Raw genomic sequence first — 72,089 nt, 5'->3', positions numbered from 1 at the left:
AGACTACAAGGTGGAACGATTAGCCCGAATCTACACCGACAAGATCATCTGTAATCATGGTACGCCTCGTGACATCATCTCTGACCGTGATGCTCGGTTTACGTCGCGATTGTGGGAAACGTTTCAAGCAGCTCTCGGTACGTCGCTTAACCTAAGTACCGCATTCCATCCTCAAACCGACGGACAGACTGAAAGAACGATCCGTACTCTTGAAGACATGCTCCGTGCGTGTGTCATAGACTTTGGTGGTAATTGGAACAAATACCTGCCGTTAGTCGAATTCTCGTACAATAACAGTTATCATACCAGCATCCAGATGGCACCATTCGAGGCCCTATATGGAAGAAGATGTCGATCACTTATTGTATGGCACGAGATCGGTCACTCGCAATTAACCGGTCCTGAGCTATTACAAGAAACGACTGACAAATTCCTCCAGATTCGAGACAACTTGTCGAAAGCCCGGGATAGACAGAAAAGTTACGCCGATAAAAGACGCAAGCCCCTGGAATTTGACGTTGGCGACTACGTACTCCTAAAGGTATCACCTTGGAAGGGTGTTGTCAGCTTCGGCAAGAAAGGGAAACTAGAGCCTCGATATGTTGGACCTTTTAAGATTCTGAAAAGGATCGGAAAAGTTGCCTACAGACTCAAACTACCGGAGGAACTCAGTAACGTCCACCCGACTTTCCATGTGTCAAACCTCCGAAAATGCCTGACAGAGCATGATTTGATTTTACCTCTCGACGACCTTCAGATAAACGAAACGCTACACTCGTGGAGAAGCCTGTCGAAATCATGGATCGCCAAACCAAGCAACTCAGGCGCTCGCGCATTCCTATTGTGAAAGTCCGATGGGAAGGCAAACGAGGCGCAGAGTTCACTTGGGAACTCGAAAGCGACATGAAGGCGAAGTACCCGCAGTTGTTCAAGTGAAAATCTAGAGAGAGAAGGTTCTCAACGTGATTCACGGTAATGTACAGCTTTCAGCCTAATTTCGGAACGAAATTCCCTAAACAAGGGGAGGCTGTAACACCCCGTGTTACCGAATGTCAAAGTCAAAGTCAATTTTATGTTTGCTATTACGTTAGTTGTATTATGTGGAGTAAGTGTTGTTAATCAAAGTAATCGAACGATCAAATCAATGCGAAATGCTAAACGACTGTGAATGATAGGAAGTAACAACGCGATAAAGTCAATTAATCAATAATCGAGCTAGTCCAATCATCATCGAACTCGAAACTCGAATTACGCAAACCTTGGTTGTTATTATACGTGTGTGTGTGCCTTATGTGTTACCTGCGCACGTTTACTTTATGTTATGTGAGGTGATCAATCGAATCAATTGAAACTCGAATCGAAACTCGAAACTCAATCAAAATCGAATTATGATAATTGGTGGCGAAAAGACAGCGCGAGACATAGGTGATTGTATGTTAGATATAGTGGTTGGGATTAAAAGTAATTTGAATAGGAAACTCTATCGTATTCTCATCAATTGCAATCGAAATCGAAATATCGAAAATCGTCGCACCGAACGCTCGAATCAGGCAGCTGAACGATCAGGCTCCCAGCCGATCGGACTGCTGTCCGATCGGACAGGTTGTCCGATCGGGGTGCCTGACCGATCGGCCAGCCCTTTCCTCTTTTGGAAGCCTATAAGTACCCCTTGTCACTTTCAAACTTTCTACTTTTGGAAACCTCTAACCGACCAGCTCGTGCTCCCCTCCTTTTCTCAGATTCCTTCCGATTCCGGTAAGATTTCATCCTTAATCTTGTACTTTCTTGATCTATACACACTCCTACACCTTTCTATCTTTCAAATCTTACTTTTTAACCGTGAAATCATCAAGATGCAAGTGTTCAAGGATGATGTCATCATGGTGTTCTTGAAGAACTTCATGTTTTGGCTTCAATCCACCAAGAATAACTTGGATCTAGCTGATTTCCACATAAACAAACAAAGATTTATCATAGATCTAAACATTTACACGGTGAAAAGGATTGAAAGGATGTTTTCCAACTTTCTTTCAACTCTTTTACACTCAATGCCTTCAAACCGGTAGAAACGGAGTTTGAACCGACTCACTTACCATCCTAGTAGTTGTGTGGTTCAAGATTCAGGTTCTATCCACGAGATTCACCGACTTCGGGTTAAACGTTAAACTCCGTCTCGAACAGCTCACCGGCCGGATTTGGGTGATTCCTGTCTGAGCAGGAGAAACAAGTAAGAACGAGGGTTCTATGGTTCAACTCATTGTCAAAGTACCTCGATATAACGTCAAGCAATCAAAGCAGCCAAGTGTTAGACGAACCGGCCGACCAGGTCAGGAAGCTGACCGATCGGGCTGGCTGTCCGAACGGACAGCCCAGCCAATCGGATAAGCCAGCCGATCGACCAGGCCAACCGATCGGCTAGCACATGGCCCCACACTTTAACAAATTCATGAAGTCTAGTATTGAACGAAGTGCTGTTCGATCGGACTACGGTCTGATTAGAATTACTCTTCGGATCATGAGATACTATGCTTCAACACTTAATTGATTTGCAACTTGTTCAACTCGTTGGAGTGCCACCCGATCGGTCGAGCCGTCCGACCAGGTGACGCTCTAAGGACTGTTGTTGAAGTACCTACCCGATCGGTTAAGCCGACCGATCAAACGGTCCGTTCGATCGGTCGACCTGAAACGTAAGGATACTTCAATGTTTTCAAATACTACAACGAAAACCTCAAAAGGTCAAGCCATCATACACAAACACATCCTCCTCAAAGGAAGAAACAATCCACTCGAACAGTCTATCTGATCGGCCTACCGACCGACCGGACAGACTGTCCGAACGGACTGGTTAACCGAACGATCAAGCCGTCTGATCGGACCTACCATCCGTCGACCAGGCTGTCCGACCCTCCGACACTTGTTTACGTTTTACGCGTTGCTTATTGTTATGCTATCGAACTATTCAGGCTAACCCTACTCTCAAGTGCTCCCTTCAATCCATCAATCACTGTGAGTATACTCGAACCTTTTTTGCTTTAGCACTTTTGGGTGTTACATACATTACTTATTCTAAATCACAATCGAACACACTACTCAATTATTTCAAGCGCTAACCGTTACCGCATGTATTACGTGACTAAATGAATGCTTGTTGTTATGTTTACACGTGGAATGCTGTCTACCTGCCTTAACGACGATAGTACTATAGTTTGGACTCAGCACCCGTTCACACGGGGGTTGTTAAGGACAATTACTTGCATGGATTACGGTGGTAATCATGTATTACAAACTGCCTCGGGCAGTCAACCCGCAGTCATTGGTATCGATAGATCCATGTCGATAATTAGCGTGCTTCGTTTTCCTCTGTGTACGTGCTGGTTATGCGTAAACTATTTCGAACTCTATTATGCTATTATCAAACTTGTATGCTCACCTTTACATTTTATGTATTGACTTTATTTTAACGTATGTGACAGGTGTAACACCCCGTGTTTTCGAATGTCAAAGTCAAAATCAAAGTCCAAGTCAAGTTTGACTTCTTTGACTATAAATAGTCTATTTTATGTTTTGTGTTATGTGGAGTAAGTGTTGTCAATCAAAGGAAATCGAAGTAATCGAATGTTTAATCGACTCGAAAAGATTTACGACTGTGAATAGTAGGAAGTAACAATGCGATAAAGTTAACCAATCAATGATCAAGCTAATCGAATCATCAATCGAACTCGAGACACGAATTATGCAGCTTTGGTGTTATTATACGTGCGTGTGTGTGCCTTATGTGTTACCTGTGTGTGTTTACTTTATGTTATATGTGGTGACCAATCGAATCAATCAGATCGAAACTCGAAACTCGAAACTCAATCGAACTCAATCGAATATGGAATGTAGATGCTTGTATGTAGACATAGTGGTTGGGATTAAAAGTAATTTGAGTAGGAAACTCTATCGTACTCGTATCGTCTTCAATCGAAATCGAAATATCAGAAATCGTCGCACCGGACACTCGAAAGAGGCTGTGGATCGATCAGGCTCTTAGCCGATCGAACAGCCCAGCCGATCGGACAGACTGTCCGATCGAGCAGGCTATCCGATCGGGATGCCTGGCCGATCGGCCAGCCCTTTCCTCTTTAGGAAGCCTATAAATAGGCCTGTCATTATCCTTCTTTCCACTTTTGGAAACTCTCTGACCAACCAGCTCGTGCTCCCCTTCTTTTCTCAGATTTCTTCTGATTTCGGTAAGTTTTCATCCTAAATCTTGTACTTTCTTGATCAATACACACTCCTACATCTTTCTATCTTTCAAATCTTGATTTCTAACCGTGAAATCATCAAGATATAAGCATTCTAGGATGATGTCATCATGGTGTTCTTCAAGAACTTCATGTTTTGGCCTCAATCCACCAAGAATCACTTGGATCTAGCCGATTTCCACATAAAAACACTAAGATCTATCACAGATCTGAACATTTACATGATGTGAAGGATTGAAAGAATGATTTTCAACTTTCTTTTAACTCTTTTACACTCAATACTTTCAAACCGGTAGAAACGGAGCTTGAGCCAACTCACTAATCATTCTCATGGTTGTGTGGTTCAAGATTCGGATTCTATCTACGAGGTTCACCGATTTCGGGTTAAACGTTAAACTACCGTTCTGAACCGTTCACCGGCCGGACTTGGGTGATTCCTTTCCGAGCAGTGGAAACAAGTAAGAACGAAAGTTCAATGGTTCATCTCGTTGTCAACATACCTCGATATAACGTCAAACAATCAGAACAGCCAAGTGTTAGACGAACAGGCCGACCAGGTCAGGATGCTGACCGATCGGACAGGCTGTTCGAACGAACAACCCAACCGATCGGACATGTCAGCCGATCGACCATGCCAGCCGATCGGCTAGCACATAGCCCCACACTTTGACAATTTCAAGAAGTATAGTATTGAAAAAGGTGATGTTCGATCGAACGAGCTGTTTGATAACATTACTCATCGGATCATGAGATACTATGCTTCAACCCTTAATCGATTTTCAACTCGTTCGACGTATTGGAGGGCCACCCGATCGAACATGCTGTCCGATCAGGTGACATCCAGCTGAGGACTCACTATCGAAGTGTCTAACCGATCGGTTAAGCCGGCCGATCGTACAGGCCGTTCGATCGATCGACCTGAAAGGTAAGAACACTTCAGTGTTCTCAAATAGTACAACGAAAACTTTAAAAGGACAAGCCATCATACACAAACACATCCTACACAAAGGAAGAAACAATCCACTCAAAGAGTCCAACCGATCGAGCCTACCGGCCGATCGAATAGGCTGTCCGAACGAACAACTCGTTCGATCGAACCTACCGTTCGATCGACCAGGTGGTTCGACCCATCATCACTGTTTCCATTTTACGCATTGCTCATCGTTATGCTATCAAACTATTCAGGCTGACCCTACTCTCAAGCGCACCATTCAATCCATCAATCAATCGCTGTGAGTATACTCGGACCCCATTTTGCTTTCTCACTTTTGGGTGTTACATACGTTACTTATCTAAAACATAATTGAACACACTACTCAATTACTTTAAACGCTAACCGATTATGCATGTATTACGTGACTAAATGAATGCTTGTTGATTGTGTTTAGACGTGGAATGCTGTCTACCTACCTTAACGACGTAGTACTATAGTTTGGACTCAGCACCCGTTCACACGGAGGTTGTTAAGGCCAATTACTTGCATGGATCACGGTGGTAATCATGTATTGCGAACTGTCTCGGACAGTCAACCCACAGTCATTGGTATCGATAGATCCATGTCGATAATTAACATGCTTCGTTTTCCTCTGTGTACGTGCTGGTTATGCGTAAACAATTTCGAACTCTATATGCAATATCAAACTTGTATGCTCACCTTTACATTTCATGTATTGACTTTATTTTAACGTATGTGACAGGCAATTAGGATGCTTATCTGCTAGGAGGGCGAGCTAGGAATAAGCGTCTAGAGCATAGTTGTCTGTAGATCGAGTCTCTAGAAGCAATTAAACAATATTTATTTTATTTAAATCTGAGTTGTCGGAACATAATTACTTGACTAGTTGTTATCTGTAATAATTTATTGTAATATTTGGGATACGGTATGGGACATATCATTTAACTGAATAGTATTAATAGTTGTTGTGGAAACTTCTGGACAATCTGTTTCGCTCAGTGCCATGCCCCGATGATTCCGCCATCGGTTGGGGTGTGACAGCAGGCAATTAGGATGCTTATCTGCTAGGAAGGCGAGCTTAGAATAAGCGTCTAGAGCATAGTTGTCTGTAGATCTTGCAGATCGAGTCTCTAGAGGCATTTGAACAATTTTTAAATTTAAATCTGAGTTATCGGAACAGAATATTTGACTTGATGTTATCTGTAATAATTTGTTTGCTATTTAAGGTACGGTATGGGACGTATTATATAAATTGAATAGTAATAATAATCGTTATGGACACTTCTGGACAATCTGTTTCGCTCAGTGCCATGCCCCGATGATTCCGCCATCGGTTGGGGTGTGACAGCTGTCACATCAACGAACAGTTGATGTGACAAGTGGGGTATTTATAGGTGAGAGGGAGAAAGGCGGTGGGGAGTTACGTGGATCGGACGGCCGTTCGATCGGATGGCCATCCGATCGGATGGTCATCTGGACGGATGGCCATTCGATCGACGGGTCATTCGATTGGGCGGCTTGTGCGAGTTGGTTTTCCGACTTTCGTTTCATTCGATGTGTTTTTGTTGCGTTGAGTATTATGGACACATTAAGCGTTTTAGCGATATAAGTAGTGTCGTGTTAAGTGCGATAGATTGAGTTGCGCGTGCCTGCGAGTGCGCGTTTTGATAGTTTCAACACCTTTTATTATTATTATTATATATATATATATATATATATATATATCCATCACCGGTAATAGCATGAGTAATTGTGTTTGGGTCTGTGTTAGCGTTGCGATGCTTTAGGATGATCGATGGGAACCGCTTAATTTCTCACGCGATGTCGTCGTTAGCGTCATTTTGTTGCATCACGACGATCGATGGGAGCGACTTAACTATTCACGCGATGTCATCGTTAGCGTTAGTCTATGCCTTGTGATGTGCGATATAGCGTGTGAAAGTAGCGAATATATGCGAAATAGCGTTGTAAGCGATATAGTTACATTATGACCCGAATCTCTGGTGCTAGGCGTAACGAGTGTAGCAATAGTAACAAGCACGAAGGTGCGGGTTGTTACATAAAACGTGCCTGAAATCGCTGGTGCTTGAATCGTGCCTGAAATCAATAGTGGAGGGGTCGATGGTGGGTGGAGGAGATGGGGTGGCGGACGAAGCAGAGGTGGCAGCTGGAGCAGAGGTGGAGGACGGTGGCGGAGGAGATGGGTGTCGGAGGTGGAAGTGGTGGCGGAGTGGAGGTGGAGCAGGTGGTGTCGGAGGTGGAGGTGGTGGCAGAGCAGGGGTGGGCGGCGGAGCAGGTGGTGTCGGAGGTGGAGGTGGTGGCAGAGGAGGTGGTGTCGGCTGGAGAAGTGGAGGTGCTAGGGTTTTGAGACCAGATGGGTGTTTTGAAGAGGGAGAAGAGTCTTGAAGAGGTTGGAAGACATAAGGACAGGTCTACGTGGGGAAGAGGTGGGGAAGAGGTTTTTTTAATGAAACCTCTTCTAAATAACAAACAAGCTGCACTCAAACGTCTGTGCGTGGTCTGCGTGGGGAAGACATAAGTGGTTCTGAAGTACTTCTCACCAAAAACAAACACCCCCTAACAAAACAACTTATTAACTTTTATAAGTCAATAAGTTATAAGTTGCTCTAAAATAAGCTAACCCAAACACCCCTTAGCATAACGCATCTTATCGAATTATGCCAATCCATCTGCATTCGAGCTCTTGATTAGATCAGCCAAAGTTCCACCAGAGCCGTACAACAACAAATTGTACACCATGTACTTCCACAAACAGAGATAACACCATAACGATCAGGTGGGCCATCGAACGAGCAAATGGAGATGGTCATCAAACTCGCAAGTGTTTGCTTTCTTCTTTCAGATCTTATTCTTGGTCAAATCCCACCAACAATACCCTATTTCACAGCCGCCACCATCTTTTGATGCACCCAGTTCTAATTGAAGTCTCATAAACCTCACAGAGTCAATCAATAAGGTACAGGGGGTTTTGGAAGTCACTATTGATGGGAATTCGTGTGATTTTTGGCTTCTGCCATTGATAAAGATGAAAGGAATTAATTAGGAGAAGATGATGATGGATAGGCCATGTTGTAAGGAAAACAATTTGAATTCAATCACAATCTCAATACATGGCCTATTGGTTTAACAATCACATTTCAAAGCAAAGGGTAGAGGTTCAAAACCTGTCACTAGCGTTTTTTTAATTAAATCATAGGGGCAATTTGGTCATTTCACCCAAAGCTAACAGAATAAATGGATGGAGTTAAGTTGGTGGACTTTAATAGTTACAAAAGTGAAACCATAGGGACTGTTTTCGCAGTTTTTAAACTAATGGACTGAAATAGTGATTTTTGACAAACCACAGGGAAGAAAAACGTAATTAACTCAACTAAAAAATATCAATCTAATTTTAGTATTTTGAAATCATTAGATTTACATAAAACTATGTGTTTTTGAAATTTTATTGAAGAAATAATGTATTATTCCATTAGATGATCAAAATTTAGAAACATAATGTTGCTCAATATATATTTTCCTATCATATATAACTCAAAGATTGATATAAATGCATTTCAGCCGGCAACGTTTATGTTGTTGATGTTGGAGTTGGACCAGACCGGCCAGGAACCAAAATTTTGTAGGAACCGTTCACGTAATTAAATAAAATAAAACAAATTTTATTAATAAGATTATAATACAGAAATTGGAAAGCTAAAATTCTAGTACGAATACAACTGAAATAAATCAAAATACAAGAAAGGGGTAGAAGCAGAGTGGCTGAGTCACGTGTTCTACACGCTTCCCTTAAAACAAATTCCGAGTCTCCCAAGAGTACTCGTTTTGTTTCCCAGGTTACAACAGCCGGAGCAGTAGTACTGCCGGAGTTCGCCTACAACCCGAAGGTTACCTTGAAAGCTGCAAGAAAAATTCTAGAGAGAAAGTTGAAAATGCTGTTGTATATCTGGTATTCGTTGGTATCTCCTTCAACAAGGTATGGAGCTGTATTTATACAGCTCCCGGTTTGAAACAGACAAAAAAGAAATTAAATGAGAGGTTTAAATTGCATTAAACGTCTTCAATGCAATTTAATACGTCATTTAATTCTCAGTCAAAGCCTATTAACTCGTCAGTTACAAAGCTGGACTGAAACTGCACTGTCATTCAATGCTGGAAGCTTCGCGCGCGCGCACGTCACCCTGGTGCGCGCGCGCCCAGGTCTGCACACCCATGCGCGGTGCGTCCTCTTGGCTCACTGGACATGCGCGCATGCGCCACGTCACCATGCGCGGTGCGTCCTCTTGGCTCAAGTCCATGCGCGCGTGCGCCACGTCACCTGTGAGCCTATACGTGCGCGCCACACAGTCGCGCCGTATTGGCTCACTCTGGTGCGCCACGCACGACACAGCAGGACCCATGCACCATGCGCGCAACCGCGCGCCCCGTGTACTCGCGCGCGCATGCGCATGACTGCCACGTCATGCGCCGCATCACCTACCACTTGGTCCTTGCAACCCTTGTGCTCCACCACGCGCGCGCGGTCAAAAATACGAAGGCGACTCTCAAGCGGCTCGCGGCGATGCGAGTGTGCGAAGTGCAAAGTGCGCCATCAAAGCGCCATATTGCACCTCATCGCCCACGCCACGCGCGCGCGCCCGCGAGCGTGTGCGAGTGCAAGTGCGAGTTAGGGTGCTCCGCACCCTTCACGAGGACACTAGTGTGTGCTTCCATGAAACAATAAGGATGGAGAGTTCCACCTTAAATACCCATTTAAGTTCCATCTCTCCTCCTATGTGGGACAAGGTGCTACTTTCCCTTTAGTTTCAACATTGAATGTTCCAAACACCCAACTTTGAGCATCGATATCTCATTCATCTTAGCTCGGTTTTGGACGTGGTTTAGTTCGTTGCGAAGCTCGTGCAACATAGAACACAAACCCACAAATAAATATATAAAACCCGCTCATTTTATTACATTTATTTCTAGTCCAAAATAGGAAAAAAATCATTTTCCTATATTTGTGAAAATGCTAGTTTCACCTATTTTTCCAACAATCCCCCACATGAAAAATGTTATTTTCATCAAATTTCCAACAATCCCCCACATGTATGGAAATGGATCTTTTCCTTACACTTTTCAACGATAAACTTCGACAGTTGAGTATTGCAAGATAGGTAGGTTGAAGCCTTTGAACCTTCTTTTGTGAAACGCACTTAGCTTACTAGCGGTGTGTAGACGCGATGTCCTTGAACATACCCCCATTTGTGTAAACGACAATACACTTCACACAATACTCTCCCTGGTTTGGCTAACTCCTCATTGTCGTGTCCTATTATGGTCCTGGAACACTAGCCTGGTTCTGCGAGAGCTCTAGGATTTGCGCACCCTACAAATCCATTTGAAGCGACCCCACTTCTCTCTAACATAGGTGATTCCCATGGATCATTAAAAGCATCATGGTTATTTGATTTCCCGAAATCATTAACCTTAATATGCTTAACCTCACTTCATGTCACTGATTGGAATGGACTAGGAAGTATATATAACTCCCTTTTATTTAGTTTGGGGTACTCCCCCACAGTGACTCCGTTTTGGTAATATGATTAAGTTGTCCTATTGAACTTAGATCTTGGGATCTCCAGTCAACTAAGTTAGGTTTCCCTCATATTCCCATTTGCCACGGGCTTTAGTCCCATTCCTCTTAACGACGTTTCTACTAACTCTCTGCTTAAGCCTTTTGTAAACGGGTCCGCAATGTTATCAGCTGATCTCACATAATCAATTGTGATAACACCCGTTGAGAGTAGTTGTCGTATCGTGTTATGTCTACGTCGCATATGCCTTGATCTGCCATTGTACATCAAGCTTTGAGCTTTACCAATCGCTGATTGGCTATCACAATGTACACATATGGCTGGCAAAGGCTTTGGCCATCTTGGAATATCTTCCACGAATTGACGTAGCCATTCCGCCTCCTCGCCTGACTTATCCAAAGCGATAAATTCAGATTCCATTGTGGATCTCGCTATGACCATTTGCTTAGAAGACTTCCAAGCAATAGCAGCTCCTCCAAGTGTAAACACGTAACCACTTGTTGATTTGGAGTCTTTATTATCCGATATCCAGTTTGCATCAGTGTATCCTTCGATCACTGCTGGTTGTCGGGTATAATGCAATCCATAGTCTCTTATGTATCTTATGTATCTAAGCACCCTCGTGATAGCCTTCCAATGATCCGCGCACGGATTGCTGGTGTATCTACTTAGCCTACTCACCGCGTAAGCCAAGTCGGGTCTAGTACATGTCATTAGATACATTAGACTGCCAATAATTCTTGAATACTCTAACTGAGCAACTCCATCTCCTTTATTCTTATTGAGATGTTGGGAGGTATCAACTGGAGTTCGAGCTACACTCGTATCTCCCGAGTTGAATTTTTCAAGAATTTTATCCACATAGTGAGATTGACTTAACACAAGACCATCTTGGGTTCTTATGATCTTTACTCCAAGAATCACATCCGCTAAACCCATGTCTTTCATGTCAAATCTCGCTTTCAACATGCTTTTAGTAGCTTTGATAATTTTATCATTACTCCCAATGATAAGCATATCATCTACATAAAGGCATAAGATCACATAACCTTCATTTGTGTCTTTGAAATAAACACATTTGTCGCACTCATTTATTTTGAAACCATTGTCAATCATGACATGATCAAACTTTTGGTGCCATTGTTTTGGTGCTTGCTTCAAGCCATACAAAGACTTGACGAGTTTACATACTTTACCCTCTTGACCTGGGGCGGAGAAACCTTCAGGTTGCTCCATGTAAATCTCTTCTTCTAAATCACCATTTAGAAATGCGGTTTTAACGTCCATTTGGTGAACTTCCAAATTTCTTAAAGCCGCTATAGCAAGAACAATCTAATCGAGGTTATGCGCGTCACAGGCGAGTAGGTATCAAAGTAATCTAGACCTTCCTTTTGTCTAAATCCTTTAATCACCAACCTAGCCTTGTACTTATCAATACTTCCATCACTTTTCATCTTCCTTTTGAATATCCAACGATATCCAAGTGGTTTGCAACCAGGTGGAAGATCTACTAAGTCCCAAGTATGATTTTGTAATATAGAATCTATTTCATTTCTTATTGCTTCTTTCCATTGAGGTCCTTCTGAAGAGGAAACCGCTTCGTGATATGTATTGGGCTCGCCCTCAACCATATAGCTAACGAAGTCTGGACCGAAGGATTTTTCAACCCTTGGCCTTTTACTTCGCCTACGATCGGTTTCTTCAACCTCATGTTGTTCATGTGTCTTATCATGAACCACCTCATCAACTGGTGTAGATGAACTTTCACCTACTTCAAAATTAGGTGTTGATGACGTTGCATGTGTTTGTCTTCTCAAAGGAAACACATTTTCAAAGTAAGACACAACGTTAGGATTCACCTCCATGATAGTGTTTACGTGTACATCAGGATTCTTGGACTCATGTACAAGAAAGCGATGTGCACTACTTTGATGCGCATACCCAATAAATATGCAATCAACAGTTTTGGGTCCTATCCTAAGAGCCTTAGGAGGTGGTACAATCACCTTTGCTAGGCACCCCCACACTTTCAAGTATTTGTATGAAGGCTTCTTCCTTTTCCATAACTCATATGGAGTTTCGTCTCTCTTTTTGAGTGGTATCTTGTTCAAAAGATAATTAGCCGAGAGAATGGCTTCCCCCCACATTTCCTGGCTCACCCCAAAACTTATCAACATGGCGTTCATCATTTCTTTCAATGTGCGGTTCTTTCGTTCCGCCACGCCATTTGATTATGGAGAATAAGGAGGTGTAGACTCATGTATAATGCCACTTTTTGCGCATAAATCGGCAAAAGGTGCAACATATTCGCCTCCTCGATCGCTTCGCAAAGCTTTTATCTTCTTTTGAAGTTGATTCTCAACTTCATTTTTATACAAGATAAATTTACTTATTGCTTCATCTTTACTTTTTAGTAAATATACATAGCAATATTTAGTACTATCGTCAATAAACGTGATGAAGTACTTATTTCCACCTCTTGTGGGTACCGCTTTTAAATCACAAATATCAGTGTGAATTAAATCAAGGGGTTCGGTTATTCGTTCAACCGATTTCGATGATGTTCTTGTAAGTTTGGATTCAACGCATGTTTCACATTTATAGTGTGAATCAATATGGAATGTTGGTATACAATTTAAATTGATTAAATGGCGTATAGAATTAAAATTGACGTGACCTAATCTACCATGCCATTTGTTTGATTCAGAAAACTCAAGCATATAAGTAGAAGTAGTAGCAATTTTATTCATGTTCTTGACAGCCATTACATTCAATTTGAACATACCATTTTGGGCATAGCCCTTGCCTACATACATTCCTCGTTTAGTTAGTACAAATTGATCGCTCTCAAAAACTAAACGAAATCCAAACTTGTTAAGCAACCATCCCGAGACTAGATTCTTGCGCAAGTCTGGGACATACAAAACGTTGCTTAGAGTGAGCTCCTTCCCCGAAGTCCACTTCAAGATCACCGTTCCTTCACCCATGATGTCAGCGGTGGCTGCATTTCCCATATACAGCTTCTCTTCTCCAGAAAGCGCCTTGAAGGTGGTAAAGAGGCTTTTGTCTGCACAAACATGACGGGTCGCTCCCGTATTAACCCACCAACCTTTTGGAGTGTTGGTCACAGTATTGACCTCATCCATCATTGCGCTTTTGTCGGAAATCATTGCCACCAAAGGCATTCCGTCTTCGTCCACCATGTGCGCACGCTCACGCTTTGGTTTCTTGCATTGGTTAGCCCGATGCCCCGCCTCGTCACAGTTGTAACAAGTCCCTTGGAACGTTTGAGGTTTCTTTTTCACAACCCCTTTCTTTGGTCCAAGGTTGCTAGCCTTTGCTTTCCCTTTGTCCTTTTTCCCCTTGCCCTTCTTGCCCTTAGAGGATTGCCCATGCTCAACCAGATTTGCGCTAGTACTAGTCTGCGCAACGCTGCCTTTAAGGGCAATTCTATTGTCCTCTTCAATCCGAAGACGAACAATAAGATCCTCTATAGTCATCTCCTTTCGTTTGTGTTTAAGATAATTCTTAAAATCAACCCAACTAGGAGGTAACTTTTCAATCATCGCTGCCACTTGGAATGTCTCGCTAAGTGTCATGCCTTCCGTAGAGATGTCATGAAGTATAATTTGGAATTCTTGGACTTGATTCATAACTGTTTCAGAATCAACCATTTTGAAATCCAAAAAACGGGCTACCACAAATTTCTTTGTACCAGCATCCTCCGTTTTGTACTTCATGTCTAATGCATCCCAAAGGTCTTTGGAAGTCTTGACGTTGTAGTACACATTATACAACGCATCTGACAACCCGTTTAACACATAGCCTCGACAAATAAAATCCGAGTGCTTCCAAGCCTCTACCGCGTTCAGAGCCTGAGCGCTGGTCTCCCCTTCCGCAGGTTGGGGAGCGGATTCAGTTAAGAACCTCGCAAGGTTCATGGTGGTCAGGTAGAAGAACATCTTCTGCTGCCACCTTTTAAAGTGTAGACCCGAGAACTTCTCGGGTCGTTCAGCGTGATTGGCCACTGTGGACGCTCCCACAGTGGTGGCGTTGAGGGGGGGTTCCCGTCACAACATTTGTGGTGTTGTTAACGTTGACATTTTCGTTCGACATGCTGAAAAATTAAAATTTTAAAAGTTTAGTCCAAAAATTCTGATTTACGCAAAAACCAGAAGTAAACAATTAAATTTTAATTTTTTACCACAAATTTACTGTTTAGGCTTCTAAGTCCAACTTTGAAGACCTTTACAGAAAATTTTTATTAGTTATAACTTACTGATTGGCTTCTAAGTCCAACTTTGAAGACCAAGTCATAAAGTTTATTAGCAAATTAGGACAAAAATTGAGATGTAACCAATTGTTTTCAACCAAAGTCGCTCCTTTGAAGAAGAAAACAAAAAAAAAAAAAAAAAACTGTTTTTAAAACACAAACTGAGTGAAAACAAAACTGGTTTGAATCACAAACAGAATGGTTTTGGTTACACGAACGGTTTTAAAAATTTGTTTTAAGATTGTAGGAACCGTTCGCGTAATTAAATAAAATAAAACAAATTTTATTAATAAGATTACAATACAGAAATTGGAAAGCTAAAATTCTAGTACGAATACAACTGAAATAAATCAAAATACAAGAAAGGGGTAGAAGCAGAGTGGCTGAGTCACGTGTTCTACACGCTTCCCTTAAAACAAATTCCGAGTCTCCCAAGAGTACTCGTTTTGTTTCCCAGGGTACAACAGCCGGAGCAGTAGTACTGCCGGAGTTCGCCTACAACCCGAAGGTTACCTTGAAAGCTGCAAGAAAAATTCTAGAGAGAAAGTTGAAAATGTTGTTGTATATCTGGTATTCGTTGGTATCTCCTTCAACAAGGTATGGAGTTGTATTTATACAGCTCTCGGTTTGAAACAGACAAAAAACGAATTAAATGAGAGGTTTAAATTGCATTAAACGTCTTCAATGCAATTTAATACGTCATTTAATTCTCAGTCAAAGCCTATTAACTCGTCAGTTACAAAGCTGGACTGAAACTGCACTGTCATTCAATGCTGGAAGCTTCGCGCGCGCGCACGTCACCCTGGTGCGCGCGCGCCCAGGTCTGCACACCCATGCGCGGTGCGTCCTCTTGGCTCACTGGACATGCGCGCATGCGCCACGTCACCATGCGCTGCGAAGTGCAAAGTGCGCCATCAAAGCGCCACATTGCGCCTCATCGCCCACGCCACGCGCGCGCGCGTGAGCGTGTGCGAGTGCGAGTTAGGGTGCTCCGCACCCTTCACGAGGACACTTGTGTGTGCTTCCATGAAACAATAAGGATGGAGATTTCCACCTTAAATACCCATTTAAGTTCCATCTCTCCTCCTATGTGGGACAAGGTGCTACTTTCCCTTTAGTTTCAACATTGAATGTTCCAAACACCCAACTTTGAGCATCGATATCTCATTCATCTTAGCTCGGTTTTGGACGTGGTTTAGTTCGTTGCGAAGCTCTTCCAACATAGAAGTAGAACACAAACCCACAAATAAATATATAAAACCCGCTCATTTTATTACATTTATTTCTAGTCCAAAATAGGAAAAAATCATTTTCCTATATTTATGAAAATGCTATTTTCACCTATTTTTCCAACAAATTTTTGAATTCAAAAACCGGAAATTTAACAATGAGTACGGACTCTAGTCGGTTCAAGGTCGTCCTAGTTTGACAAGTGTGGACCCGTTATTGTCCATTCTACCTGTATATTTGGGTCTTTGTTCAATATCCATGCATGTAAATTTGGAGTGTTAGATGAGCCAAACTACGGGTAAGCTACTCGAGCTTAACCCTTTGAATACTTAACAACGAGCATAAACAAGCTTGAGCCGAGCTAATAGCCAACTAGGATCTCCTTTAATTAAGAGCTTGAGATCGAGCTTTATATAGTTACTTCAAGTGGGATCATGAGTTGAACGTTCATATCAATTTTATATACCTAACGGTCTAGATCTAACCACGTAATCTTCTATAGGAGGACACATGTAAGGGTGAAAACGAGCCAAGCGGCTCGCGAGCTACTCGAGATCGGCTCAAGAAAAAACTCGAAACGAGCCGAGCCTTATCGAGCCCGAGCCGAGCTTGAGCCTCAAAACAAAGCTCGTTTGTTTATCGAGCCCGAGCTTCGCATGTGAAGCTTGTTAGGCTCGTCAAGCCTTATCGAGCCTTAGTGTAAATGAGCCGAGTCGAGCCGAGCTTATTTAAACTTGTTTCCAAGCCGACCTCGAACCTAAAAATAAGCTTATTTAGTAAACGAGCCCGAGCCCGAGCTTCACTTATCGAGCCCGCGAGCCTAAGAAGTCTATTATTTATATTATTTTTATTTAATATAATAACTAATAGATAATAAACGAGCCGAGCCCGAGCCGAGCTCGAGTTTGAGAAAATACAAACAAGCCGAGCTCGAGCCCGAGCTCTCATATGTTAATCGAGCTCGAGCTTGGTCGAGCTCGGGTTCGGCTCGTTTGCACCCCTAGACACATGTCATTCATTGAAGCCATCTATTTTTTATAGATAATTAATATCAATTATAAGATAATTATAAAATTAAAATTATAGATAATAACAACGAAGCTGAAGGAATTGGGAATTTACAAAATACAATTTTTTAATATATAATTTCTATGGTTATGGATGGAACTCCGGTGATGATGAAGGAATTGGGAATTTACAAAATGCAATTTTTTAATATATAATTTCAGTTTCAGTTTGTATAAATTACAAAATTATTCCTAAAATCAAATGTTATTGCAGGGTATTTTGGTCATTTAAGCAAAACTTAAGAGAAAATTTAACGGAAGTTGACAGTAAATATAATTTTATATATTAAATAATAAAAAAATTATAGATTTAAGAACCTCGTGTATTGTGCGGGTTGAAAAAAAAAGTAATTTTATATAACAAACAATAAAAAAGTTATATTAAAAAAAAAACTCAGTGTATTCACGGGTAGAAGAAATGTAATTTTATATACTAAATAATAATAAAAAGTTATATTTAAAAAAAAACTCCGTGTATTGTACGGGTTGAATAAATTTAATTTTATATAGTATAGATAATAAAAAAAATGTTATATCTTTAAAAACCCTGTGTATTACACAGGTTTATCTATTGTTGAAAAAAAATCTTTCTAACCATAAGCCCCGAACATGTTACAAAAAAAAGTTAGTACCCAAAAGTGTTACTTTTGGTAAACCACAAGGACTTCTTTGTAATTAACTATTACATCTATTCAACCCTTGTAATAAACGAGATTTTTAAAGATATATTTTTTTATTATTTGACATATAAAATTACATTTATTCAGCCCGTCTAATACACGGATACTAACTTAGTAATATTATATAATTGTAATATATAATTATACGATTTATTTTTATACCCATTTTCAGGCGCTGTCCTTTATGTTCAAAATTGATGAGTTTTGTCCTTTATGTTTTCGTATCATACACGTTTTGTCCTTTAGGCCTAACCCAGTTAGTTTTTTCAGTTAAATTTGGTCATGTGCAAAGCACATGAGGGCATTTTTGTCAATTCAAAGGTAAGTTCAACGACATATTTACAGCTCAAAGCTTTTGCAACATTTGAATTGACAAAAATGCCCTCATGTGCAAAGCACATGACCAAAGTTAACTGAAAAAACTAACTGGGTTAGGCCTAAAGGACAAAACGTGTATGATATGAAAACATAAAGGACAAAACTCGTCAATTTTGAACATAAAGGACAGCGTCTGAAAATGGGTATAAAGATAAAGAACAATCATTGAAATTCACTTTAATTATATAACTCTTATAAGTATATATCCTTAATCTAAACGAACTAGGCTTATGATTAGACTAGAACAACAAAAACAAACGAAATAGAACTAAACACCAATGCACATAAATCCAAAAGCCAAGTTGTTTTCTATGCCCAAATTCATTCATTCATTCAAAAGCTATTAAAGAACAAATGACTGAAAAAGAAATCTTTAAATAATGAAATAGACAAAATCAAGTTCCGATTGATACCCGAATATAACGATTGAATGAACATGCTTATGTAATTTCCTCGGAAGTCGTGAACTACAACCAATGCAGTCATTCTGAATCAAGATCGAAAGAAGGGTAATGATTTGGAAACAAACAAATGTCGTTTGGATTTCTGCTTCCGTATCCTTTCTATCCGACTAGTTCATAGCACGTATGATTCATTCGGTTGACCTATTTCTGGTTCCCCAAGTTCCTGACGCTGAAATCTGGACTCTGGATGAGTGCCTTGGAAAATGGAGGCCCAAAACCTCTACTTCACTTCACTTACCCTTGTGCCGGACCTGTGACTAGTTAATCTCGGGTTCAACTCGGCTCGTGTGTTTGATTTATATCTTTCGTTATATTTATCTTTGCTTGAATCAATTGGTCCTTTCTATATTCTATTCTATATCTATACTATATTATAATGCATGAGGGAGGGGTATTTTAAGATACCCAAAAAATAAGAACTTTCCCCCCCCCCCTTTATTTATAGAAAGACCCCTAAAATGAGGGTAGTTTGGTCTTTTAAACACTATTTATTTTTTAGCCCCTAAACTAATTATAATTTAGCCCACATCTTATTACATTTAAATCCCTGGGTTTTAACAAAATTATGGATAATTAGTTACACTTTTCCCCTCTCCACAACAAACTTATAATTTTTTGCGTATTCTTGTCGTATCTTATAAACTATAATGTTTTAAAAAAATACGAAGGTACCGCGACGATCTACTCATTTTTGTCGACGTTTCGGTATTTGTCTTGGGCAATATTGACGTGTGGATTAAAATGTACAAGTAGATGATATCTTAGTGTACAAATGATTAAAGCCCGACATATATAGTTTTAGTTAACATCACAATTAAAATAAAAATTGATTAAAAATTTCCTTTAACAATTTTAAAACGTCATACTGTGATGCATTTGGCTCTCCACTCATGCCCGCGTAGATTTCAAATTCAAAGTAGGCTATATTGGTGCGTGGCTTGGCAGAGAGATACCCTACCACTATTGCCGTTTTTCGCTTTGTTTCAACAACCATTTCTCTCTCTAAATCTTGAATCAATAAACTATTCTACTTCTGGCAGAAACAAATTCACAGATTTAAGATTGTTTCTTCTTCAATTCTAAATTATAGGGTTTTCCTTTGCAGATTTTGGAGTTCAATCTTCGGCCATTGTTCTTCAGTAATTGTTCTCCCAATCGGTTCCAAACTACTCAACTATTCGGGTTTGATTCGTAGTTGAATGCTGTGACTTTTATTGTCGATTATTTCTGGCGAATTTCGTGCAACGAATTTGGTCCTCTGATAATAAGGTAGATTTTGTTCCAACAATTCATGAAATATTGTAATTTTGTTCACAGTAGGTTTTGTTTTATGACATTTCGAGTCTCAAATATTTGGTGTTCATAGTGTCAAGCTCTTAGGAATCATCATTTCATCTATGTTCATCGCCTCGAATCATCAGTTATGAAGATTTACAGATATCCGAACAAACAAAGCTTCATCGGTTCTGGTCATCATTAAAGGTAATTGTTTATTTATGCCCCTAATTTTCTTAAAGCTTCTGAGCACTTGAGTTTTTGCGTAAGTATTCTGTTAATTTTGCATTTAATTTTTCAGTTAATGTTGTTTGATTCAACTTGATTTCTTCTGCCTCTTATCACTTGATTTTTCTATAGTGTTTAATATTTTACCTTCATTTGCTCAACTGGTTGACACTTTTTATTTTGTTTGCTTATTCTGTTAGTTGAGCACTATATGTTATCATAATAACAGAAGTAATGTTTATAGACTAACTATTTTGGCAACAAAACATAAAAAAAACATGATGATCTCGAGGTCTTTTCTTATTATATCACTTTGTAATCATATTTTTCAGTATTAATTTTCTTATTTGCATTAATACAACCGTGGTATATTTCTCCTTACCTTAACAAATCTTCCCTGCCTCTGTAGTACTCATCCCCTGCCACTACAACTTGCGGTTCAACATGAGATTCAACAAAACAGCAACGGGTCAGTTTCCAAGCAACAGGTTTGTGAGTGTCATATATGTATATAAGTATGCCAATGTCCACTCTTAAAATATGTACTATATTATATTGGCATTTGATATGCAATCTCAGGAATTACACCTAAAGTCTCGACCCGAGTTGAGTTTTTCGAGGGCCTTCAATTAGTGATGTGGACAATTGTCTTTAAAATCATATGTATCTTCCTTTTAATTGGGCTTTACTTTTGTATATATTATGATTGTCTTATATTATTATTATTATTATTAAAGGAATATAACCATACATTGTTATGCACTTAAATGAATTTAAATTTTATTTGGTTAATGACAAAGTACTTGATTCTCTTCTGTTTTAAACATAGGTATATCTATTTGTTTGGAGATCTAAAGTACTGGCCTTTTATTTTTGAAAGCCATCCATCTGTTGTTGTCGATAAGGCCAAGGCAGCTGTATGAGGTACAATAATTACTTTTAGTTTTTTTTTTTATATCTTTTTGTTCTTACCAGTTTTGCAGTTTTGAGTTATTGTAATTTATGTTTATGATGTGTTGTAGACTTGTAGTTTTTGCATTTGGATTGTGGTTAGTACCTGGGGATTCTAAAGAACTAGCTGTTGCACTTTCTCAAGCTGTAAGTTTAGAACAAAAAATAAGTTAACCTACCTGCCTTCTATAATTCATGTGGATACCTTTTGAATTATTACTACCAAACTGAAACATAACAGTTTCATAAATACAATATTAAGGCTTTATATAATAATAATAATAATAATAATAATAATAATAATAATAATAATAAAACCTTCAGGAAATCCAAATCATATTGTCAATTTTAAAGTTGAATATCGGTCAGTTTGACCATATAGTAGGGGTATGAATCATGTTACGTTACGAGGTTGATGAGTTAAATTGATGAACTTTAGTACCACCCATATAATTAGCTTTGTTAAAGATATCAACCTTAAATCAAACGTATTTAAAATCGTGTACTCAAACACTGCCCGTGTAACCCATTTATCTAAATGAGTAAAAAACATAAAGACCCGTCGACCGTTGAACCCATCTTGGTTTTAAAAAGCAAGAGGCGCACAAAATCGACGATGTCTAAAACTGATGCGTGAAGTGCAAACACAAAAGCGACGGGCTTTTCGTACTCAAGGCACAAAGTGATTATATAATTTATTATATATATCCAGTAGGTTTTTAGCATCCCCAAAAGTGTGCTTTTTGGCACTTGTAAAAAGCACGCCTCAGGCTACTAAAGGCGCCTCAGGCGCGCTTTTTAAAACTCAGGAACCCATTTACACGGCTTTAAAGTTGTAAAGGGTTGGTGGATTGTAAACGAGTGTAGTAAATGGGTTCATCGAGTCGACGAGTCATAATATGTTTTCTTCTAACATGATACAAAAATTCAAGGTTAACATGTTCATTTCTTCTCGGATTAGATAAACAGAACAAGTCACGCCTTCGCCTTTTCACACATCAAGTAAATGGGCTCACAGAATAACTTATTAACCGTCTAAAATAACTTATGAGCTTTTTAATCATCGTCTAGGAAGAACGGTGATGCGGTCAATTGGGTGTGATCATGGAAAACGACTTACTAGATTCTTGTCTTGTGTCCCTACTTGGCTATGGTATGGATTTAAATTTGTCTGTGGGTAAATGTGTTACCCGCACCCATCTTTCACGCTATCCGGGAGGCTTGGACCACATCACTGGGTTCGGGTCTTCCAAGGACTCAAGGAGGGTAAGAAGGTGCTTTGTTTGATAGTTATGGCCTCACTTTGTTTGATAGTAATGGATGGCTAGAAACAACAGGAATTCCAACAACAAAAGGGAGCAGTGGTTTGAGTTGGTGGAAGCTGTGAAAGGAATCTCTTTCCTTTGGTTGTCTCTCTGGTCAAAGATCAGAAGCAACGATTGGTCTTTATGGAGGATTTTTGATTATATGGTGTAATGGTGTTGTCTTGATTTGGTGTAATGTGCAACTGTTTGCTTTGCTATCCTAGCTTCTTGCTGGGTCCAGCTTTGGTTTTCTAATGTTGCCATTTGACAAAAAAAAAAATACTAATGTCTCCGATATCTGTACTATATGATAATAAAAGTATTGGAAGGCCAAAAAGGTCTTTTTACCGAACTTTTTTTTAAATAATTTGATGTGCCAAGTATTTTGATCATGATAATATTCAAATAAAATGCTTTGGGAATTTTATGCCTAAGAAGTGACTGCAGATTTCACAATCCTTTATTTATGGTAGAGGTAGTAATATAGGCCGAATTATGTAACATGTTAGAATTGAGTTGGCATGTGTAATAGGTGAAAACGTACTCTGAAAACCACGTTGAACCATGATCGGTTTGGCTGAGTAGAAACAATTTTTTAATATCAATTTATCATTGTTTTAGAAACAAAGTGTAATATACGATTACAAAAATATTAATATTTCAATGATAATCTATTTCTTTTTTAAATATAATAAATTAGAAGGTTCTATGTGTTAACAAATACACGATTTCATGGACTATTGACCTGCTTCCTTTTAAACTATTAGTTTTAAAATTTTATCTGTTTGACGTGTTAAAGGTTAAGAAAAGCTCCGTTCAGTGATTGCAATATTCTTTAGAAGATGTTCAAAACTTTTATTCCTATTTCTTATTAAAGATAATCATGACATATGAAAAGGAATCCCACATTGTTTGTTTAATCAAGAAGCTTAAATGCTTAATCTTAGTTGCCTTGTAGATTGTAATAGAGAAGCCCAAGCTAACTCTCTTGACATGGCAGGCTCCAAATACAAGCCAAGGTCTTCTTTATTGTACCCCTATGTTATTTGTTTGCAAGGTCGTAAAATTTTCTTGGCTCATACAATTGCATTAAGTTACGAATGAAAGCTTTGTCAAAAATAATGGACCATACAAACAAAGATGGGCCCACATATTTGAAGAATAAAGCATGCATCACAGTGGCGTCATCTGTATTGGTAAGAGTTAATACACTGTATAAGTTCAACATGCATAAAAATACAAGGAATATATGAAAAAGTAAAAACTTGAAAAAACTGACCGGAGGGGTGCACCAGGTTAAATTTCGGTTATTAATAGAAAACCTAACCGACACAATGTTGATAACCGACGAACCAATAGAAACAGATCGGTTTTTGAAATATCTTAGGGTAGAGGGTATCGTTGTTGTGAGTTTGATCGGGGAGGGGGGTTGCCGAGCGGGGAAGGGGTGCCGGCCTTCAATCGGTGAGCGGGGAATGGTTAAATCGGTGACTACTCACTGCTGCGGGAAGAGGAGGGAAGGAGGAGAGAGTGGGGTTTAATGGTGGGTCCCAACCCCTTTTATCCGACCACAATTTTTTTAAATACTTTACTACTCTCTAGGTGTTTGAACCATTGCCAGTGATTGAGTGCAAAATGAGGAGTGGAATGGGGACTTGACATGGCATGATATTATTGGCTAGAGAATAACTCAACACCCTAAATTGATTGAACGACTTCCTCCACCCTTATGTGTAAAATTTGGTTTCATTTATGGTAATGGCTTAAAATCAATCCTTACCGAACTGCCTTGTGCACCCCTTAAAATCACCAACCTGAGTATTGCGTTCCCCGCTGCATCGCGCGGGCAACCTACTAGTAATCTTAAAAGACAATGACGGTGATTTTTACATTTTTGGTCCTCTACAGACTTTTTACATGTTAACCCTTCTAATTTTTTTATTAGTTTGCCTTGGTCCCTATGCATTGAATATATCATTTTCTTCTTTATAAAATGATTTTATACCTAACATTTTTAGTCACTTTGTATGACTTTTAGATGTTTACTCTACTTACTTTCTTTTTGGTTTGCGTTAGTCCCTTGCGTTGTTTATATGTTTTATTTTCTTTACGGAATGTTTTGACATAAATAATGGATATATAAGAAAAAGTTCTTTTATTATATTCATAGAATGGCTAAAGGTTTATACAATATATTATAAACGATAAGATTAATTGTAATGTTTTTCTTATATAATCTTAACTATAAAATAAATACCACACAAGTGGTATTTAATAAATATTTTAGACAGCACAAGTGTTAGTTAATAAATATTTTAGACAATTATAATACGTTTTTATTCAACGGTATGAATTCGAGTTACTAAACCTTTTGTCACCGCTAAGTCTTGATGCGAAGGTATAGGTGACGTAGTGGTTAGGTGGAACCCCGCTAAACGAACCAACCATTCTCGATTCCGTTTCTTTTTGTACGATATAAGGGGAGGAGGGGTGGTTCACTAGTGATAGATTCTATCACTCCCATTGTCCAATAAAATCATGCCATGTCATCAACCAAAGTTCTATCACTAGTGATAGAAATTGTAGAGGGGGTGGTATCACTAGTGATGGAATTCTATCACTCCCAATTTTTTCTAATTTTCATTATAAAAATTAGAAACCATTTTTCATTAGTTACTGCTTATCACTAAATTTTTTTAATTTTCATTTCCAAAAGCCCAAATTGATGAACAACCCAAAAGAAGCCAAGGTTCGTCAAGCAAAAAAAAGCCCAAATTGTTCAGAAGTGAAAGTGGGAGATGGTTCGTCGAGGGTTTGAGGGTTCGTCCAGGGTTTGAAGGTTCGTCAAGCAAAAAGAAGCCAAACTTTTCAAAAGTTCAACGCTTTATATGTTTAACGCGTTTAAAAAATAACGCGTTAAACTTCATGCGGCGGCGGTGTAGCGTAATGGGTTAACGAGTGATCGGGGTGGTATAACGGACCACCCCGTGTGCCCTAAATTCAATGTACTTTATTTTTTTATCTAATCACAATGCTTTTGTAAGTTACATTGAGTTAGATCAGATACGTCGAAACACCTTTTCACTTGGTTAACGAATCAGGTTACGTTTTGACTAATCAACTCGATGTTTGCAACGGGCCCGCGGTGCATCGCCCGCGGGTCATATTACTAGTTTGATGTTAAATATGTATCAGATTGCTAAGGTTAAATAACATGTCAAATAATGGCTACAATGGCGGAGCAAAGTGAAGATAATTGAGAATCAGTTGTGACTTGAGAGGCTATCTATAGTTTTTAATATGTTTCTAAAACATATCTTAAATAATTGTCTTATATATTAAACTGTAAACAATATTACAAGTGTATATATGATTTTCATAGTTATAAACTTAAAATTGATTTTGTATTAAACGAACCACTTTCCTAGTAAGAATCAGCCGTTAGGCTGTCCAAAATTATTAATATGTTTCTCAAACAGTTCTTACATAGCTTATTTCATACATTTTATTTTGGGTAAATTATTTTTTGAGTCCATGTGTTTTATAGGTTTTAACCACTTGAGTCCAAAAGCAAAAAGTTTAACGATCTGAGTCCCCATAAGCATTTTCTTTAACCATTTGAGTCCAAATTTCTAACATTGTTAGAATTTTTTGGTTAAGTATTGTTAAATGACTAAAATACCCTTATAGTTATAAAATAAAATAAAAAATTTCTCTGTTTCTCTTATCTTCCCCTTATCTCTTCATCTTCAATCCCCAAACCTAATTTCATCCCCTTTTCATCACCCACAACTTCAATCTCTGTTGTTGCACATTGAAAATCAACCAACATGGTCAAGAAATCGATGAACCAAACCTCAAAACGATAACAAATATCAGATAAAAACACTTAATTAAAAACATATAAAATAATACAAAACAGAGATTAAACTTATAATGTTGAACTTGAATCCATCTTAAAACATAAAAACCATAACAATGTTCAGCAAAACCCTAACAGACAAAGCACAGGTAATATCAAACCAAAAACATAAAACTGTATAAAAAACATAACATTCTTCCATCAATACCTCCTTCAAGCACCACCACCAAATCCACCACGACCACCACCACCATAACCACCAGGAATCCCACCGGAAACCACCGGCACCACCGCACAACCACCTCCATCAACACCGCCACACCACCACGAGCTCCGGACGAGAAAGAACAGGAACAAGCACCGACCTTCTTCTCAAGCTAACCGTCAATTCTCACACCAATTCCAAATTCGATTTCGTCCCTGAATCCTCCAACGCAATAGATCCAGATCTCGATCGTCGATTTCAAGCTCTCAGATCCAAACCTAAACCTAAAATCGCCGCTGCTCATAAAGATGTAGATGTAGATGACCTGTTTTGCTCGATTCGCTGCTCTCGGACGTCCTCAAAAGGAGGCGGAGACGAGCGGGAGTGATGGGATAGGTCTTGGTTAGACCGGGTAAGACGGGGACGTAAACTAGCTTCTCCTGAAACGCCACCAGCAACGCCATTCCGGCCACCACTATTCCGCCGATGCCGTAGATCACCAAGCTCATGTACGACACCATCTCTCTCTTGATTGATGAATTGATGATGATGATGATGCCTTTTCTAGTTTTCTTTATCTTCTGGGTAATGTAATTATATATATATTAAATATTAAAAGTTTATGGATTAAAGAGTTGTTTCTTGTATTCGTGCATACATTGTGTGTAAATGACCAAATTACCATCATAGTTAACAGATTTGGTGGATGGTGTTAGAAATTTGAACTCAAATGGTTAAAGAAAATGTTTATAGGAACTCAGGTCGTTAAACTTTTTGCTTTTGGAATCAAGTGGTTAAAACTCATAAAACACACGGACTCAAAAAGTAATTTTACCCTTTTATTTTATTTTATTACATATATTAAAGAACAACTTCAAAGTACTGTAGCACTGCTACAGTGCGCCAGGATAGTTTGTATCATTCTCACTTTTGCCACAAAAGTCTTCTGCTTAATCCAAAAGATCCACACACATACACATGTTCTATGTTCCAGAGAGTCACGGTGAGAGAAAGAGATGTGAAAGCAAAGCGACTTCCATCGGCCTTTGCCGTTACGAGCGACAACGCAATCCTCTTCAACAATCCAAGAACCTCTTCGAATATCATTCATCGTCATGTTCATGTGGTCATCTTCTTCACCACCAGAAACCCTCGGCGATGGCGGCTAGGGTTTCAGTGAGCCGATTGCAGGTTAGTTCTTTTTTTCTTTGCTTAATTTTGCTGGTGTAAGATATGGTACACTCAATTTCCCCCTTTCTCATTGTTGAATGGTTTGATTTTGCCCTGACTTTCTCATTGTTGAAGGGTATAAAATTAAAGTCGATTTTGTTTTCAGTATCATTTCTGAATGGCTATTAAAATATTGTCATTCTTGAACGCAGAATAAATATTTTAGAGAAAGGGGTGTTGAATTTTGGGGATGATCACATAAATCCTAAATTCAAATTGGCCTTTCATCTTAAGTCTTAACTCATATTTAATAAATTCATTAAACAAAAGCTAATTCATATTTTCACCAGTAGCATCTATTGTTAGAAATCCATGTTGAAAAAAAAAAAACAATAATAACATAACTCCTCATGCTCTTTATGTTTGGGAATTAGTCATACGAAATTGCAGTGAAAAATCTTCCAGTTATGAATTTGTGATGGTATTTGATATAATTAATAGGGTAAACATAGTATGGAGTGAGGAAAATGAACGATCACCGATTTTTCATGTTCTCCAATTAACAGGGTAAATATTGTTCTTTGGAATGTAATGTGTGTGAAAATAATATGGATTCAAATTTATTTTTTTGTTTTTGACACTAAATTGTTAAAGTATGTTGCAAACATTGATTTTACTTTATAAACTCTAATGAGTTTTTGTTGAAACTGTTAAGAAGTAAATATAAAATTTCTTCAAAATTTCTTCTACTTACAAAGTTGATAAATTAGACTAAATAAATTTGTAGGAATTGGTTTAGCTTGCCATAGTTCAGCATGAATATGATTAGAAAAATGGAGCTGATCCAAGCAAAAGGCTAAGCCGACTGATATGCTTTCTAGATTTAATAGATTTAAAAAAATAACATTTTTGAAGGTAATGTCCAGTGGACCAAATTTGGGTAATTTGTCTCAAAACATAGCTCAGCGGACTCTGGTGAAGAATTCGTTTACCAATATGGTTCCGACGAAACCCGTTTACCAATATGATTCCGACGAAATAGAAGGAGCTCCGGTCAACAAGTGGCTACCGACTTAGATGAGGGTGTCGATTATCTTACTTATCAATTAAATAGGCTAAGCCAACCTTCAATGATGATGCTCGGTGATTGGAACTGCTCAGAACCATTAAGGTCTTCATGATGGCAGAATATGATGGTGAAGGATCAGTAGGAGTGTAGGACATGAAGGAGTATTTGCGCACGGGAACGATGCAAGTCTATTCGGGTGTGATGATTAAAGTTGGTTATGTAAGTTTTCTCTTTTGACTGCTATATCGGATAAAAAATGGGGACGCCCCGCCGCGAAGCGCGGGTGTAACCCCCTAGTTAAATTTAAATTCTGTTTTTGTTTGTGGCACTTGATCTTAAATAAAGCAGCTAAGAACACTTCTAATATTTTGAATGCGCATAATAATATTTTGAATCATCTTAGGAAATTTGATTAATTTAGGCTCTTTGCATGTGGAACAAATCCAACAAGAGTACTTAACACAAGAACAAGTATAGGCAAAGAATTATATGACATTAAAGTAATTATAAGTTTAACCTTTCTACAAAACATTATATTCGACATCAAACTTTCTGTCTTATGCTAACTTTGCCACATGATTTACAGATCAACATATGTTTTCTTCATCACTGGTCCACATCTCGGAGGATATTTCCTAACAGCTGAAACTGGTCTCCGGCGATAGCAAATCTCTTTATACCTTTTAACACGCTCATTTGTTACACCATCTGATGTTTTCTTCATCACTGGTCCACATCCTGGAGGATATTTTCTAATAGCTGAAACTGGTCTTCGGCGAGAACAAATCTCTTGATACCTTTTAACACGCTCAATCGTTAAGCGATCAGTAATACTTCCACATGACCTCCCAAACGATTTATCAACAATGTGGTTCTTCTGTAGATCCACGTATGTTTTCTTCCTCACCGGTCCACAACCTAGAGGATATTTTCTAACAGCTGAAACTGGCCTTCGACGAGAACAAATCTCTTGATACCTTTTAACACGCTCATTCGTTACGCGATCAGTAACACTTTCACAAACCCTCCCAAACGATTCATCATCAACTCGCTTCTTCTGTAACTTACCAACTGACAATTCAATCTTTAATCCGTCCTCCGTTTCATACCATCTTATTTCTTTGAAACTGACTCCATGAATTTTCACTTCTGTATAAGTACCTAACTTCCTTATTCCCTCATCCGAACCACGCCTTTCAGTATTAACAATTCGCGGTATTATGTCAAAACTCGAACCGCAACTTTCACTAGGCAAACATTCGGTTTTTGTTTCAAGATGGATGAAATCTAACACTCTTTTATCAGCAGAACCGTCTTCCAGGCCCATATAACCGACATATTCACACTTCTTAGACAACTGGTTCCCTAATGATTCATCAGTGACGTGATAAAACGCTTCTGGAAAATCACGTTTTGCAGAAACTTTTCTGGGTTTCCATTTGCACCCGTTGTTGTATGAAAGCATTGAGTCACTGCATTAACGAATACATATATTTTTAGAAAGTAAATACATATACATATGAATCAAAAACTAATTAGTGTAGATTGATATATTAGATTTGACTTCTTGAATCCAGAAACATTAATGGTGAGAATTGGTGATTATTGATCGGTGGTGGGTTTTGGTTAAATAGAAATTTAATTAGTAAACAAATTAATTATTACGAGAATGAGAATGAAATCGAAATATTTACCAGAAGTAGCAGAGCTTGTAATTTGTAAACTCGAAAGTTAAGAACAATGATGGTTTAGGGTTAACGTTTGAAGAATATATAGTTGCCTAAGGCAATATGTAGTGGGGCGCGACCAAGGGCCATAGCGCCGCTATGGCGCCGCCCACACCGCCCCCCCGGCGTTATGACCAAAAAAAAAAGAAAAGCGTGAAAAATTTCGCGGCGCGAGGAAGAAGAAACTTTGTTTTTTGACCGTTACCAAACGGTCATATGTTAAAAAAAAAAAATTCAATTTTTCTTATTTTTCACACTATAAAACCTCATATTCTTCCACTTTTTTTTACAACTCATACCATTCTCATTCTCATTCTTCATATATTTTTAAAAAAGCTAGTCTCACTTTATAAAAAATGGGTTCTCCGTCGGAAGAGTCTTTCACCGAAATTTACCGAAGATATTTTTCGCCCGACGAAGACGCGGCCGAGGAAGAAGCGGTTACGAGTGCATGTACTTTTGTGCTACAAACATTTGCGCACATTCGGCCACCTCCCCCTCCACGACCCATCTTGCGACGCACCTATATCTTGCGAGATCGTGAAGCCGCGAACGAGCGTTTGATGAAAGACTATTTTGACGCGGCACCGGTTCACGGACCGAATGTTTTTAGACGACGTTTTCGTATGAGCCAAAGGTTATTTTTGCGCATTAACAATGACTTGGAAAATACGTACGATTTCTTTAAGCAAAGAATGGACGCACGAGGATATCTAGGCTTCACCTCAATTCAAAAGGTCACATCCGCCTTACGCGTATTAGCATACGGAAACACGTACGACATCAACGACGAGTATTTGAAGATGGCGGAGAAAACAACCCGAGATACCTTGGAACATTTTTGCTATGGTAATTTTTTAATTGTCTTTTATTTATTTACTTTTATACATTTATTTTTTCGTAACTTTTAAATTATATTTTAGGAATATGCCAGTTATATGGAAAACGTTATTTGAGAAACCCCACTTGGAACGACCTTCAAAAAATATATGAGGTGCATCTAGAAAAGCATGGAATACCCGGCATGATTGGTAGCTTGGATTGTCGCCAATGGCGTTGGTATAATTGTCCAACCGCATGGCGAGGTCAACATACGCGGGGTGATCAAAAAGGGCCAACTTTGGTATTACAAGGTGTTGCGTCATACGACCTTTGGGTTTGGTCGGCCTTCTTTGGTGTAGCCGGGTGTTTTAACGATATTAATACGTTAGAGGCTTCACCATTAATCGAGGGCTACATTTCTGGAACTATACCAAAGGCCGGCTTCCATGCAAACGGGAACGATTACGAGCATGGCTACTACTTGGGCGATGGTATCTACCCCGAGTATTCGATTATTGTTAAAACGTTTTCTGAAACTTTCGTTGAAAAAAGAAAGTATTTTAAAAAATTACAAGAGTCTTCGAGAAAGGACATCGAGAGGTGTTTTGGGGTTCTACAGCAACGATGGCATTTTATCAGGAATCCTTGTCGCATGTGGCATAAGGATAAAATACGAATGGCCATGTATGCTTGCATCATTTTGCATAATATGATCATTGAGGATGATGGAAAAGCGATATGCCAAAACTATATTCCCGAAGATTTGGTCGAACTACCCCAAGCGACAACGGAAGAGAGACTCGCAAATGCTCAACTACTCCGATCTAGAGAAATACATAACACGTTGAAGGCGGATTTGGTTGAGCATGCTTGGGCGATTCGCCCAATTCGATCAAACAATGATGACGACGAAGATTCCGAGGAAGAAGTGGGGGAGGAATTCGAAGACGGGAACTTTGAAGACGTAGGTTTAGATGCTGGAGAAAACGAAGAGGAAGAAGGAGAGAACGAAGATGACACCGAAGAATAAATTTATTTTTTAGGTGTAATTTTTTTTTAGGTGTAATTTTTTTTAGTGTAACTTTTTTTTTTATTTTTAATGTAGTGTTTTTTATTTAATGAAATGTTTTTTATTTTATAAAACTTAAAAATTATTTAAAAAATAGAAAATTAAATTAATTGAGTAATGATTACACAGGGGCTTTATGACTACGGCCCCAAATTGCATAAAGCCCCATAAAGCCCCTTTGCTGACGTGGCATGCCACATGGCGCATAACGCCCCTTTGAGGGCTTTATGACTACACATGCCCTAAGATAAAAGATCGACCGAGAGAAAGGGGATTGAAATTTTGAACACCGACTTTGCCTCTACGCAAACGCACGTTTCATTTTCATATGTCAAAACTTAGAGGGTGTTTGGGATTACACTTTGAGGTGATTATTTGATTATTACGTTTGTAAAACATAAATAATCTAAAAAAGTGTTTGGATAAAAAAGTGATTAGCTGCCTCCAAAACGCAGTTTTGGAGAAACATGTACCTACATGCTTTTCCAAAACGCAGTTTTGAAAACGTAAAATCTATTTTGAAAACGCATAATCTATTTTGAAAACGCAACACCAAACACCCCCTTATTAAGTTTCTAATATACAATTAATAATTAATAATTAGAGTAAATTGTCAAAATCGTCCCTGAGAGCATATTTGTCAGTTTCATCAAAAACATTTTTTTTACGATATTACCCATCACTTTTTAGCTAATTTGTTATTTTCATCCAAACGTCTAACTATTTTTTTTAAAATCATCCCCGAGGTTTGGAATGTTTTGTCATTTTCATCCGAATATCTGCTAAATAAAATAACGCAAATTAGAAGTTTGGATGAAAATGACAAAAAGTCCCAAAAGTAAAAGGTAATATGGTACAAAAAAGTTGTTTTAGATGAAACTGGCAAAAATGTCCAAACTTCAGGGACGGTTTTGACAATTCACTCTAATAATTAGAGTTAAATGCTCGGATAGTCCATGTGGTTTGGCCCTTTTCACCTTTAGTCCCTAACTTTCTAAAATTACCTCTATAGTCCCCAACTTTTCAACTTTCATTCCCGGAAAATCCCTGATGTGGATGGGGGTTAATTTTTTGTGTTAAGTGGATGTGAAATTACTTAAATGCCCTTATAATTAAAAAAACTATTAAATTAAACATACCCTTATATTAACCCATTTTGTCTCTAAACAAACCCATTTTCTCTCTCTACTACATCACTCCCTCTTTGTACAGAATCCACCCACAACCTCCTTCTAACACCACCACCACTCGTCCTCTCTCTACATTACACCGCCCTTACAACCACACCCCCACCGGCCGGCACTTCCACCTCCACCTAGAGATGGGCATAAAAACCGGTTCCTACCCGATTCCAGTGGACCCGACCCGGACCCGGTTCCGGTTCCTACCCGATGCTCAGAGGAACCGGTCCCAGGTTTAAAAAACCCGACGGGTATTACCCGGTTCCCATTTTTTCTAAAAAAAGTCAACCGTACCCGGTTCCTATCTGTACCCGGTTTGTACCCGGAACCGGTTCCCTTTGTACCCGGTATGTTACCGTTGGAACCGATTCTTATATGGATCTGACCGTTGGAACCGAATCTTGATATATGGTAACTCATTAAATGCAAAATCTGACCGTTGGAACCGGTTCCTTTATGACCGTTGGAACCGGTTATACTATAAATATCACAATTTTTTTTTATTTTTTTTCACAAATCATCTTCTTCTTGTATCTATTTCTTCACCTTCTTTACATATTTCTAATGGCTTCCAACAACTCTAAAAGCACAAACTCCCCATCCGTCAATAATATTCCAAAAGGTTCAAATGCTCCATTTGTGGTGGGAACATTATCGCATAGCCGCAATATGGATGTTTGGTGCAATTGGGATTTAGTCGAGATGAGCGATGGTTCGCAAAAGGCTCAATGCAAGCATTGTGGCTCCTTGTTAAGCAAGGATTCTAATTCTACTTTAACGAAGCATGTGAAAAAGTATTGCAAAGCTCTAAAAGATTTGACACCCGGTCAAGTTCAACTTTCAAAAGATGGTAAGATTTTCCGCTACGAACAAAAGATAACTCGTGATAGGATGGCGAAGTTGATCATCAAAAAAGCGTTGCCTTTTGGACACTTTGACGACCCCGATCTCACTAAGCTAATTAGGGAGACTCTTCAACCTAGCTACAAACATGTAAGTCGTCGAACTTTAAAACGTCATTGTTTAAATATATGGGAAAATGCAAGAAAAGATTTAATTGCATTTTTTCAAAATTTAAAGACTTGTGTAAATTTAACTAGTGATGTGTGGTCGGCTCCACACGGTTTACCCGAATCATACATTTGTGTCACCACTCATTGGGTTGATCCCAATACATGGCAAATGATGAAACGTACGATCGCATTTGAAGAGTTTCCTTCTCCTCATACGGGAGAAAATATTTATAAAATTATGAATGCCACAATTATAAAATATTGTTTAGAGGATAAAATATTTTCAATATCTTTCGATAACGCCTCAAACAACTCAAATGCGATCCAAAAACTAAAGTTGAAGTACAAACCAATTTGTGATGGTGCTTTTTTTCACACAAGATGTGTTGCTCATATTATTAATTTAGTTGTGCAAGACGGTTTAAAAAATAAATTTGTAGCGGATTTTATTATAGCTTTTAGAACTATGCTTCAAGATGTTTTTAAAAGTGGTAAAGAAAGATATCAAGATTATAAAAACCTTTGTAAAGAAGTTAACCAAAAATTAATTGGTCCTAATTGGGATATCCCAACTCGTTGGAATTCAACTTGTCATATGTTTGAAATGGCTTTAAAACAAATGGGCACTTTAAAAGCATTTCATACAACTTTAAGTGATGACTACCAAGTCGACCCTTTTCCCGACACGGCTTGGAATAACATTCAAACACTAAGTGATTTTTTAAAAGTTTTCAAAAAATCAACAACTTTAATTTCCGGTGTTTATTATCCCACTAGTTCTCGAGTTATTTCCGAATTATATTTGATAACAACTAATTTTAAAAAGTTTGAAAACTCAAGTGACATGTTGAGGAACATGTTGACACCAATGATCAATAAATTTAAAAAATATTTTTTGGACTTACCACCCGTATTTTTATGTGCCGCCGCTTTAAACCCAATTTTAAACGTAGCGGGTGTTAACGCGTTTGTTGATGAAATTTACGACAAGTTGGATATGCACGAGGAGAATCCAACATTGAAGGCCAAAACTAAAAAACTTTTCGAGGAATCTTTGAATAAACTTTATGATCATTATTTAAAAAAATATGGGGAAAAAATCATACCATTTTTAATGGAGCTTCATCATCGGCCTCTAAAGATCAAACAATTGCCGACCCCATCATAACCATGTTGAACGTCGTTAGAGACGAAACGGCGAAACAACAAAGGGGTAACGAACCATCTAGTGAACTCGGCCGATATAAACTAAGGGATGATGCACTTACTATGACGGCCGAGGAGTATAATAATTTTGACATTTTGGCATGGTGGAAGTCTAAAGAATCGGAATTCCCGATTCTAGCCACCATGGCTCGTGATTTACTAACGGTCCAAGCTTCCACGGTAGCTTCGGAAAGTGTTTTTTCTCTTAGTGGTAGGGTATTGTCGATTAGAAGAACAAGGTTAACCCCGGAGTCGCTAGAGATGGCAATTTGCCTAAAAGATCATTTGGACGGCGTTGATCGTGTTCAACATAAGTCGAGTCTCGAAGACGAGGTGGAGTTGGAGCACAAGATTATTGAAGAAGAGGATGAAGAGGAAGACGAGGTAGAGACCAATGATTCCGAAGACGATTGTACCAAAGTGCCCGCACCAAAGCGTAGCGGAAGTGAAAGTGTCGCACCGTCCTCAAGCAAACGAGCAAAAAAATAAATTATAGGAACCGATTCTGATCAGTCCCGAAGGAACCGATTCTGATCAGTCCCGTGGAACCGATTCTGTTACGTCTCAAACGCGAACCGATTTTGATTACCGAAGGAACCGACTTTTTGTACTACTTAAACGATTATATATGCGAATTTTTTTTCCACAAACGAACTATTATTTCACAAACGCACTATTATTTCACAAACGAACTATTATTCCACAAACGAACTATTATTTCACAAACATAACACTTAAAACATCACACATAAAACATAAGACATCAAACATAAGTAAACAAACGCAACCACCAAACTACACATTAGAAGAACCGGATCCTTCACCCTTTTCTTCCTTTTTTGCCTTTGTCACCGGGCAATGTTTGTCGGTATGCTTCTTGAGGGTGGAGTTTGCCGCTGCCTTCATGAACTTCCCACAATTCTTGCAACGAGCCATCTCATGGTTATCCGACATCAAACACAAATCAAAATTTTTCCAAATTGCGGGGTTACGCTTGGTTTCTAAAATCAAAACAACTCCTTCTTCCGACGCCATATTTGTTCTTCCGGTTGCGAGCTTGAATGTTTTTTACAGAGAAAGAAGAGTGTGGATGATGCAAATTGGAAATGTTTGAGACTTTGAAGAAAAAAATCGATTTTTATAATTGAAAACCGGTTCTAACGGTACGAATTTAAAAAAAAACAGCTTTTTCGCAGCGGAACCGGTTCTAACGGTACGAATTAAAAAAACAGCTTTTCTGAGCGGAACCGGTTTCAAACAGTAGTCGTCAGCCTTTTCTGAAATACGCAGTGGAACCGGTTCCAAACAGTACCCGGACCCGGTTCTCTTGTACCCGAAACCGGTTCCACCGGTTATAAAATAAATGATGTGTACCCGGGTTATACCCGGACCCGGTTCCACTGACAACCCGGTTCCATTCATTTGTATCCATACCCGGTTCCGGGTTGGAACCGGTTCCGGGTTTTAAAAATACCCGATAATGCCCATCTCTACCTCCACCCCTCAGTCCACTTACAGCCCTACTCGAGACTTAAAACACAACAATACCTCATAACTCTTACAAGCTAAATCAAACACCTCCTGTCTCAAAGGCCTAACAGCAATAATATCATAACCTTTAATCACAGGATTACCGGAATTTAAAGACGAACCTTTCGCCTCTGAATCAACGACAACCGGCGAGTGTACTGACGGAACGGAGCAGCGGTTGGAACATTGAGGTGTTGCTCCATAGTTGCCAGGTGTCAGTCTGAGTCAGATTCAGAAGATGCCGAACTGGTTGCTGAAACGGTTGAGGAAGGAGGAGATCTTAGGATTGTTGGCGATGACGTTCAGGACTTCGGTAGTGGGAATTATAGTCCAGCTCTAGGTGTAGAAAAAGTATGTGTTTTCCCAATGAGTGCTGCAAAAAGTAAGTAAATTATCTTTTTTGTTTTTTTAAAGTCAAAATCAAGATTAAGTTGCATATGAAATTTTGTTCTTGAAGCATTTTTGTCTGTTGGAAAAAACTCCCTAACATATGTCTTCTTTATATACCTGTTTTTGGTAGGTTTCAATTTTGGATTTGTTGTTAATGGAGGTTTGGTTTGGTGAATCGGTGTAGGGGATGTTGAGATCGAAAAACACCATTGTTGGTGGAGTTAGGGTTGCAGGTTTGAAGGTGGAGGAAAGAGATGATTGCAGATAATTAGGTTATGTAGGTGGAGGGAAGAAGATGAAGTGGGTGGGTCCCACATAAATCTCTAAGTATAAAGCATATCCATTTTAATTTTTTAGTATTAATTTAACACTAATGGTATTTTTGTAATTTCACATCCACTTAACACCAAAAACTAACCCCCATCCATGCCAGGGACTATCCGGGAACGAAAGTTGAAAAGTTGGGGACTATAGATGTAATTTTAGAAAGTTAGGGACTAAAGGTGAAAAAAGACCAAACTACATGGACTATCCGGGCATTTAACTCTAATAATTATTAATGGCATAGTGTTTATTATTAGTTGTTTAATTTAGTTTTCTTCATATTTTTTTATATCATAATAAAAAAAAATATGAATGAATCTATACTATATAATAAAAGAAATCATTTTAGGGATACTTGTCATCATATTAGGCAATATTTTATAGATAAGTATTATTTTAGTTTAATCTTTTCTAATTAATTATAAATAATCCTCCTACTAAATATTATTTAGTTTAATTTCTTATGGATAATTATTATTTAGTTTAATCTCCTTCTCATTTATAATATTACTAGGTTAGAACCCCGTGTATTACACAGGTTGAATAAAAATAATTTATATATGAATTAATAAAAAGTTATATTTAAAAAAAAAAAACAAGTGTATTACACGAGTTGAATTAACCCATGTATTACACAGATGAATAAATATAATGTAATCTTTTAAAATGTACAGCCATCAAGATATAAACTTAAAAATTGGATTTTGATATATTATTTACTTATTGTAACATTTTATTTTTTTTATTTATTATTAGGTTAAACTCTTAAATAAATTTGAAAACCAAACGTCAAGTCAATTAAGAACGTCTAACTCTACTTTTATATATGTTTGATATGAAATATCAAGTTAATTAAGAGCGTCTAACTCTAGTTTTATATATGTTATTATACATATTATTTTGTTATATGTGATTATTTATGTATTTTATTGTTACTTGTAATTTTAATTAAAAAATGATTATTTATGTTTATTTTGTTATTATTTAAATATCTAATCTTCAAATCTAATTTATAATAAACAGTTTCAATTAATGTGATACTCTCCTACTCACAATTTTATGTAAATTTTATTTTAAAATACCTTTACTAAACTTTCTCACAAAATAAATAGAATATTTTGTTTTCTTTTACCTTACCAAAATTTGATAGAAAATGAAATTCAATAAATCCAATTATTTTGATTTAAATATTAGCTTTAACAAAATAAATAAATCATTTACATAATATTTTAAAATATTATATTATCTCCTAGACAAATTGTTTAAATTTATATTAAATTTAATTTTATATAATCTTTTAATTGATATTAATTATTTATGAAAAATAGATGCATTCAATGAATGATATGTGTCATCTTATTGGTTTCTTTTATTATATAGTATACATTTATTTAACTAATAGAGTAAATTGCGATTTTGGCCCCTGTGGTTATATCACTTTTACTCTTTTAGCCCAAAAAGAATTTTTTATATCTGAGCTCTCTGGCGTCTTTTTTTCTAATCTTTTTGGCCCCTAACGTCTTTTTTCTAACCCTTTTGGCCCCTAACATTTAATGGACGGGGTTAGTGTTAGGGGCCAAAAGGGTTAAAAAAAGACGTTGGGGGCTCAGATCTTAAAAAATTCTTTTTTGGGCTAAAAGGGTAAAAGTGATATAACCACAGGGGTCAAAATTGTAATTTACTCTAACTAATATTATTTATCATTTATACATTTACGGAGTTTTAAATAATGGGTTAAATTTATTGAGAGTTCGTTAACAAATTTTGCTACAACAAAATAATCTATTTATATCAATCTAAATTTTTATCTATACTATACTATATAATAAAACATTAATGTGTGACACATGTCGTTCATTGTAGGTATTTATTTTATGATTTTCTCGCCTCACTTCCAAACTTATCTTATATTAATTAAATAATAAATGAATAATGAGCTAATATTAAATTTTATCGTATTTTAAATTTCGAATACCATTCTTCTATTTTTCTAATAAAATATTATCCGAAATTGTAAATTGTTAATTTAAAACATTTTAAATAAAACAAATTATTTATCACGAAAACCAAACTTTTTATTAATATATTAAATATTTTTATTTTCACTATACAAAATCACATTTACTAACTTTTTTATTATTTGGTATATAAAATTACATTTATTTAACTCGTGTAATAAATGAGGTTTTTTAAAGATGTATTATTATATTATTTGGTAAACAATATTACATTTATTCAACCCGTGTAATACATGTGGTTTTAAAGATATAATTTTTTTTATTTGGTATATAAAATTACATTAATTCAATCCGTACAATATGGTTCTTATATATATAACTTTTTATTATTTAATATATAAAGTTATATTTATTCAACCCGTGCAATAAAGAAATTTTTTAAAGATATAATGTTTTATTATTTAGTATATAAATTTATTTACTCAACCCGTGTAATACACGGGGTTATAACCTAGTGACTTAATATAGAAAAAAAGTATCGAAGAATTGAAGTGAAGTGAATCGTACAGATCTATTTTATTTTATTGCAGTTAATATTTCTATTTCCTTGATACTTGCCCGACAAGTTTGCTATATTTGAAAAAAAAAAGTTTTTAATTTAGGTTGTGTTTGGAACAGTGGTTGGCGTAAGTTGATTGGTGCCACATATGCGTTCTTGTGTACCTTTTTGTCCCATGTACGATTGTCCATCGTGCAGCATGATCGGATACAGCCTGTTGGACGCTCATTGGTCCACTGCTCTGCCGCTTGTACTTTTGGTACTTGTCCGAGGATTGCCTGCGCTTCCTACCTCCGCTTGACCTCCGGGAATATCCCGTGTAGCCGGCGCAAGGTCCAGGAAGTCAGGGTTTTCATCCACGGAGTTAAGTGTCAAATCTGATCCTATGTTGGTCCTGACATCGCGCGCGACATGGATTACACCTAACTAGCCAGCACGAGGTCGGGAAAGCTACCAAAGTGGTCTGATATGAGTATGGTCCCGCGCGCGACCTGAATAGTAAGCGCAAGATTTGTGACCATACCCCTTCAAGTCCCCCAGTCCAGTGCTGCTTCTATGCGCGAGGCAGGTGGTTAGAGCTCTGGACTAGAAAAAAATAAGAAAATTAAGTCTGCGTTTTCTCCGGTATTTAGGAAGGCATCTTATATGTGCTAGAAAAGCTTGCGCGCGTGTATTGCGTCACAATTCACGTGGCGCAGGTGTCTAGCTTGCTTCTGAAGTAATATGTTAATTTACGCGTGAAACTTCTTGAAATTTGAAAAAGCAAGATCTGACAGGTTAGTGCAAGTTGATGGCGAAAGCGACGGTTGAGTTGACCGCTGACACAGTGACGATCATGTTGTCACTGTGTCAGGCGCGCCAAATAACGTTGAGCATGTTGTTGAAGAATCATTAATATGAGCGAGTTAATGGAAGATCATTTACCGAAGTTAGAAATTTGGAAACTTATTATTGACGTCATTTTGTAATTTGTGTTAGTATTTTTATATTTATTATATTCAATCAGTCAATCTTAAATATGTTTAATATGAATATTGTTTTGTTGAAATTGACATTTTAAAACTTAAAATTAAACCTTTAACAGTAAACATTTAATCCTAATATTAAACATAAAAACTTATCATTAAACTTAAACAACTAAAACTTAAAGTTAAACTTAAACAATTCAACACTAGTTTTGGTTGCGGGGGTTTGTGGATCCAAACGATTCCCCTTTTTATTTAGCTTTTTTCGTTGGATAATGTTTAACTGTATATTTTTTGAGACTTGAGTTTGCCACGGGTTTCAAGAACTTCCCACAATACTTGCAATGAATCATCTCGGTGTTGTCCGACGCAAGTCGTAGTGGGACCAAATCTCCGGGTTTCTTTTGGTTTCAAGTACCAAAACAACTAATTCATTATTTGCCATTGATGGTGATACTTGAAGGTTGAGAGGTTTGAGGCGTTTTAGAGAGCGTTTGAGAGTTATAGAAGTGGTATAATCCCATAAACAAACCTAAACCTCCAGCACCTGTTTATTCTCAATATAGGAGGGTTAAAATGATAAATAACCGGTTCCAATGGTTGGTTATATTTCCATTGGAACCGGTTCCAACGGTCCAATACCTTTTTTTTAAACCTATGCCTGATTGTACCCGGTTCTCGGGCAGGAACCAGACCCGACCTAACTTGAACCGAGGGTACCATCTATACCCCTAGCACCCGGGTTTGATTCCTACCTGGTTCCACTTGTACTGGATTCGGTCGCACCCAATTTCTACCCGGTCTCGGTTTTGGCCCGATATCTGATTTATGCATCCCTGTATTAAGTAAATAGTTCCCAACCCAATTACAGAACCTAAAAAAATAGTAAAGAGATACCCATCCCAATTAATGAGCAAAGAGTACCCAACCCAATTAATCTTCTACTATAATAAAGGAAAAGTTTTCTATCCTATGTGTCACAATCTCAAGCCCTCTATCCTAGGTGTAATTTTGATAGTTTTTTCATTTTTTAATTTAATCCTATGTGTAATTTTTAAAGCATATACAACAAACCCTACTCAAACCAGTTACTGGTTCAAACGTCAGAAAGCTTCCACCTTTCCAGTTTCCTCAAACAGTTTCTCATTCAAATTCAAATTCACTATTTCCCCAATCCAGATCTGGAAAACAAATTCCATAACCCAGAGAGAGAGAGCCGATGGAAACCCTGATGGAAACGCCCTTGATTCAACCGATCTTCATATATAAGTTTTTGACCGATTATGGTTTTTCGATTCGTCGTCTGTAGAGATGAAGATCGTCTTCTTCAGGTACGATCATCTTAGTCATGTTGGTTTGTTTCTTTTCGTTCATCTCAAAGTTAGGGCTTCGATTAACGGAAGGGTTTTTGTTTTGGTGATATAGGTGTTTACAACGATCTCGGAGCTCCAGATCTGAGCATAAGTTTATCACGGCCGGTGCTCGGCGGCGAGCAACATCCGTACCCTAGGCGGTGCCGTACCGGTCGCCCGATGTCCACCAAAGGTACACTGCTACTTACTGAACTGTATGAATATTAATACTAAATTGAAGGTTGTATGTTATTTCTAGGGTTAATATATCATTGTTTTGTTTGAGGAATAAATTGAAAATCACTGTTGGAATTTGAGATTCAGTACAAATTTTAAGTTTACATGTTATTTCTAGGGTTAATCCATTAGTGCTTTGTTTGAGGAATTGATTGAAAATCGTTCGGATAGTCTATCTAAGACAAATGAATGTCAGAATTGGACTAAAATATTTGTTGATCACCAGAGGAATTTTGTGAAAGCTAACATTATATGTTGATGCTTTGTATGAGGAATACTGGAATAGACTGAAAATCGTTTGGATAGTTTATATATGACGAATGAATGTTAGAATTGGACTAAAACAATTGTTTTTCGATATGATGGTTCGCTTAATTTTGGGATTAGGGTTCAGTGACGAATAAATCTTTCTGGCTTTATGTGCCTTTGATCTAGGTGAAATCTCCTTTCTGTCTAGGGTTTTTTCAGATCTATGAATTCATATGAATCTGCACAGCTTTTTTTTTGGAATTAGTATTATGTATATTACTATATGATCAGACTCCAGATTCAAGTATAGTTAGTTTGTCATTCATTTTTATGTAAATGTGATCCTTTAATTATTGATTAAACTTCATATATTAGATCCAATCTACAAGCCCTGTTAGTTATTATTTTTATAATGCAAAGATTAAAGTTGCTATTGTCATATTTTACCAATTGTGAATGCCTTGAGTAGGAATAACTGAAATCAACTAGATTATAAATTCTCACCAATCACCATTATTATGATCACACTGGTGGGAACGTGAATTTAAAAGCAATATATAGGGCAAGGATGAGTAATATATAATTTTTTGGTGCAATTTGTATAATTTCTCACTCCAAATGGGGGAGGGGCGCTATAGGGCGCCAACCTTGCTGAGTTGGTCAGGGGCGGTATACCACACTCCATGGTGATGGTCTTACCGTCAAACTGCCAAAAACCGAGATGTTTGGATCTCATATAGGCTGACTTGCTTCGCTTTGGGCCGTGCGATCGATTTTAACTGTTCAGGAACGTCTCCTTTTTAGACTCGTCCCCAATAGTCAAGTCTATACATGGAACTGCATTTCCATTTAAAAACGTTGCAGTTCTCTTGGGAGTAATAACTGAGCTTTTTGGTTTATTTTGTTCATGTATATTTTAAAAAGTGCTAATATATTGCATGTATAGTTCAAATTATTTTTTTAGCAACAAATCCTATTTGCAAAAAAAAAAAGACGATTTTCGAAAATTTTTACGAAAGTTGCCACTACGGTCTTTTTAGGGGCTAATGATGCGATACTTCCAGGTTAGTGAACGCCAACATGTTCTTCTTGAAGAATACAAAGAAAATTTGAGAAAAATCGTTCGTCATTTAGAGGTTCACTGATTTTACTGTTTCATTATTCCTATTTTCAGTTCAATCTACTTTCTGATTCCCAGATCTTGTCAAACTTTAACGTTTTAAAAACATATTAACGCAGGAATGCTCCCCCACGATGCTAATTGTCCTTATAACTCCTCCGCCTATTGACGAAGAAGGGCGACAACAATATGCAACGTAATATTCAGTTTTAAATTCAGTTTTTATGTATGCTTTCGTGAATTTATATCGTTAATTTTATTATACAGATCTGTATATGGAGAAAAAGCAATGACAGCTTTGGAAAGAACAAATGAAGTAGCTGGAAATTATGGTCAAAGATGCAAGAAACGCAGGGCTGGCAGAAAAAGTTTCTAAGGTTGGTGATTTTACCGTCCTTATTGCTTGTATGGTTGTTAACTTGGTTTAACCATAGTTGTTAAAAGCCATCGCCTCTTGCGCGTAGGCCCATTTTTCAGGCGAGCCGAGGCAGTTGCGCTTTAAGTTGAAGAAATTGCGCTTTAATTCTCTAGGTGATGGTTCAGGTGCACATTCCGGCGCGATTCCTAGATTCCGGAGAGTTTCTGGCCAAATTCTCTAAATTCCGACAAGATTTTAGCCAGATTTCTACTTTCATCCAAGGAAAACTATTTTTCTACACTAATATTTTAGAACTTTTAGTATTACATAGATGATATAAGGTGTTACATAAAAGATTTTGTTTATTTTGTTTAAAGAATAGTTTTACTTTTCCTAATACATAATATATTTTAATTTTATTTCATTATGCGCTTGATTTTTCTCAGGCGCTCGCTTTTTTCGCGCTTTAGGCCTATGCGCATTGAGTGCGCCTAGCGCCTTTAATAACTATGGGTTTAACTACTATATCGCAAGACGCTAAAAGTACGATAAAACACTTATATGGGCGGGTCGGGTGGGCTGAGTTAGATTCGGTACAGTTTCACCAAATTTTGACCCCACTGATGTCACCGTGTCGTACAGATCCGGAGTTAGATTCGGTACAGTTTCATCCAATTTTGATTCTTTGTTAAGATTAATCTTACAATTTCTCACTAGCTTTCTCTTTTTGGTTTTGGTTACAAGGTTGAACAGCGGCGGTGACAAATGAAGTTAAGCTTGTAAGTGATGTTCATCATCGAAACCTTCTCCGTCTCCTAGGATGGTCCAGTGGAGGATCTAATCTACTTCTTGTCCTGGAGTACATGCCAAATGGCAGCCTTGACAGATTTCTATGGGGTAATTCACTGTTATAAAACTGATTAAATTTTGTTGCGTGAGGATATTCATTTAGAAACAATTGCATGAGGAATAAATTTATTTTTATCTTTCCTATCCGGGAAGTTTCCGGGTTATAACCTAGTGAACCTAAATATAGTAAAGAGATACCCAGCCCAATTAATTAGCCTAGTAACCAATCTAAACGAGCCCAACCATTTCTAGCTCTCAATCCACTCCATATATTAAATATTTCATTCTAAAGTGAACAATGGTTGTCCCGAACACAAACACCAAACTAGGTTAATTTCTATTTATAACCAAACAGCTGTCCTGAACACAAAATAGGAAATAAGACCAGGAAAAAATGTTATTGGATTGAATTCGGATCGATTAGACGTTGCCAAATTAGGATAACGCCTAGGGAAAAAAATTCAAATCCAAAAAGACAGACCCAAACAAATCGACTATGTTGTTAACCGAACTATCAACACCCCAATTGATGTTAATGATTCAATATTAATGTATTATTACATACATCCTTGCAATGTGAATGCGATGAAATATACCAATAAAAAATGTCTTTAAGATTTGAAAATTTGTTCATAGGTCGTTCATGGTCCCTAAGGATAAATAAAAGGTAATTTTGACATCATAAATTAGTATAAATTTAAATACGTACGTAACATTACTTTTACATACATCCTTGCATTGTGAATGCAATGAAAGTATAATACCAATAATAAAATATCTTAAGATATGAAAATCTTTTATACCATAAGTCGTTCATGGTCTCCAAGGATAAATAAAAGGTAATTTTTGACATCATAAACAAGTATAAATTAAGAGTAAATTACAAGTTTTGTCCTTTATGTTTTTCCTAAATTTCAGGTGTCGTCATTTACTTTTAAAATTGACGAGTTTTGTCCTTAATGTTTCAAAATTCTGTACGTTATGTCCTTTAGCCCTAACCAAGTTAATTTTTTTTTGTTAAATCTGATCATGTGCAAGGCACATGAGGGCATTTTTGTAATTTTGTTTTTTAGGGAATTTTGTGTAATTATTAACTTAAAATAAATACCCACCATCATCATTCAGACACTCATCTCTCTCTCTTTCTATCCTCTCTCACTACAAACCACACCCACCTCCACAGCCGCTCCCCCTTCCACAGCTGCTGTCACCACTCCCCACCACCACCGCCGCCATCCCCTTCACCTCCACCTCCACAGCCGCTGTCACCACTCCCCACCACCGCCGCCATCCCCTTCCACAGCCGTTGGGATTATTTTGTTTAGAGATTTGCAGCTTTGTATCACCATCTCCACCACCATTCAAATCTTGTCGGATCTAACCCCATCTCCTTCATTTCAGATACCCTCTCTCTCTCTACTTCTCACCCAATTTACACACTCAAATCCTCACAAAATCATTTAATTTCTCTTCAATTCTCTACCAGTATGTTGTTACGATGTCGCTGGAGCCGACAATTGACTCGATTGAAGGTTCGCAAGGCCGTAATTCAGTCAGATTTGGACAAAGATGTTGCGGATATGAGAACTAATGGTAAATTAGGTTTAATTGTGATGTCAGCTTGATCCTGGACCAGCTTCAAAACATGTGAGATTGATGATAAAAGAGTTTATTTATTTGAGATTTGGGGATTTTTTGTTTGTTTAGATGATCTGGGATTTTTTTTGTTCAGATGATTTCGTAGGGCTAGATGTTCAGATTTGGGGATTTTTTGTTTGTTCAGATGATTTCGGTTGAGAGAAAGAGGGGGGGGGGGTAATTGATGAATGTTTTTGGTTTTTGGTGATGGTGGATCGAAGGGGTGGATGTTGATGGTGATGATGGAGACGGTGGAGTGTGATGGTGGGTCAGGCGTTGGTGGAGGGTGGGAGGTGGTGGTGGTCGGCGACAGGTGAGGGTGGGAGGTGGTCGGCAGGTGATGGCAAGTGGTGGGTCTGCAACTTTTGAAGATGGTGGGGGTATTTATTTTAAGTTAATTACACAAATTTCTCTAAAAAACAAAATTACAAAAATGCTCTCATGTGCCTTGCACATGATCAGTTTTAACAAAAAAAATTAACTGAGTTTGCCCTACAGGACATAACGTGCAGGATTTTGAAACATTAAGGACAAAAGTCATCAATTTTAAAGGTAAAGGACAACACCTGAAATTTGGGACAAACATAAAGGACAAAACTTGTAATTTACTCATAAATTAAAATACGTACGTAACATTTATATTTATACATATGATTAGAAACTTATGATGAATAGTGTCAGCAATAAAAAAGCAATAAAAGTGTGTGGCAAATGGACTTATTTCATGAATTATAAAATACTAAATGCAATAATGTGACCGTAATGACATTTGATTGGCCAGTGCTTCTCCTTACCTTGTATTTCCTTCTTTTTTAATTTGTTTTATTTCTAGAGTTTTGGTTGAGTTTTTCATTATTTTAACATAAGGACAAGATTATTTTGACATTAAATACATCAACATATAATCTTGATATGTTTTCTAAAACCATAATTATTAGAATTGATTTTTTTTGTTACATCAATAGTTTTTGAGTGAAAATTTTCATTAATTGTAAAAATTTTGGATGTGTCATGTTTTGCGTATTTTTACATTACGTTTTTTCTTTTTGTTTTTTATTTACGTTTCAATGTTAATAATGTAGTCGTTGCAACGAACCGAACATGTGTAGATGTTTTTGTCATATACATATGCTCTTACGCTTACTGTAGCACGTGACAATACCGTAACGAATGAACCGATATCGACCGAACTTCTGTCGCGTCCTCGCCGCAACGCGCAGGGTGGAAACCTGCTAGTTACTATTACAGGAGAATGAGTTCCACTAGTCAAACTTGGTCAGCGTAACACTGCTAGTCCCAATGTTTTAAATATCGGTATGAACCGGCCGGTTATACCGGTTAAACCGGATATCAGACACGAGTCCGGTACGATAAAGGCCGGTAAAACCCAAATACGGCATGTCTTATTACCAGTGTTAAATCCGATTCTACCGGTTCAAACCGTTGAACATGTTTGCATTATCTTAAGATTTGATTTCTTAATTTTAATAAAATACGATATTAAGGTAATATTGATCTTCCATATTTCTCTGGTGACTTTTAATATTTCATCATTGTTGAAACTGTTACTCAACTCGTACAATGCAATTTTGTTTATAACTAATAAAAATATTCTTAAAATGCTTAATAGTTTACAATGAAAATAGTTGTTTTTATATAAAACTATGATCAGTTACATGAATCCAAGTTGAGATTTGATTGTTTTTTGAGATGAATTTGTATTTTATGGAATTGATAGGGTTAACTCGGTTCAACCGCCCGATACAACCCGGTTTAACCGGTTGAACCATTTTAGAGCCCAACCTGGTATGACTTAAAAACCGGTTTTTAAAACATTGGCTAGTCCTGTTAATGATTTAAGCCGCTAAGTGTGTGCGTATTTTTTATGTATCATAACAAATACAAATGAGTACAACAATATTAGCACGCCTCATGATTATGTCTGCTGTGAACTTGGCATCGCGTAAAGGCAAAATTTTGCAAAAAAACTGCAAAACATTCTTCTTCAATCTAACTCAACTTGTCTTTCTTTCCTCAACATTCAAGATCCAACTTCAAAAACATCATCGGATTCAGTGTAAAAACCTTATTTTTACCCTTATATTCTCTATCACTTTCTCATTTTCATATGGGGAATGAAGCCAAGTTGATTGCATGGTGAGTCATTCCATTGTTTAAGCATTTCCTTTTATATCTTGTCTCACTTCTCTCTCTTTCTATACAATATTTGGTATGTATGAAGCCAAGTTAATTGCATGGTGAGCCATTCAATTGTCTAAGCATTTTCATTTCCTTTTCCTTTTATGTACTAGCTAAGCGTCGGCTAAACATTTTTTTGGCTGAAGCCGGATTTTAAAACGGGGACCATTTACGTAACTAAATTATATTTTTGCATAGTATATGAGAATATAATGACACGCATTTTTTATATACGGTATTTAAAAGGTACACAAATCACACATATTAGTCACATTTAGTGTTGGAGTGAGTTTAGTGAAAATAAAAATTTGGAAAATCTGAAAATCAAACGAATTAAAACCGTTAAAATTGAGGGGCTGTTAAATATGTGTCCAAGATTCCGCTTTTTTTAGAGTCGAGCCGGTCTTGTATAAACTGTCTCACTTCTATCTCTCTCTTTCCATAGAATAGGTATGGTTTTAGTTCGAATGCATGCTTTGACGCTGGAGAACCTGCAAGTAGCTAATGAAAGGCTCTGCTTTTGGTTTATAAGACTATGCTTTTGCTCTTCTAAGTTATTTTATTCACATTTCAACCAGCGGATTCAAGCCCGTATTAGTCGCAAATTCTGTATGTATGACACAAGCATGTTTGGCCATGCTTTAAAGATATTATGTTGTTTGCCATCAATACATTGTGGCTTCTGTTTGAATGAGATCATCATGCATAGTGCTCAACAAGTGTCGGTTTTCACTATATATGAATAATACGAATGTGTAGCATCTCTCTCTCTCTTCAGTTCATGCTACCTTCATTGTTTTCTTTTTTGCCAAGAATATCTACATGGGAGATTTTGTCTTCCTCAAATTGCTAGCCAGTATACTCATAAATAATTATTAAATGGAAAACCTAGAAATTACAACGTATCAAGAAAAAAACACCATAGTGAATTGCTTAACTTTATACACCAAAAGATGCACTTTTTTTTAGCTCAATTGTGAGGCTAACATGAATTATATAATAGCTTTCGTTTTGTCTCGGATAACCTTGTAACTATTAGAAAATCTGACTCGAACAAACACTCATGAGCATTTACAAGACGATTTAAACATTCAAGAATAAATTAATAACATACACAAATATGATTTGGTTAACTTAATCTGGTTATGTGATAATACCATGAACATGACAGGGTTTTTTTATTGATTTCAATTTGGTACAACGTTTACAATTTCATACGGGCAAACCCGAGCAGACGTGTTATGCCCTCAAACTGACGGTGTCCTGGTGGCAGCCATCAGGTTCTTCCCGAACCATTCGACTCCATAACAATCACCATACTTTAGCATCTCAAACTATGAATATACACATTGAGTTAGATTGGTAGAACTATTCCTTTGCACACTTTTATGAAACAAATAAACAAGATGGTAGATCATGCCTTGAATTGTAATCTTTTTAGAAAACACCAAAGTTTGTTTAAGTCTCCAAGCATATACTTAAGTGCTGTGGAATATATTGGAACTGAGGATCTACAAACGATTTTTATGAAGCTTAACTGCTAATTAAATCATGTAAAATTCCAATTCGATAGAGTAAATGCTGCTTATTCATGTTTTTGTTTCTTAATTTCTTGTGTGTTCGGCACCATTGTAACAGTAAAAGATAATCTATGAGCAAACAGACGGTTGTAAAAGATTACTGAAACAAAGAAACAAGAAAAGTTATATTATTAATTTGAAACAAAGCCAGCTTACACTTTGATCTACAACAAGGATTGATTAGTGGAAACATTACTTCAACCCTTCCCTTTTCCTAGTAGTTAATCTTAACAAATCTAAACAAACAAATAAGCACCTTCATACATTAGAGATATGTTATATGAATTACATACATATGTATCTACTTAAGAAAGCTCAGTCCAACAAATTTGATAAAAAAACACTTCACCCATAATATGTTTATTTAGTACTTACATTCTATCACCATGATATATTAGCCTCTTTTTCCCTTTTCTAGTTGATGTGATTAGAAATTGGATTCAAGTTTTTGAGTTAATTACTTCCAAAGATCAACCTGGCAAGAGGAGGTGGATATTGAAGCACATTCTGAAGCCATTTCATCGCTCTTAGACTCGCTTAAAAGTAGGTTCATATGTTCAGCCATTTGAAGAGATGACGGGGGAGGATTGGAAGATTCTTGATCATTACTAAGTTGTGAAGCAACAAATTTGTCAAGTACACGCCAATCAGTCACATGAGGATCTTGTTCATCATTGTTACCATAAAGCAAGTTGATGTTCAACTGCTGAGTTGTGGGCTGGATATTGGCAGCAAGAGGATGTTGAATTTTGGGAGATTCTAATTGTGGAAGTTGAAGAAAGGGGTGATCTTGAGGCAAGTTGTAATGCGATTGATAGAGCTCGGGTTTTGCAGCAAATTGGTGGTGGTATGAACTGTTTGAAGTGTAAGGATGGCTTATCCTTCTTGGTGATTCGAAATTCGGCATGAATGAGGCTTGATCATCAAACCAGCATAACGAATCATGCTCTTCCATCCTACGTACAGTTGTCATTCGCTTCTTGAATACCCTGCATACAACCCATCCTTCTTCCTGTAGCAAACAAAACCATAATTTCACTTCGTCACAATCAAGCATTTTCTAATAACTTCATGGGTTTGAAGGTGAGACCAGAAAAGTCAAGAAAATTTCCAAATTAAAGAATTGTCACTTAAACATGTTTTCTTCCAAGCAGAAAATGATAAACATAATATCAAAGTGCAATGAAAGCTTTATGTTTGTCTAAACCTATAAAACAAACACACATACCCAGTAAAATCCTACTCATATGGAATGGTCTACGGAGGGTAGGATGTGGGAAACCGTTTCCTCTATCCCAGAAGATAGAACAGTTGCTCCCTCACCTCGAGAAACCTTATCTTGACATACAGTACTATGGCACAAGGAATCAAAACATCAACAAAACAAAAGGTACCTGTCTAAAACATGAAGCATGTATTCTATACACATGTCAACTTGGTTTTTGAGTTTAATTATGAAAATTTGTTTAGTTAATTTCCTCCTTATGAATATTAAAACTATATTTTTGAAACTAATCGATATGACACGAGATAAAAAATATGATATGTAATAGCTTGCCTGAGTAGTGTTGTTTTCATTTGTTTCTAGTCTATACTCATGCATGATCCAATCTGATTTCTGTCCATTGGGAGCTCGTCCTTTGTAAAAGACCAAGGTCTTTCTCATGCCAACTAAATTGTGCTTGGAGTATATGGCCTTGTCTCTTCCGGTGGCTTTCCAAAAGCCGGCTTTGGTGGCTCTATTTGTGCGAGTTCCTGTCGGGTATTTTTTGTCCTTGTGGCTAAAGAAATACCACTCATTTTGCTCCTCGGTTCCTAGTTTGCATAATTCTGTTCAAATAATAGAAAATTGTTAAAGAACAACAAGAATAAACGTTGTTTGAGTATTTAGTTAGGCCTCAGAAAGTTTTGCATCCATGGTATAAGTAACACATAGTTAAGTTGTAGTCCATAACTAAGAAATGTATTAGTACAGATTATTTTGGACTGCAAAATTTCAGGAACCTCTAACTTGATACATGATGAACAGATTTACCTTGAAGATCCCATGGCTCAATTCTGTAGAGATCAACGTCCTTAATTACATCAAGATCAATTCGTTTTGATGCGATTTTTTTCCTGAGGTAGTAATCTACAAGTTCTTCATCCGTTGGATGGAATCTAAAACCAGGAGGAACATGTGAAAAGTTATTCATGTTCCTTAACTTATGATGGTCCAAAACCTGCAGTATAGAAACAACACCATCAATCATCAATGGTTAAACTATAAACATATTTTTTTTCATTCATCAATCTTGCAATTTCGTATATTCGGATCCTCATTAAAATCATGATCATCTTGCTTAAAAGAAATCCAGAAAAGATATATCAACACTATGAAACTACCACTCTACATATGTTTCATGCTTAACCAAGTTAGAAGTTGATCAAGAAAATAAAAGGAAGACAATAACGAAAACAAATTGTAGAGAAAAATATATGAAAAAGATTATCAAAAAGAACTCTATTTGCCATGAAAATAACAAACTTTATCAACTATAAGCCTAACCCATAATTGTTTACCCAATTTTTGCTCAAAACAAACAAAAAGTTCACTTCTTGATCATCCCACAACAATGGTGAATCGAAATATATGCTTGATGCAAAGAATTATTTCGTTGAGGAGAAGAAGGTCTAATACTATCATTATAGGACACTCTTAAAGCTTTCATAATTCCTGCTTGTCATCTTCAACATTATATACTTTGCAGTAAAGCTTGAGGGACTGGTGAATCAACTAACTTCGAAGTTCCTACTCTACACATCTTTTGGGACCATGTAAAGAAGCTCAGTTTATCATTTTTCTTACCACTTCGACTTTAATCACACATGAGAATTTGAAGGTGCTAGAAAATATGTATGACTATAGAAGAAATTGTACCAGGTGGCCGGTAACTACTTAAATCTCAACGGTTGTTGGATTATGAGTTCAAGTCTCTTTAGATGTATCAAAATATTAGGTTTTGATTTCATAAGAGTAAAAGGAGAAACTATATATGGTAGAAAACATGTAATCTTGAGAAAAATAAAATCCAGTGTATCTTCCATGCATATTTCTCATGAAGAAGAACCCTTTTTATTACATGATTATCAAGATAAGACTACTCAAGTTTGCTTTTCCTTAGGAAGCCACTCAAGTTTTCACCACTCAACAAAACTGAGAACATGATAATAATGCTCAATCAAAATATACAAGAACTTTACTTTGTGAACATGGAAATGTGCTTCATTTTTATACATATATAGTAGTAAAAAGTAAAAAGGACTCACTAAAAGGAAGTTTTAAATTGTTCATGGAGATCTAGCAAGAACATCACTATCATTCCTCAATTAGATAACTAAATGAAGAAGAAAAGGAAAAAAAAAAAAAAAAGAAAAATCTAGCAATATGAACTTCAATGAAACTATTACAAATCAGAAGCTAGCTAGGAAGTTTAAATTGTTCATGGAGATCTAGCAAGAACATCATTCTCATGCCTCAATTAGAAAACTAAATTAAAAAGAGAATAAAAAAAATCTAGCAAGAAGAATTCAATGAAACTAATATAAACTAGAAGCTGATTTATAAACTAGTAGAAACTAATGGAGAGTTAATGAATGTTGCAACTTACTTTGTGCACCCAAAATCATACAAAAGAAAAACTTCTTCACAGCACTTGCACACGCAGCGGCACGCGTATTGAATAATAAGAAGATACAAGAACACAAAGAAACTTTGGAAGTGAAGGTGTTCTTCACTTAAATCCACCTTGTTGTTCTTCTAACAAGCTACAAAGAGAGTTTCAAGAACTTGTCTCTAGAACTTTGGTTAAAAAAACAAGAAAAATAGCCAAAAAGGTAAAAAGATATGCAAAGAACAAGTGGAATGTTTAGGGACCAAAAAGGGTTTTTAATTTTCTCGGGAATTGAAGTAAAAGCACTTGTCTTTTTGTCTACCAGATCCCAAAGAACACAAACCCTAATGGAAACAAAAACAAGACACAAACTGACAGAATAAACATAAGGGTTTCTCAATCAAGTTTATAAAAGTGGTGTAGGTGGGTATGGAGGAAGAGTAAGCTGGAATGCCGGAAAATCTTGCCGTTAAGAAAGGAATTTTGGGGCGGTGATATACTACTCCACCACACCACCCACCACCAGCTAGCTACTGATGGTGATATACCAAACCAATATATATATAGTTAAACAACTAGATTTTAATCTTTTTCTGACCACTTTCTAACTTTCTTTTAGATATATATTGCCGGAGAGAGAGAGAGAGAGAGAGATGAGTGAGGTTTAAGAATGTGATGGCATACTGGCATAGGATCACATAAAGAATGTTTAGGAAGCTTTCCTCTTTGGGGGTCTTCAGTTTGAAACTTTCGATTTATAACATGACTGTATAATAAGTTTTACATTTCTTAAATAATTTCCAACTTTTTTTGTGTAAACAATATGCGAAAATTAATGTTATCCAATTTTATCTTACTATGAATATGGTGGTCCATATTTCTTATATCCTTTTCATTTCGGTATGAAATGAGTACTTTTTACAACTTGCATTTACGGTCATTAGGGTGAGAGGGGCACTCATCTTTTAGGGGAGTTCCCTCTCTTACACACATCCAATCAGGTTATGCCACGTCAACTCCCCTTTTAAACTCCCTCACACCCTTAATTTGATGGCGGCACTTCTCTTTTGAGGGAATTGTTTTTTTATTCAAAAAAAAAAAAAATAATAATTGATTGGTTGAAAATTAGGGCGGCCCACCATCTCCTCTCTCCTTTATGCGGTGAACCCTCCCCGATCCCCCTCTCCGATTTGCCTCACCGCAGGGATGGCGGCACCCTTCCCGCACGGCAAACAAACCCCCCGCATGGGGTCACCGAGGGTGCTGCCGACACCCTTAGATTGTCTTCGGTTTTCTTTTTTGTCCATTTAAAAGAATTATTATCACGAAGTTGTTAAATATTTCATGTGTACAATGGATGGGTGCGTAATACTCAATGTTACATGAGATTTTTAATTTACTATAATAGTGTCCATTTATATATAAAGGGAGAAAAACAATTAGTTCATGTTAATTTGGTAAAAGTTTTTTAACTGTTAGCGACGAACTTTGAAGCAACAGTAAGGTTATCATACGACATAGAAGTCACAGGATCAAGTCGTAGAAACAACATTTTTTATAATTAGTTGACCCGCATGCTAGCGCATCATGCACTAGATTTGCCAAAAAAAATCATTTTTGTTTAGATTAAGATAGCTAGGAATAGAGAGTTAAAAACAAGAAACTCTTTTATTAATCTTTTAACCTTTTGATCTTTTTACGTATAGCATTCATAATGCGCTTCTTTTCCATAAGTTCAACTCGTCACTCTTTCCTCTCTCTCTTTCATCCGCTTCTCTCTCCTCTCTTCTATCCTCCCCTCCTAAACTCGTCGACACTTGGTTTGTCGTTTCAGAGGCCACCTTTAATTTGGACTTCACAATGCTACTTGTCCGGAATGGGGGGTTTGGCATTTTCGAACGCTAGCGAATCAGTTATGTCACCTGAGTTGTGGGTGCTCTCACTCTACAATTATCTTTTTAGCCTTTACCTTGTTGTCTAGCGGAATTAGTTATTATCTCTTAGAAAAATGGTATGGGATTAAAATTTTGTAATTGTATATTGATTAGGTGGTAACTTGAAGTAAAAAATGATGTCTTTTAACTTTTTTTTTTAATCTCTATCATGCACACACATGCTATAATTATTACCGATACATATTGAAGATGATACGGAATTAATAAACTTATGGGGAGTAACGAAACAAAACAACAAACAAATTGGGACCAACTTCAAGTTATTTCTCTTTGTTTTAATGCGTGGTTAGGTTATATAACCAAAGAGTTTTTTGTCGGAATAAACGATGACAATATATGTTCAAAGCATGCATTTGTTTAATATGAAATTGGAAGTGCTTAAAATGCAAATGGAAATGATATTGATTTGGGTTTTCTTTAGTGATTTATATATAAAGGCGACTTGCTATATAAAATGAATTCTTCTTGCTTGCCAAACTAACTTCCTGTCACTCTAGGATCCTTTGCTATATATTTTGTCATAAAAATGACTACAACTTCTAGAAAATTCGATATCTAATCCACCAATAACAGTTTAAGAAAAAAAAAGTGCTGAAAGATGACTTAAAACAAAAGAACTTGAAACGCAATAAGCAATATTAGTGTACATGAGAAAGTCTTATTGTAGTAAGCCTCACCGGTAACACCATATTGAACCCATCAAGAAATTCCAATAAATGAAAGTAACCCGTCAAACACGAGCAATGTAATATCACATATCTGAACCAGGGCATGAATTAAGCTCATGGCTTCGATGCCGCACTACACAAAAATTGGGGGTAGGGTTTCTTTTCGTATCATAGAAATTTCATGATGAATTTAGTAATGTTAATATTACGTGCGAAAAAAAAGAACATGTATATATACTGTTTCAAACTTAAGATAATGTCAACTTAGTGTTGATTTTAAACAGATATATCTAAGAAACACTAAAACGTATGATATGTTGACGGTTTTTTTTTTTTTTTTTTTTTTTTTTTTTTTTTGAATTCAAAGAACATGTTAAAGACTAGCTACGTTGTTTTCATATGGTTTAAGGTGGCGAGACTTGAGAACATGTTATACAAAATAAATAAATTTCATCCGCACCAGCAATTTCACGCGCCTCACGGTTGGTCGACCTGCTGTTTTTTATTATTTCTTTTAACACGCGCCGTTTGCCCCACAAACCGACCAGTCAGTTTTGACGGCGACACTTCTCCTAGAACGAGTACAATTTTAGATATTTAAACAATGTAACTAGATAAAATTTAAAAAAAAAAAAAAAGAGAAGAGAGTTAAATTCATTTTAGTCCTTGTGGTTTGGATATTTTAGAAGTTTAGTCCAAAGATTTTATTTTTCATCTGTAGGTCAAAAAAAGGTTTCACTGTTACCATTTTAGTTCACTGAGTTAACTTCATCAATTATTTTTATTAACAAAAAAGGCGATTCGGTTATTTTATGTGGCCGAATTGCCTTTTTAGTTAATAAAATTACATATAAAATGACCGAATTGTCCTTCTGGTTAACAGAAAAATGGATGAAGTTAACTCAGTGGAATAAAATGGCAACGGTAAAACGTTTTTGGACCTACAGGAGAAAAATGAAACCGTTGAACTAAACTGCCAGAATAGCCAAAGCCATAGGGCCAAAAATGGCATTTAACTCTAAAATTAAAGTGCAAACTTTAAAACTTAATTGCAGCTTGTTGCATTTTGGCGACTTAGATGAAATCCCAGAAGCCAGTTAGGTTATAGCTTAGTGGTCAAGAGAAATTATCTTTTGTGCGAATACTAAGGTTTAATTCCTGAGAGTTGTAAGTATTTAAGGGGGAAAAATTAGCCGTTTAAAAAAAAAGATGAAATCCCAAGAAGACCCAAGACCTCTTGAACAGAATTGCAAGTTGAAATTGGATGTTTGCACCACCTATGATTTGAGATTATATATATCATGTCACACCATTTTATCGTTTCAAAATAACAATAACAACAACAATCGTACCAAGTATAATCTCATTTATAATCAGGTTATTGGTAGGGTTTGAGGAGATAGAATCACTTTCAGTGAGACCCCCAGCTCCTAACCCAAATCCAGAAATAAGAGTCAAATAAACATACAAAAAGTATATAACACAAACGTAAGCGATAACACACATAGGCTATCAATATAAAGATGAAAAATCAAGCTCCTAAATCGAGCATCTAATACCGAATCGTTTCAAAATAATGAATATTGTATTTTTTAAAATTTTGGACACTGAAAACAAACCACATTTTCAGTATGAAAATTGTTGTTGCAATAAATGGTTATCATACAATTAAAAGAAAAATATTATATATAATTTCTAACAGAGTAAATTACTATTTTGGTCGAAATTTAATCTGATAAGTGTTTTTGGCTAAAACCGTTATAAAATACAATCTCAGGATTTGATATGTCAAAATATCTATTTTTTAACTGAAAGAGTTAAACTAGTTAAACCACAGGGACCAAAATAGTAATTTACTTATTCTAAATTTACATATTATATATGTACCCAATAAATATACTATAGTTAAGAAAACATAAAGAGAATTTTATATCTAATCCTTATTATGGTATGCTACTATAATCAAACAAACACTTATAACTTATTACATTTATATCATTTCATTATGTAATAGGATTTAGAACTTTAATTTGATTATAAAGAATAATAGTCGTATTACAAATTCGTAATTAACAAAATGAATACATGTTCTGTGATATTATACAAGTTTTCTTAAGTCACTGGATCCATACCTTCTTTAGAATTTAGACTATGACGATTACCGATCACGGTAACAGGTCACGGTAACATTATTAATCATATTTAATAATGATTTGACTAGGTACATTTAATATTATTTTATTTTCTACTAAATATAGCATTAATCATTAACATCTGAAATCATCCTAAGATTTTAACTCCAAGGCTTATATTTCATTTTTTTTTAAAATTTATTTAGTTTTTAAAATATCAATTATATTTAAATGGGGTGGCGGCGCAACTTGTTGCCCGACTACCTGCCATTGCTTTGTAATTGTCCTTTTCGTGTGGAATGATACAGTGCTTTTGATTATAAAAAAAAATATATATATATTTAATAATCAATATCAATAAATAATATATAACTTTAGGATAACAAACTATCATATCAATATAAGATCATTACCAAGATCTTAGCTTGTAGTTATTAGTGGAATATGGAGCCCACGAAGGGGAACTAATAGATGGGTGACTACTTTCGGTACATGACGGCTCGTGGTCCGGCGTGCGCTACCCTCCGATCATTGACCTCTCACGGACTCACGGTTACCTTCAAATCCTCGTCAACTTTGTTAAATTCGTTTACATGTATATATTTGTTGGAAAAGCTATTTTATTAAACCCAAACATATATACAGCCCAGAATTTACATATCAAGAAATAAAGACTAAACTTGCACATTGCTCCCATTCAACCATGATTGAATTTGCACGATCTTTAGCCATCAATATCTGAGCGATTTCAACTCTTCCAACATATCTCTAATGGAGAGCCTTTTTGTAACATACGAAACTTTTATAACCCTAATGTAACATCCGCCAAAAACGGATATCCAAAATCCGACCCGTTTTAAATTTTTTTATATGGAATTGGGTGTGGATATATTTACATAAAAGTTTAATTTTATACAAATACTCTAATTTTGTCATTAATAAACTTTACAAAACTTTTATCATTTAAAAAAAAACTTTAAAATATAAAGAGTTTGTTATAAAGTTTATTTAAAATACATGATATTGAAACTTATATATTACAAAACTTTATAAGAAAACACATTACTTATATTTATATAAGAGACATGTATTTATAGCAAACTTAAGGGATCAACATGTCACTTTTGAAAGTTATGTCAAGGTTATAGGAATTCTAGATGCTTTGTTTAAAACTTTTAAAAGTGGCCGCCCAAAATGACATCTCGAAGACAGCCAGTTTTTCCCCTACGATCTCGCAAATCTTTACCCATGATCCTCGAAATTGAGTTCCCTTTTGAACTTGTACTAAATTTCGGTGATTGATACGAATTTAACGCGTTTCCTTTTGTCGATCAATCAAGAACCTAGTCTCCTTGTCAATCAAGTTCATCAACTAACACGTCTTTGATTTCGGAAATTTTCAGATTTCCAAAACAAATCGAACAAACGATGTACTGTATATACTCCACAAAGCTGCTTCTTGTACAATACATATCGACCACCACCCTCACATTTACACAACCTTTTTTTTTACAAAACAAGTTATTGGTTTATAACTCACTGATTCGACACCCTCACAACTCCGCAACACCTTCGCCTAACTTCGCACCGTCGTCGGAGAAGACGAGAACGTCGGAAAACCTCCACTCCATTCTTTATTTCATTTCGCCGCAGCCCCGGAACTCGTAGACGACACCGGAGCCGTACAGGATCACCGCGGAGATCGTTCACGTTCGGTATATCGTTCTTGTTCTTTCGTTTTTCTGGTTTAATCCCCGTCGTAATACAATAAAATCCGACATCATAAATCATTCAGATGAATAGATAAGTTGAAAACTATATAACAGTTTGGTTCTTTTTTGGTTCTTTTTTTTTTCCTAATGAAGAAGATGGACCGAAATTGGTGTTTAAATGAATTAGAAACATAATAATTTCCAATCAGATGACTTAGTCCGGTGGCTGTATGCGTGCAAGCTGAATCAGAGGTCGCGGGTTCGAACCTGACCTCCGACAAACTCGCTGCACTTATATTTTTTTTTTTTTTTTAAAAACAGTTAACCGCTTATACAGTTACATTTTTAAATCTAATAATAACGATCTTATTCTTTATAAATGATACATCATTAACAATAACAGTTAACCTTTTCAAAATGATTAACAGTTACATTTTTTAAATCTAATAAAACAATTAACAACCTTATTCTTTCTTTTTATGTAACAATACATCATTAACAATATATATATTTTTTTCATTTTTAGTAAAGCATTGCATAATTAATAATAATCCAGTGAATGAAGAGGTAAATTATAACATTTAATCAAGTTGAAAACAATAAAAGTAGGGTCATTGTTTAAACTATAAATAATAACGAGTCGTTATGTGGTATTCTAAATATCTAGGTTAATCGCTCTTGTTCGTATTTTTGGAAGTTCCCAATCTTACTCGTGCGTTTTTTTTTGAAAGGAATTACTCGTGCGTTATTTACAAGAAATCGCAATGCAACCAATGTTTGCATAAGTTTTGAAGAGGACTTTATTTGTGGATTTTGCTTTGCTTGCTAAACTAAGGTACGGATTCCTTGGTCTTCTCATCAGAGTATTTTTTTTTTTTCATCATATACGTTACTTTGCAGTACGGATTTTGTTTGTTTCCGTTAGTTGCTTCATTTCGCATTTATTATTTGAGAAGTTCATATTAGCATGCAATAAACTTTAGCAGTTGTAATCATTGTTGCATGTTCTCGTTAGTTTTAATTGTTGTACTCTGTCACCCGAGCATGTTTGGTTTGGTTTGGTTTGGTTCGGTTCGGTTTGGTTTGGTTTGGTTTGGTTTGTGGAGATGGAACAAGGGGTGTACACCGTACTCACCATCTCATAGGCGCATGGACTAGCTAGCTGTGTACCTGTTTGGTTGTTTAGGCTCGTGGGTGTTTCCGTCTCACGTGACTTGGTTTTGTTATTATTTGTAGTCACGTGTTCTGATATCTGTTTCTGATCTGATATGTTTATAATATTGTCTGGTATGCTTTGTATGTCTAATTATGTTCTGCCTCAGATTATGTTCAGTATTTGTTCAAGTGTCAGTTTTGGTTTTGTGTTCAAAAATTTCTTATTTTTTTTTCTTTTTGTCCTTTCTTTTCTTGCACTATTTGATTTTTCCGTTACTGGGCAACCTTTGGCTCAGCCGTAGTTTTCTTTGGTGTGTTTTCTTATTTGTTGACAGGTAATCCGGGGAATGTTGGGAACTAGTCATGATGAGAGTAAAATGCGGTCCAAGAATAAAGACTTTTATTTATTTCAACATTTTGAATTAATTAATACTTAGGATTCTTGGTTTGTTTTAAGACTTTGTTTATCTTTCGAATTCAACTTTTCTTCGTTAAATGGATTGTGTTTGGTTTTTGATATCTATGATAGTGACACGTCCGCCCTATCCGGGTTGGGGTGTTACAGTTATGGTATCAGAGCCCAGGCTCCTTCCTGTAGAAAACTTTAACATTAATAGTTAAACGTGTGAGTTAAATGGGTAGACGTCGGGTTAGGATATCTCTCTTTCTTCTTCACGTAATTTGAAATTTTCTCCTCACACACACATATCTCCTTTCAGATGCCTCCTCGAAGAAGTGTGAACAACCGACGTAACGAGAATAACGACATCCCTATTGAGACCCTCATTGCTAACGCTGTCAATACGGCTATCGCGGGTTTGGTTCCTAACTTGTTGCAACAGCTTCAGCAAAATAACAACAACGGGCCACCAGGAGGTAATAACAACAACGGACCACAAGGGGGTAATAACAACAACGGCCCTCAAGGTGGAAATGCTAACCCTCCTGTTGCCATTCATGATTGGCTTGATCGCTTCCAAAAGTTAAAGCCAAAATCGTTTAGTACCGCTGCTACTCCCGTTGAGGCGGAAAACTGGATTGCTCATATCGCGAAAAATTTTGAAGTGTTGGGTGTGAGTGACGAATTCAAAGTCAGGCTTGCTAGTTACAAATTTGAGGACGATGCTCATAGGTGGTGGAAGACTTTGAAGAATGCTCGTGGAGGAGATAATTATGCAGCCACACTTCCTTGGAATGAGTTTCGCACATTGTTCTATCAGCAGTATTTCACTGATGCTGACCGTAGTGAATATCTAAGAGAGTATTCCTCTATCATGCAGGGGGACGATGAGCCTATTATGGAGTTTAAAACTCGTTTCTGTCGTTTGGTCAATTTTCTGGGTCCAACTGCAGGTACGCTAGAGCAGCAAACCAACACTTTCAAGTGGGCTATATGTGACCGTGATAGGAAGTTTATTCTGAATCTCCGTTTCGCTGATATTAATGAGATTGTTGATGCGGTCAAAAACTTGGATAATGATAAGAAGCATCGCTAGAGGACGTTGGATGATAATCGTAAGCGACCAAGGGAAGATAACCAGAGTAATTCTTCTTTTCAAGGTGGCAATGATCAATCTCGAGACCATAGGCACCGTTCTAACAGGAATTACGACAATCAGATGCAGCAAGACAACCAAAACCTGCCACAATATCGTGACCCTCCTTGTGCCACTTGTGGGAAACCTCATAGCGGGGTTTGTCGCCGAGCTGAACGTCTCTGTTTCAATTGTGGAGATGCAGATCACCTGGTTAAAGAGTGCCCTAAGTTTAACCCTAGAGCTAATAATAGGGGAAATGCCAGACTTGCTACTAATGATGCAGCTAATACCCCAGGTATGATTTTCGGTTAATTGCATATTAGTTAACGTGATATGCATGCTCTAATTGACACTCTTGCATCAATATGTGATATCACTTCTACTTGCTAAGTACTTGATGACTAGGCCCACTACTTTAGGGTACTCATTAATTATAACTACCTCCTTAAGAGGCGACGTTATCTCTGATGTTTATAAAGATTGTCCAGTTTGAACATAGTCCATTATCCGTTCCATAACATCCAATTGGACTTTTTATCTGTTCTCACTATCTGAACAGTTTGCTTGCTCTGATGTTTGATATGTTGATTTGTCTGATCTCGTAAAAGTTCTCACTAGTTTAAGTTCATGTCTACCTGTCATTTTGTCACTCGGAATTTGCTCTTGTGCGTGGTGTTTTGCTATACAACTATGATACCTGAATTTCGTAGCATATGCATATGTTTAAATTTTGCTCTTTATCCATACTTAATTTCGAGGACGAAATTTTTTTTTAGGAGGGTAGAATTGTAACATACGAAACTTTTATAACCCTAATGTAACATCCGCCAAAAACGGATATCCAAAATCCGACCCGTTTTAAATTTTTTTATATGGAATTGGGTGTGGATATATTTACATAAAAGTTTAATTTTATACAAATACTCTAATTTTGTCATTAATAAACTTTACGAAACTTTTATCATTTAAAAAAAACTTTAAAATATAAAGAGTTTGTTATAAAGTTTATTTAAAATACATGATATTGAAACTTATATATTACAAAACTTTATAAGAAAACACATTACTTATATTTATATAAGAGACATGTATTTATAGCAAACTTAAGGGATCAACATGTCACTTTTGAAAGTTATGTCAAGGTTATAGGAATTCTAGATGCTTTGTTTAAAACTTTTAAAAGTGGCCGCCCAAAATGACATCTCGAAGACAACCTGTTTTTACCCTACGATCTCGCAAATCTTTACCCATGATCCTCGAAATTGAGTTCCCTTTTGAACTTGTACTAAATTTCGGTGATTGATACGAATTTAACGCATTTCCTTTTGTCGATCAATCAAGAACCTCGTCTCCTTGTCAATCAAGTTCATCAACTAACACGTCTTTGATTTCGGAAATTTTCAGATTTCCAAAACAAATCGAACAAACGATGTACTGTATATACTCCACAAAGCTGCTTCTTGTACAATACATATCGACCACCACCCTCACATTTACACAACCTTTTTTTTACAAAACAAGTTATTGGCTTATAACTCACTGATTCGACACCCTCACAACTCCGCAACACCTTCGCCTAACTTCGCACCGTCGTCGGAGAAGACGAGAACGTCGGAAAACCTCCACTCCATTCTTTATTTCATTTCGCCGCAGCCCCGGAACTCGTAGACGACACCGGAGCCGTACAGGATCACCGCGGAGATCGTTCACGTTCGGTATATCGTTCTTGTTCTTTCGTTTTTCTGGTTTAATCCCCGTCGTAATACAATAAAATCCGACATCATAAATCATTCAGATGAATTGATAAGTTGAAAACTATATAACAGTTTATATGGTTCTTTTTTTTCCTAATGAAGAAGATGGACCGAAATTGGTGTTTAAATGAATTAGAAACATAATAATTTCCAATCAGATGACTTAGTCCAGTGGCTGTATGCGTGCAAGCTGAATCAGAGGTCGTGGGTTCGAACCAGACCTCCGACAAACTCGCTGCACTTATATTTTATTTATTTATTTTTTAAAAACAGTTAACCGCTTATACAGTTACATTTTTAAATCTAATAATAACGATCTTATTCTTTCTAAATGATACATCATTAACAATAACAGTTAACCTTTTCAAAATGATTAACAGTTACATTTTTTAAATCTAATAAAACAATTAACAACCTTATTCTTTCTTTTTATGTAACAATGTAGGTCCCTCGGAGGATGAGGTCAAACCTTAACCTTGTTATGTGAAACACACTAGCAAGTGCGGAATCCAAGCTAGAGTGCAAACCGAGATGAAACAAGCACAAACACGAGACACACAATATTCACCGATTAACACCACTTGTATTAATACGTATGAAAGGTTCGGTTACAAGCCCAATGTTTACAAATCTGTTTTGTAAACTCTCTAACAGTGTGTGTGTTCTTGACAGAAGTGTCTCTCCTTGTCTGCCTTATCTCTCGTGTGTCTTCTCTAAATGAAGTGAACACACTACATGGGTATATATACCCATAACAGATACACTGGTCGAAGGATCAGAATGTCTGGTCGAAAGATCATCTATCTACCAGAAACTCACCGAAGGATCCACATATACCTCGAAGGATGGTATATCCTTCGAGGTCCAACTGCATCCATCGAAAGTTATCTTTCGAGCTCATCGAAGGATATAAACAATCCTTCGATGACATCCTTCGACACAACATATGTTACAAACATGTGTTAACTGTTTGGCCAAGTCAAACCAGGAGGATGGTTGACTTGGTCAAACTTACATCAAACACACATAATAACAGACCTAAGACGTAACCCAGACTAACAAAAGACATTGTTTTGTATCATGACGAAATACAGACAAAGTACAGACATAAGTGCACCAACAAACTCCCCCTTGGCTGTAGCTTTGTCTCGATTTTCGTGTCTTCAAGTCTCTGACGTCCTTTCAAGTCTTCAATGTCGGAGGATCTTCAAAGTCTTCAAGTCTTGAAAGCGGGAAGTGTATCAACAAACTACCCGTATCATGTAGGAAGTGTGTTGACAAACTCCCCCTTAACACAAGCTCCCCCTTGAGTTATGCTCGTGAATGACTTGATCTTCAGTACTTGAGATCCTTGTGTTGTTGATGATAGTCAGCGGCAGCTCGATCATTTTCATCTTTTGAGTGCCTTCACGTCGTGTCTTCATTCCGAAGCTTGTCATCGACTATGTTCTCCTTGCCTTTAGAATCTGCACATGCAAGAAATCTAAACGCGTAATGAGAACAACTGCTTGGAATATAGTTAGCATAAACAAATGACACACGTATGACCATGTTTCAAACAAACACCGTCCGACAGTTTGAAAGTTTAATAAATTTGTCAATTTTAGATTTAACTTTCAAAGACTTGCAAATTTCGACCGTTTATGAAGATTTAGTCAATTCGGTTTTCAGTCAGGTTTCAGGAAACGAAGACTCGAGATCCAACATCGTACGATCGAAAATAAAATGGAAATAAAATCTTTTTGGCTTTTATAAAGTTTATATTAAAACAGATTTTAGGTGTGTTTTAATATTTGAAATGTAAAGACTAAAAGCAGTAAATAAATATATACAGACATTCTTTTTGCGAGTTTCGAGGGTAAGAGAATCATATCAGTGTACGGTCATGCCAAAACGCTCTTGTTGTTCAATTAGTTAACATTAAGATAAGCATCCTATAACAATTATCGGTATTGTTGTCCACATAAACTCAACTTATCAGATGTAATCATGGCGAGGGGATACATTAAGGTATGATTTATACTTACCGACCGGTGTTCATCCACATCACGACACATTCCCGTATCAAGGTATGCACGAGGGTTCATCTTACCGGTGAGTATACCGATTATCATCTGTTTGACCGTATATGATGTGAGATTCTCACTTATTTTGATTTGAAAACAAGCCCTATGTGATATAATCACTTACCGGTGATTATCATCTGTTTGACCGAGGGTTCATCTTACCGGTGAGTATACCGATTATCATCTGTTTGACCGTATATGATGTGAGATTCTTACTTATTTTGATTTGAAAACAAGCCCTATGTGATATAATCACTTATTGATGAGGAACTTGATTTTTATATGCATGAGGACACAGGAGCAAGTCCGTGAACAGGTCAGTACTTCCGTACAGCAGAGAGACGAACTTGACTCCCGGATAGATGTGATATATTATCACTTATTTGTTTGGACATGTGATTGTTTATCACTTATTGAGGTCGAATGCAGTATGTACACGTATGTATAGTATCATGGAAGATCTAGACTTGTGTCCCCGTTATTTTTCGGTAAAAGATACAACCATGATACCCAGATGATAAGCAGCATAAAGACCGAATATCTCAGAACCTCGGCAATCTATCAAACGAAATTTCGGTACTAAGACCATATGCCAATGAATGGTTCCCACCTGGTCTTCAGTCGATTTAAGATTTATATCACCCTGCACACTTTAAAATGATTGTGAGCCTACCGATACATCTTATATAGAGCTGCTTATCGTTTTTCATTTAAGGTTCAAAGAGGTTTGGATAGACCACTGATGTACTATCATTTTCTCTTTTGCTTGCCAGGAAACTCATTTTTGTTTTTCTATTGTTTTTGTGTTTTTGAAATTTTTCGATGTTTTTGGATTTTCAGATTTTGGATTTACTCCCCCTAAAATCAACAAACTAAGATAAATATAAAACACAAATATATATACAAAAATGATTTTCCGATGTTGGTTTTACTCTTGCTTGACCTTAATGCCGTTTACCAATAATAAAAAGTCAAATCTTGATTTGTCAAATGCTTTGGTAAAAAAAAGGTCGGCACGCTGGTCATCGGTGTGGACCTTAACAACATTGACGAGTTTCATAGAGAAACAATCACGTGTGAGATGATATTTGAGATCAACGTGTCAGGTCAAAGAGTGCTGTATGAGATAATAAGAATTCATAAAGCAGCTTAAATATCGACAAGCATAAGAGAGATTAGAAGTTCAAAACCGTATCCTGCAACTGCTTCGTGCATTGCAAGGAATCTGAGTGCTCTCCCAAACTGGATATCCATCCGGTGTGGATTTCAAGGTCGAATTTGCAGCTACTGAGAAATCTCTTGACAGCAACTAGATCATAGACCTCCGGGTCCGGCTGGTCTTCCATATTCCACCAGCGAAGGTCTTTGTCTTTCTCTTTCAGAAGTATTGTGCGGATGTTCAAACCACGCCAAGGCACACATTTTCTTCAATCACACCGCGAAGAAATGTACACTACACGTCCATTTTGTTGATTTTGAACTTCAGACGTTCTGCAGGTGCGTACATTTCATTGGAATCTTTCCTGAGGACCCGATTAAAAACCATAACAACCAAATTTTGGCACGTTCTTCATTTGGTCGAATTTTGCAACTTCATTCAGCCACATTCTTTCACCAGACATTTTTGTCTTCTTTTCTTTTTCCCTTTCTCCACCAATGGCAACAACACTCTCCTAGTTTGTAACAATATTTCGGAGCTTTATGTCGCCAATCTTGTGCATGGACGCTCCACTATCAACAATCCTAAGACTATCAATAGTTCCTCCTGGAACATCCTGCACACTCATTCAGAGATTAGTTGGAGAGGGGGACCCAAGCCTTTGTGGACTTGGGTCGTCCTTGATCATCAAGGAAGGTGATCTCAATCACTTGATGATTAGGAAAAAGAACTTGTGGTGCTCCCCCTGATTGAATTACCTGCTTTTGCTTCCAAACTGTTTGTCGTTTACCAGTATTTGAATTTATTGTTTTAGCATTTACCGGTTTTACAGTTTCAGGTTTTGCTTGTACAGGTTTTTCTTCTTTGACCTCTGATTTTAAGGCCTTTTGAATTACCTTTTGATTCTTTTGCTTTAGCTTCTTTTCCCTTTCTTTCAAGACACGTGGGTCCTGTTTCGGGGAAACTGGTCGTTTTTGGTAATTGATTTCTTGGGGAGCACTCGTTTTTGACTTCAGCTTTTGCAGGTATGGGCAATATCTTACAATATGCCCAACTGTGCCACATTCAAAACATGTTCTCCGCTCTACGAACCTCGGAGAACCATGTTGATGACCAGACGAAGAACCAGACAATGAACTTTGTGATCTAGACGTACTAGGACCTAAATCACATCCGTTGGTGTGTTGGGTGTAATTGTTCTGATCATTTCGTTTTAAAATTCTAACTTGTTTTACAAAATCAACGTTAGATTTATCCTGAAATGTTTCAAGTTTGTCTGAACCAGTGGATCCAACAAAGTTCATTTTTGGTTCTTGTTTCTTAACAGGAGCTCTTTTGTTTTGCACCTTTTGTTGTTGAACCTTAGGTTGCTCAACCCTTGATTGTTGAATTTTAGGTTGTGCAGCCTTAGGTTGAGTAGCCTTAGACTGTTCAACTTTAGGTTGTTGAACCTTTGGTTGTTCAGTCTTAGGCTGCTGAACTTTAGGTGCTTGAACATTCTTGTTCTGAACCTTCTTTCCCTGTACCTTACCCTTTTCGGAGTTGACTTGTTGTTTTCGCTCAATTGGTAGTTTTTGGTTTTCGTATTGTTTTCTAATTTGTTCACACGGAATTGGATCACATTGAGTGACTGTAACTTTGCCACTTTTGTTCCCCAAAAACTTATCAGTGCATCCTTCAAAAATTTGCTCAATTAAATCTTGATTTACATTTTTAATTGGAAAATCTTTGTTAGAGTAGATTTTGCTATCTCCTTTGAGCGTATACAATAAGTTATTCCCTTCAGAGCTAACTACAAGGGATTCCATTGCTTTTGACATTTCAGTCTTACCCGGTTTCACTGGTGGATCACACAGAATGTGATTCTCGATAGGAATATCTGTTGTAACCGAGTTAAACTGTTGTTTCACAATTTCTTCAGATTCATCGTCCGAAGAATCAACATCCTCAATAATGGGAGGACTCTGTTCCTTAACACACGATGAATCTGTCACATTCTCAGATTCTGATTTACCCGAGGATGATGTACCAGTTGTGAACCCGAGGCCTGCTGCAAAGTCATCTAGACCGAGTGGCACAGTAGGTTCAAAACGGGGCATATCCTCGTCATCAGGCAATTTGGAGTAATTGTGATTCATTGGGGGAGGACATGATTTGTAACCAATACATTTTGCATCCCCCTTTTTCTTTTGAACATCAATAATGTGATCCAAAACATAGCGGGAATTGGAATAGCTTTCCAATTTCTGCTTAATTGTCTCACATTCACATCGAGCTGTTGCTAACTCTACCATTTGCTTTTCAATTGTGTCAATAAGATTATTGTTAGCATGTTGTTTTCGCAAAACAGCCTTTTGTAATTCTGAAACATCATGTCTTAATGACGCAATTGTTGCTTTAAATTCCTTTTCATTTCTGGTTAAAAACAAGTTAGCTTCGGTTGCTTTAGAAAGATCTACAATCATTCTTGATTGTGTTTCTGTGTGATTTCAAACTGACTTTCCTTTTCTGCATATTTTAAACACTTTGCACATTCAACAGGAACAGGAATAGAGTCAGAATTAGTATCACATACCTGAGAAGTTTGACCTTCTACGTGAGCCATAAAGGCTGTATGAAAAGAAAAAGATCCATCTTCAGAGAAAAACTTAGCAAGCTTCTCGGAAGTTCCAGCAGATTTCTGGCAGAGAATAGATCTCCTCTTGCATAATGCTTCAGCTTCAGCCAAAAGCTCATTAACTTCCAAATCCAAAGCATCACTTGACAAATCAACAGCATCAAGTGATTCCCCATTCATGCTCACACTATAACCCGAACTATCTTCATCTTCTGAAGATTCACCAGCAGACACGGGTTCTACTATCTTCTCAACCACTTTAGCATAACATGCTGTTCCACCATTTCCTCCTTCTCCAAGCTGAAGGTTCCAGTTACAGATTTCATCAGCTTGAACAACCAATCCTCTGTGGGAATTAGTGTTTGTGGATCCAGATGCATTTCCTCCAACGGGAACTAT

General features: G+C 37.0%; 3 protein-coding genes and 3 long non-coding RNA genes across 10 annotated transcripts; 5 read left to right on the top strand and 1 right to left on the bottom strand.

Annotated features, from left to right (window-relative positions):
- The first annotated feature begins 7,326 nt into the window (after positions 1-7,326).
- LOC110900875 (glycine-rich cell wall structural protein 1.0-like) lies at positions 7,327-7,611 on the top strand. Its single transcript, XM_022147733.1, has one exon. The coding sequence runs from the start codon at positions 7,327-7,329 to the stop codon at positions 7,609-7,611; it is 285 nt and encodes a 94-aa protein (XP_022003425.1).
- Positions 7,612-19,763: 12,152 nt separating this feature from the next.
- LOC110897928 lies at positions 19,764-23,001 on the top strand. Of its 4 annotated transcripts, none has more exons than XR_004876997.1 (7): positions 19,764-19,820; positions 19,997-20,160; positions 20,258-20,373; positions 20,804-20,882; positions 21,224-21,318; positions 21,417-21,492; positions 22,417-23,001. It is a non-coding gene; the product is annotated as an uncharacterized LOC110897928 (long non-coding RNA). The 4 variants fall into 4 exon arrangements; XR_004876998.1 differs by lacking the exon at positions 19,764-19,820 and having other exon boundaries at positions 19,834-20,160; positions 22,417-22,498; positions 22,660-23,001; XR_002569091.2 differs by lacking the exon at positions 19,764-19,820 and having other exon boundaries at positions 19,833-20,160; positions 20,804-20,863.
- A 4,526-nt stretch (positions 23,002-27,527) lies between these two features.
- LOC110897929 lies at positions 27,528-32,635 on the top strand. The gene is made up of 4 exons (XM_022144663.2): positions 27,528-27,907; positions 28,802-29,174; positions 29,542-31,531; positions 31,606-32,635. The coding sequence occupies exons 3-4, from the start codon at positions 31,039-31,041 to the stop codon at positions 32,532-32,534; spliced, it is 1,422 nt and encodes a 473-aa protein (XP_022000355.2). The 5' UTR covers positions 27,528-27,907; positions 28,802-29,174; positions 29,542-31,038; the 3' UTR covers positions 32,535-32,635.
- Positions 32,636-42,807: 10,172 nt separating this feature from the next.
- Positions 42,808-45,606, top strand: LOC110902696. Of its 2 annotated transcripts, none has more exons than XR_004877618.1 (4): positions 42,808-43,030; positions 43,125-43,244; positions 44,925-45,034; positions 45,122-45,606. It is a non-coding gene; the product is annotated as an uncharacterized LOC110902696 (long non-coding RNA). The 2 variants fall into 2 exon arrangements; XR_004877617.1 differs by having other exon boundaries at positions 45,102-45,606.
- Positions 45,607-49,468: 3,862 nt separating this feature from the next.
- Positions 49,469-50,392, top strand: LOC110902697. The gene is made up of 2 exons (XR_002571340.2): positions 49,469-49,659; positions 50,147-50,392. It is a non-coding gene; the product is annotated as an uncharacterized LOC110902697 (long non-coding RNA).
- Positions 50,393-51,522: 1,130 nt separating this feature from the next.
- Positions 51,523-55,568, bottom strand: LOC110897930 (NAC domain-containing protein 7). Its single transcript, XM_022144664.2, has 4 exons — positions 54,932-55,568; positions 53,317-53,503; positions 52,840-53,111; positions 51,523-52,293 (listed from the first exon to the last, which is right to left on the bottom strand). The coding sequence occupies exons 2-4, from the start codon at positions 53,474-53,476 to the stop codon at positions 51,739-51,741; spliced, it is 987 nt and encodes a 328-aa protein (XP_022000356.1). The 5' UTR covers positions 53,477-53,503; positions 54,932-55,568; the 3' UTR covers positions 51,523-51,738.
- Between the last annotated feature and the right edge of the window lie 16,521 nt (positions 55,569-72,089).

Source organism: Helianthus annuus, chromosome 13 (assembly GCF_002127325.2).
Source record: "Helianthus annuus cultivar XRQ/B chromosome 13, HanXRQr2.0-SUNRISE, whole genome shotgun sequence".
In the NCBI taxonomy this organism is placed as follows: domain Eukaryota; kingdom Viridiplantae; phylum Streptophyta; class Magnoliopsida; order Asterales; family Asteraceae; genus Helianthus; species Helianthus annuus.
This window is presented reverse-complemented; position numbering and strand designations above follow the sequence as displayed.

Coding starts and splice junctions, on each gene's coding strand:
- LOC110900875 (XM_022147733.1), top strand. CDS start 7,327: ATGGTGGGTGGAGGAGATGGGGTGGCGGACGAAGCAGAGGTGGCAGCT.
- LOC110897929 (XM_022144663.2), top strand. CDS start 31,039: ATGGGTTCTCCGTCGGAAGAGTCTTTCACCGAAATTTACCGAAGATAT. Junction 31,532..31,605: donor CTTGGAACATTTTTGCTATG/GTAATTTTTTAA, acceptor ATTATATTTTAG/GAATATGCCAGTTATATGGA.
- LOC110897930 (XM_022144664.2), bottom strand. CDS start 53,476: ATGAATAACTTTTCACATGTTCCTCCTGGTTTTAGATTCCATCCAACG. Junction 53,112..53,316: donor TGAGCCATGGGATCTTCAAG/GTAAATCTGTTC, acceptor TTATTTGAACAG/AATTATGCAAACTAGGAACC. Junction 52,294..52,839: donor ATGAAAACAACACTACTCAG/GCAAGCTATTAC, acceptor TGTTTGCTACAG/GAAGAAGGATGGGTTGTATG.